We start from the raw sequence: 70,154 nt of genomic DNA, 5'->3' as shown, positions 1-70,154 counted from the left end.
CTCACTTATCTTTTCAAGCAGATTTTTTTTTTCTGTTTATTGATTTCTGACTTTACTCCTCTGCTAGGAGGCCATAAGGTATGGGCACTTTTCCAGAAGGGGAGGGTTTATAGCTGATAGGGAAGGTACTGCACGGACATTTAACTTTAAAAAAATGCATATGGAGAGTCTCACAAATATTTATTTTTGTTTTTTTAAAAAAAGACAATAGGAGTTTCCACACAGGATGGCCGCTATCTGTACGGGACGACGCGGTGTTTACGCGCGCCCTCGGCGCCGGCTGCCGCGCCCTCAGCTCTGCCGCGCCCTCAGCTCCGCCGCGCTCTGAAATGGCCCCCACGTCCCCCCTGCCCAACCCGCGCCGCAGCCTCTGCCCCTCCTCAAAATGGCGGCGCGGCCGCGCCCCGGCGCCGCTCTAGCCGCGCGGTCCTCCACGCTCTACGCTCCACTCTCCCGCTAGCCCCGGCGGGGCGGCGGCGCATGCGCAGGCGCGCGCTCGCCTTTACTTCCTCTGCCGGCGGCCGCTTCCGGGCCCCCGTTCCTTGGTAACAATGGAGCAGAAAATGGCCGCCTGAGCGGGCAGGCAGGGCGGGAGCCGTCACGAGCGCTCAGGCACGAGGGGAGCGGGGCGAGGCGGCAGCGAGCGGAGCGGAGCGGCGCGGCGGGAGCTGGGCAGGCGGCGGCGGGCGGTGAGTATCGGGGCGGGAGGCGGGCGCGCGAAACGGCCCGGCGCCGCGAGAGGCCCGGGCCCAGCGAGGCGGCGGCGGCCGCTGCGGGGTGCGGGCGAAGGCGCCCTGAGGCCGCTGCGGGTGTCGTGATGGAGCTCGGGGCCCCGATGGCGCCGCGAGCGGCCGCCCCCCCCCCCCGGACACCCGCTCTGTCACCGCGGGGCTCCTGGTGGTTCCCGCTGCCCCGCGCTCCGGGAAGGGCCGCGGGGCTGGGAGAGGCCCCGGCAGCGGCCCCGCTGGACAGGGGGATCTCGGGCGTTCCCTGGAGCCTCGCCGCGCTGCCCAGCGCCTCCCCGAGGGCCTCTGGCTCTACAGGACCTTGCCTTGAGCTCACCCCACCACGAACTGAGGCAAGAAACACTGGGGAGACGTGTCCACGCTGCTATCTTCCTTTATCTATGCTCTGCTAATGGCTGGGGTGTTTGCCATTCCTGTCCTGCTAATTCCTCGCCGCTTGATCACGTCATCTTTGCTCTGTCACTTTCTGGGCGAGCCCCACCTTCCTCTTTTTTTTTTTTTTAATACTATTTGCTGACATTCTGGGTTTCTGTTTGCTGTTTCAAAACCAGCAGTGCACGTATACTGCATTGTTTTCCGTGAGCTTTAATGGAGTAGTACCTGTCATGCTGTACGTAATCGCTAAGGGTTGCCGACCTTTTTTAGATTCTTATTCATCAATAAGAAGCTCGTTGAAAGATTTCACAACAAAATACATAGAATTTTTGAGTAGTTTTACAAAATACACGGTATTTTTTGAGTAGTTTTACTTCTTTTTTTTTTTTTTCTTGAGAAGATACAGTCTTTATCGGGAGAAGTCTTTGAGTAAACAAGCCTTCGAACTGGACTGAACCCAAATAGTACAGTCACGCATCTGATTTATTTCCCCTATCCAGATTGTCAGTGCTGGTTAATTTCAAGTTGGAAGTCATCGTAAAAATTCTAAAGAAGCTCTAATACCATGTTTTCCCTGATTTTTTTTTTAATTGCAGTGACTTGACAAGTCTTTTTGAAAAACAAACAGTTGGCTACTGCTTGTGCAGTTAATTATCTTAATTGGGAGTCTGAGGCTTAGTTTTGTTGCAGTGGTCAGCTAGCACTTAAAATGACTGTATTCCCTGTACAGGTTTCCCATTTTGGAACACAAAGATTTATAGGAACTTTGTTTTGTCTGCTCATGACATGGGGAAAATGCCCCATGTTATTAAATTAAGAGGTTCTCATTATGTCAGGCCACAGAAGCATGATAGTCGCAGCATTCGCTTCATCAAGGGTTCTGACTAAGGGCTCATCCCCGAAATAACCTCCGGAACATCTTTTTAGCATTCTTTTTTTTTTTTTTTTTGACAGTGATTGTCATTTGTATCGTACAAATAGAGTTCAAAGAGATCTCAAGGTAAACTGGAAAACAGTGTTACACGTGTGGCTCCCATTATGTGTCTCTTTTGTATCTGCCTTTTTAGGCAAAGGTGGCATGTGATCTCTAAATGGAGACACTTACAGAGCACTTGTACGTCAAAGTACTTGAATAGCTTATTCCTGTGCTACTCTTACCTGTAGGAATCTTGATAGGATACTTCCGGTTGCAGTGGAGGTGTTGCACTTTTTTTTTTTTTTTTTTTTTTTTTTTTTACAGCCGTAGCTTAACATAACTTTGTGTGCCTGAGCCTAAAGATTGTGCTTAAGTCCAATTTAAGTGTACGTTATCCAGTATATGTTACTAAGCTGCTAATTTTTATTTTATTTCCCCTTGTGAAGAATTTGGTGTCCATGTAGTAAAACACCTGAATCGAGCAAGAATATTAGGTGTTTATCGAAGCATTTGTGAATGTGAATAAACTGATGTATTCCAATGTACCTTTTAACATCTTCTTGATAAGCTCTTTAGCTTGAGCAAGCATAACCTTGAAGGGATAAAGCAAAACATGAGCATCTCTTTCCTCCAGATACCTTCATATGATGATCTTATGCACCTCTAAAACAGTGCTTGAATATACTGTAGTAGTCTAGTAACTTAGAGATGGGATCTTCATTCGGAGTGTAAGATAGCTAGTAGCATCACAGAGGCTCTATTTTGCTTTTGAGAATACTCCTGGCTGCAGTGGAACCCCTCAGAAACACATGGGGCTGTATTTCATCATACTGTCCAGGCATTGGGGTGTTTTTTTGCCTGTTTGTTTTGCTGATCCAGGTTGTCGAGGCTCTGCTCCTCACTCAAGTGAGGTTTGAAAAATTGCACAGTTTTGTAAAAGCATCTAATAAAAATTGAATAGGTAAGAAAAGTCAGTGCACATTTACGTTCTCTTAACTTGGTAACTTAAAAACATTTTGCCTAGAGGAGTCTGAATTTCAATATGCAAGGTGTATGCACGTGTAATCTTGTTAATAAAATGCTTGAGCCTGCCTGCCTTAGTCATCAGAAATGGGCTTCTAGTCTTAGAGACACATATTTAAATACAAATTAGACTTAATTTTATTTTCCACTTGTATATTTGTTAGGTACTAGACATAAACAGCAAAAAAATGCTTGTGTGGGTTTTGCTGGTAGTGATAGTTGTCGTTATATTTGCCTTTTACTTGCATTAGAAACCGGTAGCAGTAGTTTTATGGAGACAGCGGGATTCAGTGGTAGACAGAGTGGAGTTTTTCTGAAAGCGAAATTCAGTGGGTTATGATTGATTATGATTTTGGGTGATTATGATGATGGGTTATGACTTCATTAACCAGGTGTTTTGTTTCTTCTGACATCTGAGTGTTACATAGTGGTCATCAGTTTTATGGGTGCAACTCCCTTGAAAGTCATCCCGTGTCTACTGCCCTTTCAGTGTCAGCACTGGCTACTTAGGCACAGGAGCACCTCTTCCTTGCAGCTTCCGAGTGGGCGCTTGCTTGCTCACCTAACGTGAATCTTGCTTCTGGAAGAAGAGAACACCTCTGAGTAAGACTCCTTCCAGAGCTGGAAACTTGTGATATCTTGTGTATGCCAAGGTTTCTCCTTTGTGGCATCATCCAAACTTGGAGACAGTAGGCAGTGCTCTTGTAATCTTACTTGCAACTTCTTTGTGAAAAGATATTGTTTTAATAAGTACAGGTGAGAAAAGGATAAGTCCTTGCTGTTGGCAGTTTATGCTGCATTTTATTTTCAGAACTGCAACTTCATTTCACATATTTAATTCTGGAATTGGTAAGGTCCACCCTTTCATACTGAAGATAAAATTGAGAAACTGGGGTGGGTTTTCTTTCATTTTTTAACTGACTCTTGTTGAATTGGGGGACCCTTAGAGACGGGAAGGATTCCATACCCGATTTCATTACTTCTTTCTGACTTTTCAGGAGTAGGTGTTATCTCTGCTAGTGTTTGTTTTTTCATCTTGGCAGTTCTTGCATTCTCTCTCTCTCTCTTTTTTTTTTTTTTCTTTGGTCTGTTCTGCAAAAGCATTCATTACTTTCTGATGTTCAAAGTGACATCTTTTATAGCCTTTGCTTTGGCACATTTTGGGGCTATGAAATAGCTGAATCCATGTTTAACATGGCTAATTAAGTTAGCATTTAATTTCTTATAGAAATGTATATAGAGTGCTTTACAGGAGACAAAATTCAAAAAAAGTTTTTTGAGGTAAAGAGAGCATTGGACATTCTTGAATATTTAAAGTTTGTAGAATCTAGTAAAAAGGTAGATCTGTTCATCAGCACCAGTCAGGCTATCTGTAGAAAGCAAGACTAGCAGAATATATCCAAAATTCATGAAACAATTTTGAAAACTAGAGAAGCTGTTGCTTGTTGTAGTGTATAAGATGTAGATTAGTGAATTATTCCTATGGCATCAAAGCCTTCACTTTGATCACAAAATCAGGCTTGTGTACCTGCATGAAAAGGAAGAAAGGAGTGGAGAGGGAGCAGGAAAGAAAAAACTTAATAGAGCTCCATATATTGCAGAAATAGGTATTTGTTTCATTTCACTAGTTTGAGGTATTTTTTTCCTTAATGATAGGGTTCCCTTCCAGTCAGTTTTTGCTTTTGAATGTGCAGGCTTGAATGATGAAGTATTTAAAAATAAATAGTTCATGTTATGTCCTACATTCTGCTAGCTTTGGGTACTGATAAGCGTGGAAATTGTTTTTGCCATTTTAATTCCTCTGGGAAAACTAATACTAGAAGTAACTTCTGTTATAGCTTGGAGAACTTGGAGTATCATCACCCTTAGGCCTGGTTGCTGTGTTTGTTGTTTAAGAAACAGAGTTGCAGAGGCTGCTGAAGTTAGAGTTTCTGTAAGGGGCTTGGAACAGGCCACCCACTCTATTTCTAATGTAAATGTAAATAACATTCAGGTACGCAGGTATATACAGTTAGTGAAAAGTGGAAAAAACAGTTTATCTGAAGTAGGTCAAAACCGAAGCGGGTTGGGGGGGGAAGGATTTGCAGCTTCCACTAACAAATTGTTTCTTTTAGTCGAAGGGTTTGATGAGTTATGTAGACTGGAAGTAGGCAAGGTGCTCTACTGGTTGAAGTACCTAATTAAGAGGAGGTTATGAATCATAACTGAGAAATTATCCTTCTACTGAGCACATCTACAAAACACTTATTCATATTGACATCCTCCTTGTATATACAAAAGTACTAATTATGTTGCTGGGATGTGAGGTAATTCAGGAAACATTCCTAATATACAGGGCACAGCAAACTTTCAAGTAGCACTGAAATACTAGTAACACCTACATGGGGTCATTTTTCACGAGGAGGTTTTTGTTGCCTAGCCAGCTCATAAATAGGAGTTGTTTCTGTGGTTTAACTAATTTAATTGCCTTTCTGCTGTTAAAAGTTTTGAGACTTGCCCTACGCATTGAATGAAGATTATAATTTTAAGGTATTATGTTTTCTTTTAGCCCTGCCAAAGAGTCACTTTTAAGCTTGTCGCATCTTCCAGGTTTTACCTACTTGGTTTAATGAGCCTTCTAATTAGTTTATGTAAATTTTATTTAAATTAAAAACCAGGAGCACAAGCTAAGATAGTGCCTTGTTATTCAACATAGATAAATGATATCAGGACATACCTAATATATTTTTTGAAGGAGTGTGATCTAGTGAATTGTCACGGAGATGCCTGGTCCACTAGCACTTACTCTCTAGGGAGTAAAAAAATTCTTCCCAGAGTAAGCAGTGTGGAGATGCACACTTAACTGTGGAAGGCGAATGGACGACGGAAGTGTTTCATTGCAGCTGTTTTTTGTAGTAAATTCTTGATGGATTGCTTTAATTTACACCCACCTTTACATATGGGAAAATGTAAAACCTCTCATATTGGGTATTATAAGGAAGGTAACCACAGTATTGAGGAGATATCTAGTATTTTTTTGTTGTTGTTGCTCATATCCAAGAGAGTGTAATACTACCTTCTCTTGGAAGGAGAAAAAAAAAAGATACCTATTGTGGGCTTACTGCTTTTCGTACCGCAGTCTGCAGCAGTGGTGGCGAGACAGCAAGTCATTTGTGCTCTGGAGTCTGCGAGTCTGGTGAAGCGCAACTGCAGGGAAGGTACTTTGCTGACTTGTCAAAGGATGGGAACACCAATTAAATATTCTTCAGCAGCTGAATATCCAGACATATTAACTACAGTGAATATTCCCCTTCCTTCTTGAGTGTGCCTATGGTTTCGTCTCTTTTTCTGAGTATACATCTTATTCTAGCAAAGCTCCTGGGTGTTTTTGCAAGTTTTAGATGATCTTCTCTTTCCCTGTAAAGAGATTTTTTTTCTGGATAGCTCAGCTGAAGTTAACTATAATCCACAGATCTGAACCTTTTGCTCATTGATCTCCTCCAGTCTTTGTCAACCCAGCACTGACAGGAGAGGACGCAAAATAATCTTTTTAGTGTGGAAAAGAACAAAATCTTGCTTTGAATTGCACTATACCACTAGAGTACCTGTTTACTTGATAATGAAGTGTCTATTACTCTTCTGTAGCTTAACAGTATACCTGTTGGCTTTCCCTCATGAGGCTTTCCAGCTTCCTTAAGCCAGTCCTGATTTTCTGCAGTGTGTGATTTGAGAGCAGAATCTTGAGAGACACAAAATTTTGAGTTGTTTTTGTGATGTTCTGCTGGAGTGTGTTGGTGCAGTGAAAGAGTTGCACAACTAGGTGAGAGCTGCAGAGTCATGATGAGGTAGTAGTAACTGTTAATACTCCTAGTGCTCAGTAAACTGTCAAATAATACAGGACTCTGGAGCTTTGTGGGAGATGACCTTAAAGTGTGAAGCCTGAAACAAAAGGGTGGTTGGCAAAGGGAGAGATTTCCGTCCAAAGGTTTCTGCTGCTTTCTTAATTTCCATGTACAGGTTCTGATATCAGAGCTGTGGCTTGGAAGAGTTTTGTCCCATTTGTTTTTGGTGATAAGGTAGGGAAAGTGTGCTGGTTTGGTATTTACGGTATTTGCTTGTGTATTGGGCTAAAAGTGACTCTCCCATATAGACTTACGGCATTTATATGGTGTCGAAGTAGCCAAGCAACTTGAAATTGGGGTGCAGTGAGCTAGTGCAATCTGTAGTCATTGCAGCTTACAGTGGGTAAGTGTAATGAGAGTCGAGTCTCTAGTCGAAATAGTCTTGATGTAGGTGAAATTCTTGATTTAAGATTCCTCGTGTTAGACTTTTTAGCTACAGTGTCTTTGTAATCTTGACCAGCAGCTGATTTTATGGCTTAAAAGGGAAGAGCAGAAATGATCAAAAAGGAAGGGGGAAGCAAACCTGGAAACAAGTGAGGCTATGACTGACTTTCTCCTGCCATTTCCTAAAAAGTATACATTAATCTATTGGCAAATGAGAGATTTCTTTTTGCCCTCATTTTACTTGTTTTGACACCTTCCCTTTGTCCCTGTCCAAGAGCAGTTTCTCCTTCATCTTCTGGATTGAAATGACCACGTCTCCTCTTATCAAATATATGTAATGTGCCCGAGCCACCTGCAAGCACTGGAATTTGCAGTTGAAAGGAAAATTTCAGTGTGTAAGAAGGAAGCAAGTTGGATATGTTGTGTGCTTAATGCTGTTTTAAAAGAAGAAGAAAAAAAAAAAAAACCTGTTGTAGAATTAGCCTAATGCTTACAAACATGGTAGTAGTGCCATCTTTATGAAGGCATTCTATTTTGTAAAATATTTTTTCCAGAGTCATGTCCCTCTTTATATTGAGTATAAAACAAACAAAACTTCACACTGCATCTGCCCCTTAGTACCTTGTCGCGTTCACTAATTTTATTAATTGTACTGAAAACTTTGGAGAGCTTTTGTTCCACCACTGATTCATGGAAAGGTATCACAGATTACAAAATTGGGCTGCATATCCCCAGAGCACTAATGCATCTTTCTGGAGTTTATTCTGGGGTTTATTCTGAATGTGTCGCTGTAGTCGAGCCTTTATTCAGGTGTTTCTTACAAAAGCAGCAGTCTTGGTATTTCTGATGGCTGTGTTGGAACAACTGTGTTTTTAAGTGGAGTTACTTGGGGTGAAGTTATATGGAAAGCTTGTAAAAAGTTGTTTACATTTCAGTGTAGGCTGTGCTCTTGTTAGAAGTGTCTGAGATTTGAAGTCCATGCAGATTTCATAACTGAGTCTGGTCCAAGTTGTACTTACCCTACTAAAGATATTGTGTAATATCCAGTGTAAATGGACTCATTTATCAGTGTATTTGACAGCTCATGCAGTCTTCAGATTACCCCAGAGGCTTAGCAGTGCAAAAAGGGCTCTGAGGCTTCCGTTTGAAACAGCAGTAACCAAAGCATTGGCTGCTTCTTCCTGATAGTTAAAGTTAAGCTTAATTTGTTTGGCAAAATGGCAGAAATTCCCAGAATCGAGTAATACCAGTAGCATTCCCTGCCTTTGTTACTGTGGGCAGCAAGTCCTTTGTGCCTAAATATGACTAACTTAAAAACACGTTTTGTCGCTTCAGAAGTAGAGCTGAGACAAATTGGAGTACTTATTTTATAATCCACAATCTGCAGTAGTGGAATGTTACATTTTATGGAGTTTCCTGCTGTTACACACTTAGGTTGTCTGTGTACTTTAATCTTCACAATAGCAGCCTAAAAAAAAACCCCTACCCTTGGAGATCATGCCGTGCTTCTCTTCTTTGGAGAAGCACTAATGTAAACTGTGGGCAGTCTTGACTTGACAGCTGTGCTGACAAACCAAAAAAAGATGCTTTTTGCACTAGACAGATGTCTGAGAGTTGGAAATTTTCCAGTAAAAAGCAGAAAGGCTTTATTCTTCCAGTATTTTCATGTCACATGAAATATGGTTTAAATTGGTTTAAATGAAAGGAATGTTTTCTGATGAGGGAATATTATTGTAGAGCTTTTTAGCATGCAGAGGATTAGCTTGCTAATCACCTTTTTGAGTAGCTAGATTCTTGCAGTTATACAGGAAAATTCTTGATGTTGTGAATGGTGAGGCCTTATGATTAAGGAAACTTATTATTTTAACTTCCTTTGATATATTTGCATGGGGTAGCTAGTGCTGTAATGTTTCGAGCACTTGCATGCCTTTTGTTTTAATATTGATCAAATACAGACGTTACATTCATTGATGTTCAGAGACATTGTGAAAGATCTTGTCCAGATGAAAAAATGCACAGTTTAGAAAATGGCTCTTTATAGCAGAAGTAGTTCCTGGTACATTTACTAGAGTTTTGTCCTGGAAATTTGTTGGTCATTGCCATCATTAATCCTTTTTTTTTTGAGGGGAAATAATAGTTCTCTTCTGCAGATGCAGTGTTCCCTAGTGTCTTCACAATTCAATACTTAAATTCCTTGTAGCCCACTTTATTCTGTTAGAATTCAGTTGCATGTTGATAATAATGTTCCTCCTAATTGGCTGTAAAGCTACAGCCGAGACCTGCTTGCTTTCCTACGGTGCAGGGAGCGAAGAAGTGCTGAAATTTTAATCCTCTAAACTTGTCTTTAGAGTAACGGAGCATAATCAAGGGTGACTTGTGCTTTATACTAGCTTGTTGTGTGGCACCATTAAGCCTGTTTTGTGAGCGGTTAGGCAGTTATGTTTTGGTGGTGTTTTATGCCGAAAAGGAGGGGTAGTCATAGACAGCTAGTCAACTGTGTCTATAAAGATAGATTAAAGGTTATGGTTGATACTATTCCTTGTGCTCTCACTTGCCATTTTGAGTATTTGGTAATTGCAGCTATAGTTTTAGTTTGTGGTTCTTGAAGACATCAGAATGACTAGCTTTTTAGAGTGACTTCATTTGGGATTATGCAGTTTATCTTCACTGAAACTTATCCTTAAATTCTGGAAGAAACTCATTTAGCTGATTAACAGTGAAGAATGCAGTGCAATTTAAACTCACCTAAATATCATGCTAAACTTCATTACACTGGATGAAAGGTTTGTTCTTTCCTTTGTAGATCCTCTTCTACTCCTCTTGCCAAGATGGAAAGCTCAGATTCTAGTGATAAAGGAAACCTTGATCAATCGGAAGCACAACGTCAAAGTCAGCTGGATCGGTTAGATCGAGAAGAAGCTTTCTATCAGTTTGTAAACAACCTGAGCGAAGAGGACTACAGGCTTATGAGAGATAACAATTTGCTAGGAACACCAGGTAGGTAACCCTCAGTTTTGGACACCTTACTGGAATTGCTTGAAGGTGTAATGTGTCCTTTTGCTGTTCTCCCGAATCTGTTTCACCAGTTAGTTTTTTTTGTGGCAGTTGTCTTCCACGGTAGGAAGTAGCTCTTTGCCGATTTGAATAATTTGAGGGGGGTACTGGATAATGGAGCAACAATTAGGGTGAGATGGATTTATGAGATGTGGAAGTTTACTGTACTTATAACTTGATGGGTACATGCAAAGTTTACCTAGTTATGGCCTCTTAGGTATTTTTGATTAAAAAGCTAATCTCTTGAAATGCAACTTCCACTAATGTGAACCTTTTTTTCAGGCTTTGAGTGCGTTATATTTTTTATTAGATATTTAACTGACGTAGAATGAGGAAATCTGAGTTATAGAGGTCACAGAACCCAGAAAGCATTTCAGTATCTGAATAGGTTGTTAACTGTTAGATTCTTCAGCTTCAGTAAAAAGATACTTGAGCCCATGGTGTTGGGAGTGCCTGAACTATTTGCCTACCTCGTTATGTCAGGATTTAATTAGAAAAAAATGAGCAGTCACTTGTATCTAAGAGTTTTCAAGTGCAGTCTTGAGCTATGGATAATGCTTGCCATATATATGATTTGGAAATATTTTTGGAAAACTTTGCTTGTTTTCAAAGGTGAAATTACTGAAGAAGAGTTGCTGAGAAGGCTACACCAAGTTAAAGAAGGTCCGCCACAGCAAAACAGTGATGAGAATAGAGGTATATACAGTATTTGTGAAAACTCTTAACTTTAGCACCCCATACGGACCTTAACTTGAGTGCAGGAGTGGAACAAGTTAAGCCTAGGCAGGTGCAAGGTGAGCTTTGTTTCAAAACTAAGTGAACGTTATGTCTGATATCTGCTGCAGCGATCAATTTGGGACAGACTTCACCCATAATGCGTCTGTTACTTACATCAAGATAAAGTTTCTTCTGGTTTTCTTTGTTTTTGTTTAGATTGCTTTCTTGTCTGTTCCCTTCTGGGATGCTTTTGGCAATCCTGTTTTGGTTTTGTTTTGTTTTTCATTCTCCTTTCAAGGATGCTGTATTGCTTACACCCCCTAAAGATGCTGGTGGAGGACTCCTCAAGCTTGTCGTGGGGGCTTATTCTTCAGTGAGTTGGGTTTGCTATGAAGCTGTGCTTCAAGTGAAGGGCCAGAACAGACTTAGTTCTCTATTTGGCAGACACTAGATTGGCAATAATCTGTGGGTTTTTTTAAAAAAAGTTTTTTTTCTTTTTAAGCAATTAATCAATTTGCTGCATTGCGATGCTCAATACCTGGTTGACTTTCCATTTACTTATGATAAATAATGTGTGTTGTTCTGGTGGCTTGTTTGCTGTGTGACCACTACAGGCTCTCCATATCCATTAGAAAAATGTCCACTCCTGCTCCCTAAAAAGCTCTGGCAGATGAGCCTTGATGTTACAAGTGAAACACAGTAGTGCATGATAGGATTAAGCACTTTTAAACTGTGACTTGTTAGAGTAAGTAATAATGTTCTTGGAAAAAATCACTCCAAAATTAGCTCAGTACTCTAATTTTGGTAGTTCCTTGTCTTTTTCACAGGTGCAGAGTCTGCAGAAGATGTTTCAAATGGAGACTCTATAATAGACTGGCTTAATTCAGTCCGACAGACTGGAAATACAACGCGAAGTGGGCAACGAGGAAATCAGTCTTGGAGAGCGGTGAGCCGGACTAACCCAAACAGTGGTGACTTCAGATTCAGTTTGGAGATAAATGTCAACCGTAATAATGGAAACACAAATCCAGAAACTGAGAATGAGCCATCTGTAGAGCCTTCCAGCGGGGAGGATTTGGAAAACAGCCAAAGTGACTCTGAAATTCCAAGGTCTGAATCGCCATCCACAAGACAGCCTGGATCAGAACGTAGCACGTCTGAGGAGCTAACAACTGAGGAAGCCTCTCCTCCTAGAGGGCAGAGGAGAGCAAGAAGTAGGAGCCCAGAACAGCGGAGAACACGGGCTAGGACTGATAGAAGTAGGTCACCTATTAATCCAGTGAGTGAGACTCCTCGCAGGGCTCATCACAATACATCATCTCAAACACTTGACCATTCCTCAGTGAATGAAGCTGAGGGAAGTTCTAGAACTAGGCAGCACGTGACCTTAAGGCAGCATACAGTGGGGACTGAGATGCCAAGTGAAAATGCAGTTCTGTTTTCAGCCCCTGAAACGAGACCTGTTCCTCAAGCAGCAGGTTCTTCAGAAACTAATGGCAGCAGCGAGTCTGCGACTCCTGGGCAGAGGCCTCCCACTATAGTACTTGATCTTCAAGTGAGGCGAGTTCGTCCCGGAGAATACCGGCAAAGAGACAGCATAGCCAACAGAACTCGGTCCCGGTCCCAGACCCCCAACAACACGGTCACCTACGAAAGCGAACGGGGAGGGTTTAGGCGCACGTTTTCACGTTCCGAGCGGGCTGGAGTGAGAACTTACGTCAGCACCATTAGGATTCCTATCCGTAGAATCTTAAACACGGGCTTGAGTGAGACGACATCAGTTGCAATTCAGACGATGCTCAGGCAGATAATGACAGGCTTTGGAGAGTTAAGTTACTTTATGTATAGTGATAGTGATGCGGATCCTAGTGGCCCCGCTCCGAATCAGAGCGCGGATGCTTCCGAGCCTCCCAACGGAGGTGGTGGTAGTTCAAGCAATGAAGGTACAGACACGAGCTCAGGGGAGGTGTATGAAGGTGGCAATGAAGGTGGTTCGACATCCGGCGTTAGGCGAGAAGGTCGGAATGCGAGGGGATCGGTCACGTTCGAAGAAAGTGGCTCTCTACCATTCCTTAGCCTGGCACAGTTTTTCCTACTAAACGAAGATGACGATGACCAACCAAGAGGACTCACCAAAGAACAAATTGACAACCTAGCAATGAGGAATTTTGGTGAGAGCGATGCTCTGAAAACCTGTAGCGTGTGTATTACAGAATACACGGAAGGCAACAAGCTTCGGAAACTGCCTTGCTCCCACGAGTACCACGTCCACTGCATTGACCGCTGGTTATCAGAAAATTCCACTTGTCCCATTTGTCGCAGAGCAGTCTTAGCTTCCGGTAACAGAGAGAGTGTTGTCTAAAAGAGGTCCGAATTCCTGGCCGAGCAGCTAGTGTAATAGTGATGGGCAAAGAAGTCACTTCCTTTATGGCCACTTTTTGAGTGGTACCTAAATGTATAGTAATGACTCGGAGTGAATCTTCTCTCATGAAAGCATTTTCTGAATTATAGCTTTTAAAATTGGAGCATTTCTTTAATTAGCGTTTTCAAGGTCTAGTCAGTTTGTGATAAATATCACTTGTCCAAAGACATCCACCCATTTAAAAATATTTTTTTCATTATGAAGACTATTAAGTTCTTCCCCTGCCCCCCAGGCCAATAAGCATCTTGTCCTCAAGATTGTACTTACGAGGAATTCTTCTGAGAAGTCATCCCAGCTAAATGTATGTGAGTCGTGAAGGATTTTTTTGCAAGAGATCTAGCTACCCGACTGAAAAAATAATATGAACTTAATTGCACACTTGAACATACTTTTAATTTTCATACTGGGTTAATATTGGACATGTCTGTGTAAATAACACTAATGTTAGCCCTTTCCCCATCACTATGGCACGCTGTAGGATGAGCTGTTAGCTTAATCGGGATATTTATCTTGTTGTGGAAATATAAGAATTGCCTATGCTTGTTTAAATAAAAAAAATCTGTTTTAAAATTGTAAAGCTTTTTTGTAGAAGCTCAGTACTTTTTCAATGCACTGTTGTACTAATGCATTAAGAATTAAAATTGTACCATGCTTAGAAATCGAGATTGCTTTTCATACAAAACCCACCACACAGAGAGCAAACTAAATACGAGAGCTGCTTTTGTAACTGTGTACCTGTCAAGAGCAGTGCATATCTGTACTATTTATGTGAACAGCTACTGTAATATAAGAACAGTTGAATCGGACATCTTAATTGCATTAAAAATGGAAATTAAATGTTAATTGCAGTGTTTTGGCTCAATAATGCCACCAAAATGACGATAAAAATTAGAAACTCTTCTAATGACTGGTTATTTCTTTGGTTACTGATATGTAATAATACGAATGGGAATGTCCCAACTGGTCAGTAAGATGCCCAATTTTTATCAAAACTTTTTTTTAAAAAATGAGGCAACTTTAACTCTTCAGCAGATAAGTAGATAAATAATGACTTTTTTTTTGTTTTCTTCCCCCCTGTTCTTCCTCCCCCCCAGTTCTCCACGAGGTTCAACCATATTGGTAAATTCTGGATCTGTTTAGTGAATGTGCTGATGATATCCAGTGTTAGGAGCAAGTTACTAATGTGCCACAGAAGCACAATTTTAAGTATTAACTGGAAAGCAGATTAATTATTAGAGTGCTAAATTATATTTGAAATTTCTAATTGATTATTGTAGTACACTTCTGGCAATTGGCACCACGCACACAAAAAAGCTCTTTATATTCCTGTTGTGAACAGGCTAAAACTGGTGAAGTTTTCCATTAGAAGTAAGTATGTGGCATATTAAATTGAGAGTTGGAAACTGTACCTCAGCACTCATCAGTGTCAGGGAAAGCTTCTCCTTGCCCTGTCAACAACCTGTTTAAACTATTCCTTCTGTTGTGTTCTTTAGTGATCTTTTCGAGCTAATGTGTGCAGCGGGAAAACGTTTATTTCGTCTTCAGGACAGTAGTTAGGAAGGGATATGAACTGCTCTTGCTGGCTATATGGGAAATGTTGCTTGCTCTTCTGATGACCAAAAAAAAAAAAAAAAAAAACCACAAAGCTAGTCTATTTTTTTTTCTTCTAATTAAAACACATTTGTAGTGTTTTACGGTGGTGGTTGCATAAGAGCTGGTCTCAGCTCTAAGCCATTTTAACTTCTCATCAGCTCGTGGAGGATTCCCCTGTGTCCCAAAATTCCAAATTTTCTTTTCTCTTTGTGCGTTTTGTGGTGGTTGGTTCAGTGGGAAACCCTGTCTGGCTCTAGAGCTCGTTCCTTCCGAGCTGTGTGGTGGCACACAGCATTGTGGCAGAGGGCTATGGGTGTTTTTTTTTTTTTTTTTTTTAAAGCAGAAAAATAAATAAGCTTGTGCTCTTAAATTTTCCCTCTGATGTGCATCACTGTAAGATTGGAAATTAGCTATTAATGTCAGGTGCTGGCCTGTGATGAATGTAGACAATGTACTTTTATGCCAAAATTTCCTCAGCAAAATGACACTTCTGAATTTCTTCCAGTTGCGTATGCAGAGCAAATCCATGCTCTCTGGCGTAGCTCCCAGGGGCTCTGCCACTGTACTGGAAAGGAGAATTATGAGGGAAAAAACAAAAATTGCCTTTTTCTGTGGCTGCGTTTTAGATTTTGGAACTCGGAGCTGCATCTCCGAGGACTAAGGATGGTGACCAGAAAGAAAGGAGCCCGCTAGTGCTAAGCGACGTGAAGCACGGCTGTGATACGCAGCGTTCAGCGTAACCTTCTCATGTTCCAATAACTGTACTCTTTGGTAGAATCAACTTTACAGATTTGTTATAGCTTGATAGTGGCATGCCTTAACATTTTATCTTTGTGTAACGATAGCAACAACTAAATAAAATGTTGGAGGTTTCCCAAACGGTACCAAGAACCCATAATTCGACCTCAGTGAAGAAGCCCTCGGCTGGTGGGGCGGTTTCGGGTGCCCCTGAGGCTCGGTGACTTTGGGCTGCATTGTGCCCTGATCCCTTGAGGTAACTTCGCTGCTTTTACTGTTGTATTGGAGCTGGGAAAAGCCGGTGTCGACACCTTGGTGGATAACAGAATAGGCTGATTCTTAGCAAGGTTTGCAATTAGCCTGGGATGCTGTTTAGGAATCATTTTGGTACGCAGCAGTTGTGCTTGTGGCTTCCCTAAGTTCCTCGTTTGGTGTTGCTGTCACAGGCGGGATGCAGCCAGCTGATTCGGGTGTATTGCCACCTGAAGGGTTAAAATGGGTATTTTTGGGGTAATTTCCTATTGCCGGTGATGCGGAGCAGCGTCACTGCCGGCTTCGGAGTGCCATCTGGTGGGAGCCTCTCCTGCCCGTCCCGCACAGCACTTTTTTTTTTTTTTTTTTTTTTTTTTTCCTTTAGGGCTTAATTCATTAAAAGACTGCAAAGAGTAATTCCTGAGGTTTGTTAGACTTCCCTTTTACATGCTCTTTTTTATTACTGAGTTTTTTTTTCTATCAAAGGACTTGCAGGCTGTTTATAGATTTGTTTTGAGGATGATGTGACTAGTGCAGCCCCCGCGTGCATCCAAGTTGCTCACTGAGAGCTTAGAGGCCTTCGGTAGGAAGCGCTAACGGGTGCGCGGAGCAGCTGCCCCAGCCCGATGACACCCCGGTTTCGAAGGAGCCGCGATGGCCGGCGGCGTTGGCTTGCCGATGAGTGCGTTTCCCAGTGCCGCTGCCACCGCGGACCGTGGTGGCTGTCACCCAGCGTCCCCACGGCAGCTGGATTGGGCGAGTACGCGGGCTCTGGAGCGCCCTGTCCCTGGGAGATCTGCAGCGGGTGGCAATGGTCGCCCACGAGATGCGACGTGGAGCTGCAGCAGCGCAGGGCTGGGGGAAAGGAGCCCCGGCCGGGTCTGCCCGTTGCTCAGTTGCTGGCGCCATGGGCTGTTTCCCCAATATCCTGGCGGGATCTTGGCCATCACAAGGCACGGGTTCATCCGTTTGCCCCAAGCCACAGCCTTATCTCGAGCGTCCTTGTTACTGCGGTGTGAGCGTCTCTGTAACTGCCCGGCATCCTGGGGCCCTCGCTGCTGCCGCGGGGCCTCACTGCACCCAGGCCGGGGCCGAGCGGCCGCCGCGGCTCCCCGGGTCTGTCCCAGCAGGAATCGCTCCCCAGGGGAGGGAGCTGTAACTTTGCAATGTTGCAAACTAGTTTGTTTCCCCCATAAGAAAAAAAAAAAACCTTTCAGTTTGGTTGTCTCATCTGTGCCTTAAGTACCCCAGACCCCTTCTTGGGTATGGTCTTTCTTTCTTTCTTTCTTGCACAGTGCTTTACATCTGTTTATACTGGACTCAGCGCAGAAACGTTACTCTGAGGTCAACAGACAAGTTTGAGCAGATTTGATAGCGACCATTTAGGAGGAGTTTGTGCCCTGTGTAAGGTGTCATGATGCAAATTTCAAGAGACTCAATAAAATGCATGAAGTGATCATTTTGTGCTCGATCCTCACTCCTTGGGCTTATTCTTGTTACAGTGGGAATATGTTGGAGTCATTGTGAGGAATGTGATAGAAACTGACTTCACCGGGCTGCCTCCCCGCTTGGGGCTGGGTGGAAGGAACTGGCCTCGTGTCTAGCTAAGTTGCCAGGAGAACTGGTTGCTCCTCATTTTGTACCAGACTTCTGCACATGTGTCAGTAGGCAATATGGGATGCAGTAGGCAATATGGGATGCCAGCATTCCTACGTTGTCCTTCAAGTAGCAGCTGTGGTCACTAGGACCCAGGGCTCCGACTTTGGTGCTGCAAACCCCGGGAACGCTCCGCACTCGTTGTGCTAGCTGTGGCTTTTGTAAGCTCTTCCAGGTGACTAAAAGCTTCGTCCTAAAATCAGTATCTGCTCTATGTGCACACGCTTACTGAGGGGGAAGGACATTTTCTAGGGTGTGGGAGGCTGTGTTTGTTAGCGGTGTTTCCCTCATCTCGATGCTGTCCCTTGTACAAGAAGTTGTGGCTGGTCCTTGAGAGAGGCGTGAAGACTCGGAAGCAAAAGTGGGATGGAGCGTCTGGAGACATGGGGTGCTCCTCGGTCTGCATGTGCCAGAGGTGTCTTGCAGTACCCATTCTCATAGGCTTCATTTTGAGCTCGGTGATTTGTCAGGCCAACGGTTACTCGACCAGTTCAAACTAAAATTCAGTCTTTAACACAGGCCTTAACTTTCCTTTCAATGTCTCCATGGAAGAAGACTTCTCCAGCAGAAGCTCTTTGCCAGCTCACTGGCTTCAGCCCTGCACCTCCCTGTAGGAAAAAGTCGTCTGGCATCTCTGTTCCTCTGTTTCAGCCTTAACAACTGTAATTGCCTGACCCCCAGATTGCTTAAAAGTCCAAGGACACCTTGGAGCACTGGGAGAGTGCTAACTCCATCCTGATGTTGGTGAGAGCTTTCTTCTGGCCTGCAAAGCTTTGTATCGCTCAGGCCCTCCCTCTCCCTACTTAAATGTTATAACCTCTCGTGTTGTCCTGTGCCTCCCTATGGAGCACTCTTCTGAGGAAGAGCAGTCCTGGTGCTGGGGGAAAAGGCTGTGGCAAAATACAGGTGGAGGAACTGGAGGGATGGAGGTCGAGGAATGATCATTCAGTGACAGGAAAGATTCTGTCTGCAAAATTAATTCTCAATGTCCAGAGTGCAAATGGCTTTGCTATATCCCTACTCACACACCAGAAGAGGAGCCAGATGTAGCTTGGAAAGAGCCGGATCGTTATTATTTTGTGGAATGGCCCACGTTCAACGACCATCCCGCTGCCCGCTGAGCACAGCAAGCGGAGAGGGCCTGGCGGGATCTATTGCAGCCGTTTCTCAGGGGGATTTACCATCTGGAAACACTGTGCCGGAGAGAAGGCAAATGCTACTGAGCTGCCAGGGGTCCTTCCCAGCTGCTTCACATGCGATTGACCCCATTGAGGGACCTTCAGTGCGACAGACCCAAATGCAGCTCTGAGGCAGTAAGTGGTGTTTGCAGGAGGTCAAAATCCTGGGGCTCCTGCTGGGAGCAGCGCAGTCCTTCTCCATGGCTCCGTGCTGCCCACTGCCTGCTGCAGAGCGACTGCTGCTCTGGAAACTGCGCAGAGCCACCCAGGTCCCTTGTGGCCGCCCCGTCCTTGCTGCTCCCGGAGGCTCCGGGCATTCAGGGACCCGTGGGATTGGCTGCCTCTCTGGCGAGGCCACGGCTTCCCGAAGGCCCCGATTCCCTCGGGAGCCCCTGGCCCTCACTGCAGCGCCCTGGCTCTCACTCGCCGCGATGGCCCCAGCAAAAGACTGCACGGCCGGAGGGGGACACGGGCACGGCCGGCCTGTCCCTCCATCCCTCCTCGTGGCCAGAGCCAGCTGGGAGCTGGCAAGGAGGAGGAAGAGGAGCAGGAAGAGGAAGGATGTTTTCCACGCTTTGCCCAGCACCAGCAGCCGCCTTCCAGCTGCAAGGCAGGAGGTTGTGCTGGGTAAGGTTGGCTATTATTGTAAATTATATTTATATGTATCATTTTAATGTATATTTTGTATATGAAATACAAGCTGTTTAGATATACATATATATATGCAAACTTTATAAACATAGAATAATATATAAAGCTATCATGTCTATTTAGATATCTAGTTCTATATAGATAATATATAATACAGATCTACTAAACATACTAAATAGATGTAGATATATCTGCTATCTACATACTACATAGTGTGTATGTGTGTGTATAAATATATACACACACTATATAGAGACGCTCTATAGATATATTCTAGATATCTCCCAGATATATACTATATATTTCTCTCTCTTTTGGAATATGTAGAGCTATATTAGACATATAGCTTGAATTAATAACTGTATTAATAAATACATATCTATATAGCTAAGTCTACATGTAATTATAGATATATCTCATTTTCATGTATATCTAAAGTATGATGTAATTTTTAACAATGTATGCTAATACATATTTGCATATGTTTATTATTTAACATATAGACTTATACACCTTAAGTGTATCAGTCACTTATGCATACACCTTACATTTTTTTAGGTGTGAATGTAAACTGTTGATCTAATATATACTGTACTATAGATCTAATATATAGTATGTGTATATACCATGCATATACTTATACCATGTATAAAGGCATATATAAACTGTATCTTATTACGTCATATATATAAGTACTAGCTTATATTTGATACCTAATGTATAAAATACATTATTGTAAGCTATAGGTGTTAATGTAAACCAGGTGTTTGCATTAATAGGGCAACACTTTTTATTGTATAATAAAATGATGCTTTGGCGGCTGCGCGTGAGCCCCGCGGCTGCCTCTGGGGTGCTGAGAACTGTGGAGGTTGTGACAGGTGAGGCAGGGGCGCCTGGCACAGCACTCCTGTATGGGGAGTGTGTGTGGAAACTTCAATAGCTCTGCCTGAATTTATGGCAAAATACTTGGCTGTTGCATTATGGTTGCAATAAGAGCATCCTGATGGGTCTGGTTCGGCCTCCTCTATTTCAGTTCTTTATATAGATCTGAAATGATGTGTTTTTCTTTCAGAAATTTTCATCTTTCCACGCAGCCTTTCCCCTTCCCGAGCACCAAGCAATCTGTACCTAGTCCAAGGCGAAGGCTTCGTATGAGCCTTTGGCCCAACTCTGCTGCCTCTTGCACCGCGACCTGCGCAAGAGCGGGGAGCTCGGACAGGATAGACACAGCACCGCCCTCCATCTTTTACAACTGGATTTATTCTACAGGGCTCTTAAACAACATTCAGAAACATTTACAAAAATGTGCTATAGTGTTTCTTTCTTTCTTTCTTTCTTTTTTTTTTTTTAATATACCAAGACTCGGAAGTTCACATTCTGAAAGGACAGGCGTACTTTTAAGACACACACGCAAATACTTGTAACTTCCAAATACAAAATTTTAAGGGCATATTGAGTTAAAAGCAGACTTAAAAAAAAAGAAAAAGAAAAAAAGGCAGGGGTGCACAGCTGCCAAGGGCACTCGGGCTCTCTCCTGGGTGCTACCAGGTGGCGAGAGCCGCGAAATCCAGCCCAGACTCGGGCAGAGTGATTCCCACCGAGGATATGGTGCCCCTTGGGCTCAATGGGCGAAACGAGATACGCTGGGAGAGTTCAGCATTGCACCTATCTGATGCAGTCTGATTTAATGCGCCCAGCAGCCCCCTAAAAATCGAAGGGGCTCGGGCTTCTAGAAGCTCCCTTGCAGGAGCAGAACTAACGGTTGGAATCAGATGTTCGCAGTTGCATCCTGGAGGATGCTAGAAATGCCACTGAAAAGACCTGGGGATTTAAAATCTGGTCAGCTGGGAGCAATGAAAAGAAAACAAAGGCACTGAAGCCATGCAAAAACTGAAGCCATGCCAGGGACCAAACCACCATATACACCACGATGAGAAACATACACAAAGCTTCGCGCCTCAGCAAAACCAGCACTCGTGTGAGTCTCGCACGCGCCGAGCCCTCCAGCTTTTAATTGTGGCGGCGATCAGGACGTGGGCCTTCCCACAGCTCCTGCCCAGGGTAATTTTAGACCGTTAAGTCAAGAGTTTGTGAAAGTGGAGGCACAGCCTTCAAAACACGCCCGGGCCCAAGAGCTCAGCGTGAAGCGCTCCGTGATGGCCCCGTTCCACAGTGCCCACATGCTCCATCCGCGGTGGCTTAGGAGCTGCGCACTCCCTCCTGCTGCAGAGCAGCAGGGGTTAAACACGGTGCCTTGGTCTGCAGCAGCAAGCATGCAAAAAAAGAAGAAAAAAAAAAAGAAAAAAAAAGACAACGGTGCGGTTTTGAATACCCGGGAGCTAAGGATTTGGAGCAGTGACGGCAGCCAAGTGCAGCCACGCAAGCTGCTGGGACACGTCTGCTCTCGGCGTGGTGCCTTTGCCTGCAGCTGAGCTGATCTCCCCCTGAGGATGGCCTTGAAGTCAGATAGATCATTTGAAGCGCTTCATGGATTTGAGGTGTGATGAACCCACCCCAGTTATCCAAGGCAGCTACAATATAAAATATTTCTTCCTGGGACTGTGGTCGTTGCTGGTATGTAGTGGATAGTACAATAAATAGGCAGCCCCTGGAATTCCAGGGAGACAATGCCAAGAAGGGGCTGGACACAGCACTGCACGATGCACCCGTGCTCTCCAATACGGACAAAAAGGGGATAAGGGGCATGCGGGATCCTATGTACAACCCGCGGGCAGTGCGGATTTTGGGAATAAAGTTCCGCTTGGCGCCATGAACCACCACAGCTGCCCGCGTCCCCCTGCCGCTCCCGATTTGCAATGAGCGGGATCCACATGGGGAAAAGCAAGACAAGGTGTGGGCTCCGGCCCTGCTGAGGGCCCGCTCGTCCTTAAGAGCGCGCTGACAGCTGCAGCGCGTTTCGTGGTGCGTGCCGGCGCGCGTGGGACGGCAGCGGAAAAGCAGGAGATACAAAGATTACAGCGTGACCTGCTGAGATGTTATTCGCTTTTGTGCCGGGCTAGAGCGGCGTTAGCTCCTTGGAAGCGCCTGCCTTCGGCATCTCCTCTGGAGCTGCGCTGGGGATGGACCGGCTCGCTCAGCTGGGACCCGCAAGGGACGTGGAGGGTGCAGGCCGGACACCCGGGAGGTCAACGCGCCCTGCCTGCCAACGGCTTTAAAAAGGTGTTTGTCAGCTGTAAACCTCTGTTGTGACACATAGAAAACTGGGAGAAGGACGAGGTGCTCGATCAATGTTGAATCTTGGTGAGAGCTCTCCATAGAAAAAACAGTTAGAGGAAAAAAAATGAGGCTTTGAAATCAAAATTGCCCCGAATAAAAGCATTTCTGCTAGTTAAGAGCATTTAACTAGAAGATTTTTTTTTTCCTTTACAAACATAGTGCATCAGCAATCATTGAGAATTACAGTCTGTTTAGAAAAGGGGCCTGTGCTTAGGCTATCAAGAAGATGCTGGTGGCAATAGTGTATCTAGGTGTGCGTGTGTCAGAGTGGCGGCCCGGGCGGGCCTAGATGTGCGCTTCGGAGGCCGGGCAGCCCGGGAGCAGCTCTCCGTTCATGACCGTCTCTGAAACCAGCATCTTGTCTTTGCCCGAATCCAGCCGCTGCTTCTTGAGCATCCTCTGATGAACCAGGGGCACGATGGCTAGCACCAAGGCTCCGATGATGGGGGGAACTCCAGCAAAATAGAAGGCAATGTGGTAATTCCCAAAATGGTCTTTGAGGTATCCTGAAAGAGAAGAGCAACACTGGTTACAGCCACCTCAGTCTAACCACCAGCTTGTCTCCTGTGTCAAGCGAGGACCTCAGCTCTCCAGCTCTGCTCACCAGACTTGAGGAGACTTGGTTTTTAAACCATTGCTGTTCTAGACTTCTCCTTTGGGCTCCTCGGTTTAACAGACAAGGGCAGACCCTGTGTTGTGGCCAGGGCAGAGCAAAACCAGGCATATTTTGCACAATCCTGTAAGCAGGTTGTGATAGTGCCAGGAAATTGAATGTTTTGGGTGGCACTTCTGAGAGCTGTGACAGGCACCAGGTGCTTAGGACAAGAGGACATGAGCTGCTCCTGAGTCCAGGCACACTTTGTCCATTTTGGGCCATAATAGGAAAAATATGTGCTGCTTATTACAGACTATAACAGAGCCCTTGAAAACCAATACACTCTGCACTTACTAGTTCAGCAAGTTCTCACATGGCATGGCATCTGTGGGAAGTCACATGTTACCGCTCTTCAACACTGGAAAAATCTCTGCAAGTTTCTCAAGCTTGCTTGGGAATAGAGCCTATGCACTGGGCCCCTTCCTCTGCTCCCGTGCCGGAGGAGTCCAACACGGCATGTTCTGCAGCACCAGGATAACAGAGCCACTGCTCCAGCCACCGGGCTCCTCACGATGGCATTGAGCCCCACATTGGCTGCCAGAATCAGGAAGATCAAATGTGCTTTAACATTTTTAGCTTCACTATTTCAGTTGCAGATGTTCTGCTGTTCGAGTGCCAGTTTCTGCAAAGTGCTGGCTTTTAAGGACGTTTGGGTTATTCATGTGCTCCAGCATGAACATGAGCTTTTGCAAGACCTGAACTCAGGTGTCTCCAGATCTAATTCAGTAATCCAGACACTGAATTTATCAGTTAACAGTCAGTCTTCAAGACTGGCATTATAGAGGACTTCCAAAAAACACTCATATTTCTGTGACATGTTACTGCAAGTAATAGTTCTATCTGTTCTTTTTTTTTTTTTTTGTCTATACAGTTCACACTACATTTTCTCCTCTGCTCAAGAAATTCCCTGCATGCCATTCTGTGCCGTTTTGGGAATGAATCATTGCCTCCTGATTTTTAGCTTACCTTCCAGGAAAATTAGCTTATGTGCTCACACTGCTTCTCGGCCTGTCTTGCTGCTCCCTCACCAAAATATCAGCCTAGGTGAAACCATCTGCTAGTGTTGGCTCCCTCCCCATAGCTGGATCCAACACTGACGCCAAAGGCGCTACCCACCTGCTATTGGTGGACCAGCAGTCATGGGCACGGCCATGAGGCCCATGAGGTACCCTATGGCCTGGGACGCCTGCATGGGCCCCACCAGCTCGAAGGCTATGGGGGCCATGAGGGTGGTGAAGAACGCATCGCAGAGGCCGAGGAAGAGGCAGATGACGATGACGCCCGCAAAGCCTCGGCACTGGGGGATCATCATGCACATGAGGCCCAACAGCATAAAGGATGCAACCTGGAGAGAAAAAGCAGGAATGGTCTTTAGGTGTCTGTGGGGGAGGATGAGCTCAGGGTTTCTGAGGGCTGCAGGACTGTTGGGGAGGGCTAAGAGGAAGCTGTTCTACACTTTCCTTCCAGTGACTTGAGGGTGTTTCATCTTAAAAGGAGCAGGTGAGGTTCTTGGGCAGTTAGCACAAATACTTCAGGAGAAACAAGGCCTCGACCTCGTAGCTTCAAGTTCTCAGGTGATGCTCAGGCCCCTACCAGGCATCACAGAGACACGTGTGGCTGCTCTGAGCATTGCTGTGACTTGGATGGCTTGTCTGTTGTCTGGTTCTTTTCCTGCTCCCCTTCCAACCCTGCCTTTTTGGCTCTCCCTGCCACTCTCCACCCTTCACTTTCGTCCTGTTCTGAAAAGTTCCTAAATGACTGAAGGCCTTAAGCACAGTGAATAGCACTATTAATCCTGACATTTAATCAGTAGGAGGTGGATTTTTTTATAGTGCTTAAATTGGAGCAGATTTTTATTCAAAACATCCGGCCACTACAATAAGCTCAGGCATCTTGAACAGGAGCAGCAAAGCCAAAGCTGCTTGTTTACACAGGTGATGCTACAAGATCCAGGAATAGAAGATCCACCCAGCACATCTCTAGAACAAGTGAGAAGTTTGTGGAACAAAGATGAGACCATTCAAGGACAACTTAGCCTCTGAGTACAACCCCAGAGTTGGGAACATCTCACAGCACAGAGGTCCTCCTTCCAGGGACGACTTCTGAAAGAGGACATTACTACCCATTGCTCCTGGTCATCTATTTACCCCTTGGGATCTCTGCCAGCACCACAAGACTTTGTTTTTATACTTCCTGCTTCTTGGAATTGCAAAGCTCCAAACCCATAGAAACTCTTCGATTTGAATGTCAGCAGGACTAGCATTTCTTCATCTGAACTAGAAAAAGGCTTTAATGCTGCTGAGTTTCTCTTTCCCAACCAAGGGCTTCTAAGGTCTCTTCTTCCCCAGGGAAAGAGCCAGGCAGTTGCAAGAGCCACTTCAGCAGTTCGTCAAGACCAAAACCATGCTTTAAATGATGGCGATACTGAACAAGTCAACAACATGACCATATTCTCTAAGTCCAGCAACACTGCCTCTTCTCAGCCCTCTGCTCTTGTCTCAGAGAAGTCCTTTAAGAAGGACTTGTTAAGAAGCCTTAAGAAAGATTATCTTCTGGATTATCTGCTAGATTTCAGCAGTCTGTTTATCAAAACCAAAAGAAGGTGAGAGGATGTCTAGCAGTTAGGGAAAGAGTCAGGACTGGAGTCTTCTACTGCTGAATTGATATTGCCACCTGTGACGAGGTCAAGGGTGTAACTCTCTGTTCTTCTGTGTACCCTCCTGTAAGACATGTTGTTCCCCCATGGCATATGAGGGTGTTAACTAATAGTAGGAAAACATCTGCCATCAACAGTTCCTAAGATGAGTACCCCAAGTAGCTGATCTACAATAGTTAACATGGAACTACAGGAAGGATCAAGCAGAACTTACTTGCAAATAAATCTTCTTTAGTCCAGGAATGCAGTCACCAATCCGGCCTGAAACCAAGCGACCAAGCCCTGAAGTGGCTCCAAGGCAAACCAAGAGAAGCCAGTCATTTTTGTTTTCTTTAAATTCCTTCTCCACATATTTTATCTAGGATGAAGGGAAAGAAATAAGGACATTAATCCTCCCTGCGTTAGTTCATCTCACACATCGCAAATGAATGAGGTGGAATGACCATAAGCAAAGATTTTTTTTGGAAGGAGCATACACTTCTAAATGCCGAGCACTTGTGTGGACTTTTGTCAGATGAATCGCTGCTCTTCGGGATGGCTGCGTTGCTCATGCCCGCACCATGCTGACATGAGCTCACCTCATCCAGACATTGCAAACCCAAAGGCCAACAACTCCACTTTTCTCCTCTCTCATTACTGATCCTCCCCTGGCAATCGAGTGTGGCAGAAACGCTGCCACCTTGTCCATAGAGTCATCTGAGTCCAGCGGTGGAGAGTAATTGCTCAACAGCCGCTTGGTGCAGAGGTTGTTTGGAGGTAGCAATCGGCACGGTCCTTTGCAGAAACATTCAAAAGCCATCTCTCCCCATCACTATTCCTGTTTACAAGAAGTGCATGCAGTGTTGTCTTAATTTCAAAGCTCTGGGCTGCTCTGTCCCCACTGGTTCTCTCCTCCTGTCCTTCTCCAGCTTCCTACCTGCTCATCGTGCTCTCCTCCGTTCACAAGGAAGAGCCCTGTCACTCGGGGCAAAGGGACCCCCGCCACTCCCCTTCCAGCCCCCATGGTGCTCTTACCAGGTGCAGGTAAGGTACAAGGTATCCCAGCACAGCAGTAGCAATCCCAAAGGCCCAAATCCGATAGGTCTTTCTCCGGAAAACCCTCAGGTTGAAATACTTGCGCATCTGAGACCAGCACTGCTGCTGCACGCTCCGGCTGACCACCTTATCTTGCCCATCGTGCTGAGAGTCACAAGAAGGTGGCAAGATGGGCCGATAGGTAAGGGACAAGAATATCTGGATGAACATAAAGGCACTGAGTACTTGGAAAGTGTGCGCCAGCCCAATGGCCTTCCCAACTGTCTTCAAGAAGAAGGGGAGGGAGACGGAGAAGAGGCAGCTGCCGCCGGCCACGATGCCGTTCACCAAGCCAAGGCGGCGTTTGAAGTAGTGACCCAGGATAACCAACGACGGCTGGAAGGCGAAGGAACTGCCGCAGCCGAAGAGGATCCCGTATGTGAAATAACGGACTTCGAGAGACCTAGCAGAGAAAACAGAGGCACGTAGCTATGTTACACGGGGGAAGCAGACTTTGTCATGCAGTCTAGCCGAGCCGCACGTCAGGACCGAGGGCTCGCATACCATGAGCACTGCACAGACATCCCCATCTTGAGGAGCTTATTCCCCAGACAAAGCAAGGATTATCCTCATTTCACAGCTGGCATGTTAAATCTCAGAGAAAATGGAGTCTAGCCGGGAGAGCTTTCTGCAGCGCGGCGTGCAGAAGGCAGCAGCCAGCTACGCTCCCTGGGAACGTTACCCAGCTTGAGCAGTTTTTAAATCACAGTAAAACAGCTTAACTAAGGCAGGAAGGATATATTATTTTTAGCTAGAAATCCATTTTTTTCCACTGAAACAACTAATTGGAAACACTCTGCAGCCAGTGTTTAAATGCAGAAGGCACCAACCTCACTGATTATTAGGCACTTAGGACGAGAACATTGCGTTTCCGTTCAAATTCCAGGCTGGTTAATTACGTTCTTCTGCTCAGAGCAACTTCAGACGTTTCCGTTAGATGTTTAATGGGTTTCATTTTTACCTTACAGAAGTGGCTGCATTGAGGAGGGAGTGAAGTGGCTGCTCTGCAGAGCGTGTGTAAAGCACTTGAGCCCCTTTGGAAGGAGCCGTTTCTCTGTTGTTGACCAGCTTTTCCCAGAAGCAGCAGCTAAGCAAGGAGCCTAAAGTTAGGCAGTGCAAACAACCTCTTGAGTTCCAGCAGGTTTCTCTGCAGAAGAGGGATTTCACCAGCCTTTGCACAACGCATTCAGCTGCAAAAGTCTGCTGCCAAAATGCTGCATGGGAGGAGAGCACAATGGAGACACCTCGGCTATTAACTGACCTGAAGATGCTGCGGGGACTGGATCCTTCTAATTCTAGGACTCAGAGTTGCTTGCTTAAAAGACTAAACACCTTCCCTATAGCAAATGAGAAGCTGAGGAAATGCTTATGAGAGCATCATTTATTCCATTACGAGCTTGTCTCTTTAGCTAGCTGAGCAGCAAACCGAACGTGACCACCGTACCAAACTGCTCGAGGAGGAATGGCTGCCACAAAAGGCGATTACTAGCTCAGCTCCATCAGAAAAACCCTCTGCTAGAAGTTAAGCGAGGAGCGGGATTGCACAGGCTCCTCATACAGCCATCCCCAGCAGAGCCCCGAGGGGGACAGGGACATCATGGTCCCAGGCACTGACCCATTTACTGAGCGCTCTGGACACCACAGGGGTCCTGGCCACCCACGCACCAGTCCTGGTGATCGCAGCTAGATCACACCAGCTTTCAGGACTGCGGCTAATCTTACATTTTGGATAAGGGGAGGCAAATGCCACAGGGCCCATCTGCTCCACGTTGGCATTAAGACCTTCCCGCAACAGGCCACAAAAGTGGGGGCTTGGTGGGGCATTCCGTTGGTTGGGAATGAGCCAGCTGCACGCCGTGACCTGATGGGAAGCGTGGCGGCGTCTCCGTGGGATAATGAGGTCACCGTCCAACAGCTGCCTCTTGCTCACAGCACGCCTGAAACGACTCCTGCTCAGCCCCGCTGACCGAGCCTCTGGGGTCTTTTCCCACGGGGGGACATCCTGAGTGGCATGGCACAAAGATAGGAAGGGCACCTCAACAACCCCCTTGAGGGCAAGAGTGAAGTTCAGCCACGTGCCAAAGTCCTGCATGCCATATCTGCAGGAAAGGCCAAGTGTGCGGTGAGGAGCAAGGGCGAAGGAGGTGCAGGAAGCAAGAGACAGCTGTCCTGGCAAAAAATCCTGTGCATTATTAACACCGAGAGATGAAAGGAGGCCAGAGCGGTAACCCTGCTGCAGAGCACAAGAGCTGAGGAGAGGTTCCTGCTGCTGGAGGCCCATGCATGAACCTTGGTGTGGTGGGAAGCAAAGCCCAAGGTGAGCTCTCTCGGGGCTCATGGGTGGCACGTGTCCCCCCTGGAGCCAGCTCTGTGGTGGCAGCTCCTGCTTCACTGGCTCTGGGGCTGCTCTGTCCTGGCAGAGGCGACAAGAGCTCAGTGGCTGCTCCAGGAGCCCTTCGATGGCTCAGAGGACATGGCTGAAACACAGTGAATGTCACTCAGGGAAGAATGAGAAACTGGGCAGGGGAAGATGAAGTAGAAGAAGAGCTAATTATTCCCTAACACAAAACTCATAAAAATCCTCAGAGAGGCCAGGGGAGGGTTTGAGGTGCCCGGGAGACGTGATGGACTGCCAAACTAGCCAGCATTTCCACCTCTCTCCTTCTCTGCCTTCGCACTACAGTGTCCCATTCCGGCAGGAAAGGGAAGCAGGTACCCAGGGAACACTCATTAGACCAGCAGCAGCCCTGGCTGGTTAGTAGTTCACCAAAGCACGCTGAAAGGCGCCCAGTGAAGGCCGGAAAGGAAGGATAAGCTGCTTTGCTCCTCTTAGTGCCAAGCTGCATGCCAGCTTCCTGGCTGCAACAAATCCAGAAAACCCCAAGCTTCTCCTGGTCTCTGCTTTTCAGCACAGCCTGTTTATTTAGTGTTTTCCCTATGGAGCTCCCAGCATTTAGTGAGCAGGAAGCTCACACTGCCATGGAAATGGGCTACCAAGAGTCCCCTGAGCGAGCTTGGCCAGGCAAAGATGGGGCAGAAGCAAGTGGTGCCAGGAAGGGTGACAAGAGCCACCTCAAGCTTGGACTGATGAAGGAGGGAGTTTGGGGGGTCAATGTGCTGCCTGATCTTTAGGACTTCTACAACAGAGCTAGACTCAGCTTTTTGATGTCCAGAGCCACGCATTTAGGCCAACCTATGTGCTTGCTGCAACGCCTGCTCCATGTACATCATCCTCCGTCTGAGACTGTGAGAGTTTGTGACACCAAACTAAATACGCCTCCTGGTTGCTGTGGGAAAGCAGGAGCTGCTAGCTCCAAATGTGGGGCTGGGCTCCATGATGCAGATGGAGCAGCCCTGCTCCTTGTCCTCCAATCCGGCTCAGCTTTGCCCAAGGCAGCTCAGTGGAAACTCTTCCCATCCCTTCCTGTGGTACAGCTGCAAAGGGGTTTCATTCCTCCCTTAAAAGGCAGCCAAAGGAATTTCAGCTAGAAGCAAGAGAGCAGGAAATATGGATTTCAGCTCTGAAGTTCTCCTGGAAATTATATTTTTCTCTGCATGCATTTTTTTTTTGTAAGCCCAACACAATAATCCACTGGCAGCGCTGTGGTCTCAAGAGAGCTTTTCCCTTGCACGAACACTTTACAATAGGGGGAAAAAAGAGTCAAAGTTTTGTTGATTAGAGAGAAAGAAAGATTAGGAGGGAAGTGCTCTGCGTGTTGATCCTGCGTGCTACCAGGGGGTTCAGAGGCACTTTCCCACAGGAATGATCAGACTTTCTCCAATTACTGTTATCTTTCTAAACACAAAGGGCCGTCATTTGTGGAGTTAGTGAGAGAGCTGCTGTCTTCCAGGCAGCTGCTCATGCTGTTAAGGGAGAGGGCGAGAGCATCACAAAAAAGGCTAAAGTAAGGCAAAGCCACATGAGCTTTCTGCTGAAACAGCTCCTCAATCTCTGTCCTTGGTCAATGAGGGGCTTTGCTGGGACACGGGTGTCCTCTACCTCAGGGACTGGGGAGCAAGGGATTATTTATAATTATGGTGAGGTTTGATGACACTGCTGTGTCCACACAGGGTTGCTAAAGCTCTTCCTGCGTCATGCTCCTCCGTGCCAGGAGCTCCTCGGCGGGGAGCAGCCGGGAGCCACATCCCATAGCGGAGCCTCCAGAGCAGCCTCCACCCTCGCGCCGTAACAGCAGGGCCTCACACAGCCCCGTGGAGACGGCTCTTGGCACGCTCCAGCCTGCCGGACCCTCCTGCTGCTTTGGGAACAGCACACGCACGCACATCTCCACAGGAACCCAAGGGCCGGGACAAGCTTGAGGCTTTTATCAGATGTTGGTCTTCAGGGTAAAAGTCCCCCTAGCGCTGAGCTGGTTCTCGTAAGAAGCCAGCAATGGAGGCCGACCATCATGTGGCCGAGCAGCAGGCGGCCCATGCTTCTCGCACGACATAAAACTTCCCAGAGACGTCTCCTCTTCCAGCATGAAGCGTTTGAAGGCCGCCTCGGCCATGGCTGGAGGCCGGTCTTGCTGGCGCCAGCAGCCAGGCTGGCACGGAGGCAGCTCCGGGCAGGGCACAGTTGTCCTCTTTGGAACAAATGTGTGCATTTGCTTGAAAAAAAATACTTCTGGGAGCATTTTAATTAAAACAATATTGATTTCAACTGAAGTCCAACCGCCAGCAATGTTTCTATTCAGACAAGCTTGGGCAAATGATGCTTTGGAGGATGTCTCCATGCTGCCCAAGTGCAGAGCTCTTGAGACTATGTCTAAGGAGAGACACACAGGATGAGGAGATCGAGGTGACCTTTTCTGCTTCCCTACAGATACAGATGTGCTGGGCTGGAAAAACTATCAATCACTCCAAATCAGCTAGATCTACTATCAAAATGTGCATTAGTGACAGGCTGCCAATGGAAATGTATAGGAAAGGACCTGCCATGGAAAATATGGAGCGGCAGCCATTCTATGCTGTGTCAGAAACAGCTGGCTTTGGAGCCAGGGCCAGCTTGGGAACAGCACAGGCTGCTCCAAATCCCATCTATGTTCCTGTTTTCCAGGCTACTGCACACAGAAACTTCTGGCCTCCCTTCAGCACATTGCACCTTAGTGAGCACCATTAACGCTGGCCAGGTGTAACCAGTTAAATATCACTTCAAATTGTGTTTGACTTTCAGTACCGAATGTATTTTGCGAAGGACAATTTTCCACAAGTGTCTCTCTGGAGTAGACTGTGAGTGGCACACAGCTTCCTGCTGCCTGTCTTCAAGATCAAACGATGGTGGAAATTTAAGAGCACATGAGCAGAGAAGCTCCCAACAGCCACAATTGTGTAAAGCAAAGTTCCTGATTTAGCTAAAGTTAATTCTCTTGTTGTTCAAGGACAAAAAAGTGACTCAGGACTGAATTTGGACCGAGACATGCTGTGTGCATGCAGGCTGCACATGGGCTGCAGCGATGCCAGGAGACCTCTCAACTAGATTGAAAACACCTGATCTGCACGAAAAGGCAGCAACAATGTGTTTTTTTAAGCAGAGGATTTGGGGAGAACAAGCAAAAAGAGCCGGTTGCTAAAGGGCAGTGTGACCTCCCAACCCAGAAACCAGCAGTCTTACTTGGTGAACGAACTGGAGAGGAGTCCGGTGAAAGCAATGGCAGCTCCTGAGGCTGCTGTTGTCCTGCAGCCAACCCGGTCTGTGAAGATGCTCACGATGGGGGAGCAGAAAAAGATCATCCCCATGGCCAAGGCACCAACCCATGCTGGGAAGAGGGAGAGAGAGAGAAGAAACACGAAGGTCAGGATTGTTTAATGAACATTCGCTTGAGAATTTTTGCTTTTATTCCCCTCTGTGGGGTCCCTGTGTGTCCAAAGAAAGGAGCTCAACCTGCAGCACCTTGTTCTGGTTACCCTTGCAGCCTGTATAATGACATCTCCAGAGATGCTCTTCCTAAACATGAGAGAGCCAAGAGCACTCAGGGATTCAGGGCACCCTTGCTCACCTTTTGGCTAGTAGGAGCTCCATAGCCTGAGTTATGGTGCTGTGTTTTTAGGCCCCACAATTATCCACCGTTGTTCTCCACTCCCTGGAAAGCCAAGATTACTTACCCTTCTCCATTTGCCACGACACTTTTTCTTACAATGCCAAGTGTGACTTTCTTCATTGCAGTGCTCTTCCCTAAGCCACTGGTGATAGAACGTACCCACAGCTGAAGCCTTAGGCTAGCAAGCCTTATTAATTAAATGACAATGCTATAAACAACACGCACTAGCAAGCAGCTCACGATATTCAAGTGATGGGACCTGGACGTCATCAAGAAATGAAAACCAGAGAAATGGCAACACTTAAAAGGACAAGGTCCAGGCCCTAACAAGAGCAACTGGCATGGTCCAGAAGTTAAAAAAGAAAGAAAGCCACCACAGTCGTGGGAAGTGACAGCTCTCCTTGATTAAAGTCTGACCACTACTACACTCTTTAAACTGCATTCAGAAAGCTCACAGGGGCCCACAAAGCTACATCAGGTTAAATTACATCCCCGAATCTGCTGGGTGATATCCAGGCAGGAGCATGACCTCATGTCTCCTTTCTACCTACTTCTGGAGAAAGCCACTGTCTCTCTGTCTTTTTAAAGAAACTTTAATTGCTATAAGATCAGTTCAGCCCTCCCTCTTCTCCCTGCCCTCCACCCTCTCCTTTTCATGGTTCCTTTAGCTCCTTTCTACAGGAAGGCAGGCTTTCAAGAAAAGAAATGTGGTAAACAAAAATCTGTCTGCAAGATCTGAGGAGAAGCAAATTGGGAATGCAGAGCAGGAGGTGTTAGGCCTTCACCAAGCAAGGTTTTCTCTTCAGGGTGTAGGGCTTGCAGAAAGGCAGGAGGGATGTATGGATAAGAAAGGAAGAGCCAATACTCCGAAACAGACGGATGGCCATCAGGCCATGGTGGGAGGAGATCTGCAGAGCACTGAATGGTGAGATTGTGAGGGCTGAGGAGTCTCTCTCAATGATTTCAACAAGCACTTGATACTGCACTCCAAGCCACTGGCACACAGATAGCCTTTTCACATGAGGAGAAGGACGAAGGTCCAGTTGGATCTGTGCTGGAGGTTCCATTTCACATACAAGGCTGCAAAGTGAAGCATGGAGGAGATAATGCTTGGATCTGTTTGGTTCCCTTGCAAATGAGAACGGCTGCAGTCTCCTCGCACAATCCCACGCTAAATCCTCAGTCGCTGCCTCACGACTCAGTCCTCAGCTCTGATGGAGCGCTGTGATCAGGATTGCTCCTCACCCTCCCTCGGTGTCTCAGCTACCGCACGCATGTGGGCTGCTCTCCCTGCAAACACAACAGCTCCTGACTTCGCAGGCACTGTGATGAAAGAGTGACTCTGTAAGGGAGGAAAAAGCTGCCTGATTCCACACAGATGAGCTGCAAATGGGCAGCAGGGCAGCCCAGCAGACTCTTTCAGGGGTCTTTTCAGGGAAGTGCCATCAGACAAAGATCTGCCTGACCGGGGCTCATTCCTCCCTCCTGCCCCGTGTATCTCAGTGGCATCATGTTTTAGCCTCTGCAAGATGTGGTTCTGCAGCCTTAAGTATTTCCCCAGACGTCACCTGTGGGGATCGCCCCCTGACTCAGGCAGTTTGACCAGCAGCGTGCAGCAGGGACCAACGTGGGCACCGTGAGCCACCTCTGCGGCCTGGCCTGGGCCGTGCAGCACCACGGCCTGCGGCCAGACCTCCAGCCGGCTGCCCTCCACGTGTTGCCACCCGCTGGCAGATCTCTCTATAAATAAGTGTGCGGTGACCTTTGTGGCACAGCTTGTCTCCCGGGGGCCCAGCGACCCCCTGCCCAGGCTGTGCCACCAGCTCGCCGGGACACGCGGGCTCCCAGCTGCCACATTGCAGCCACTTGTACCCAGAGCAAGAGCTCTGCAAGGCCTCTGAGCCCCGCTCAGTAACAGCCTCCAGCAGCCGTGAGGTTTTCAGAAAATAGCCAGGGCCCTATTAAAAGAAAAGCCCTGCTGCAGACAGCCTCTCCAGTCTCTGCCTTTCAAAAGGGACCACACAAGGAAGCCCTCTCCAGCCTGGGAAGAACTGACCCTTCCAAATTAATTATAAGTTCTCAAGAACCCAATTTACCCTGAAGTATCCTTAATAAATTCCAACCCAAGTAAAAAAAGAAAAGCGGAGGCCTAGCAGGAACCTTTTGGGGCTCACTCGAATCCTGTCGCAACACAATATGAAATTAAAAAGAGAGAGGGAGAGGGAGCAGACCCCCCTCTCTAGCTAATTTTCTTGGTTATAAACACAGCGCGCAGTGTAATGAAAGTCCTTCTAATAGGATTAGATGGCAGCGCTCCAAGGTGCCGTCCAAAACAACTACAAAAGGGGGTGAGAGGTGGGAGAAACGCCAGGATGGGAAAGGCTCGTTAAATTGGATAATATACTTTCAGAAATGTTCCTTCTACTTCAGCCAAGGCAGTAAAATGCTCGATGGTCCCATCATGTTTGAAGTTTGTTATTTTTGGAAATTGCTTTAAGAAACACGGAAATAAAAGCATAAAGCAGGTATTAAATTTAAAGGGCCAGATTCTGATCTTAATAACCCAGAGATTTGCATGCAAATGAGCAGTATCAATCCCTGGCCCAAAGCGCATGTTCACCTGGTGGGGATCAAAGCAAACCCGGTGTGAGAGGTGCAGCGACAGGAAGTTGATGCACATTGCAGGTTGCGAAGAGAGATAGCACTCAATTAGACCCGGCAAACAACAAAAAAGATTCCCGTGGCAAATTGCTCTACCTTGCAGAAACAACTCACCACAAGCAATGCATAAAAATAGTTCTTGGTAATAACACCGAGTTAAAATTAGTAAGAATAACAGCCTCACTTCCAGAGCACGCTTTTGTCTCCACATCCCAGCCAGCCCTCCCGACAGCCCGGGAAGCCAGGAGGCTGGTGGAGATCCAGCGCTCCGAGGCGCAGAGCTGCGAGGAGCCTTCCTCCCCGGCTCCAGCACGAGGAAGCGGCCAAGGCCCAGCCCAGGCTCAGTGTTTTTCAGGGATGCTTAGAGATTTGCACCGAAACAAACCCCCAACAGCTGGTTTCACAACTGCCCTTGTATTTTTTCTGGCAGGAAGCAGGACATGGGAGCAGAAGGGAGTGGTGCCGATGGAGCTGTGAAGAGGAAGGCTCTTGTATCTCCCTGAGAGTTCATTTCATCGCATTTCGGGGAGAGGCTAAAGGAGAGCAACAGTGAGAAATCACAGCTCAGAAGAAATCCGATTTCCTACCGAATTTAACATCAAGCCCGCCCCCAATAGTCGTGGAGCTCCAAACCTAACTGAACACAAAAGGAGCTAAAGGAACACATTTTTGGAAATGTGCATAACATGATATTCCAGTGTCTCTGAGCTTTCCAGGCTCGCTGCTGATACTGATGGCAGACATCTCCCTTCCTCGGGTGAGGAATGTGCTGGGTTTAATCAGCTGCCATTGCTACGTAGGGTTAGCAGCTCCTCAGACGCTGGAGAAGATGGGACTCGAGTCAAAGCCCATGGGAAAGAAAAGGGGAATCTTGCTTCTGATTTCCGTGGATTTTTGGATAGGATCGTTAATTCCTAGCCCTGCCACACCTCAGAAATGCTCCGTGTGATAACCGCGCCGATACCCTTCGGCACACAAGTGCAAGCCCCCACAAGACGTGCGCACCCTTATCAGCAGCACGGTGCGATCCAGCCCTGCCGCAGCAGCCTCTGAAGGGAAACGTGTGTTCGATTCAGCTCATGGCTGGCTTGGGCTCCACTCCAGCACAGTGCAGAAGCTGGACGCGAACCAGGTGCTGACTTGATGGAGTCTCAAGGTGCTGTGAGCCCAAGCGCTTCCTGGAAGCCGCAGTGGAAGGGGCTCGTTTTGGAGGCGACTCTCGGCAGGACGAGGCGGCTCGTCAGCCACGCTGCCAGCAGGACCGAGCGGCCGGGAGCCCGAGCGGCTGGGAGCCCGAGCGGCTGAGAGCCCAAGCAGCCAGGAGCCCGAGCGACCGGGAGCCCGAGCGGGCCACCGCCGCAGCGGGAGAACAACGCGGCCTTTGTGCGGCGGCGCCTCACGCTGCTGCCAGGCCCCGCGCAGCGCAGTCAGGAACGCCCCGCTCAGCACCCGGCCTGCGGCCTCCGAAACGGTTAACGAGAGCACTGAGCAGGGCGAAACGAGTTCATGAACGTCTCCAGGCTGATCCCCCCTGGAGCCCAGTCACAAGGGCTAGCACGTGCTCTGCCGCCAAAGCCCACCCTCCAAGGGACGCCTTCTATAAATACTAAACACTTTGGAAGACACTTTTTAGCCTAAAGGTCCCACTTGCAGAGCACACTGCAGAGGGAAGTGAAGGTGACATGATTTTTTAATAGTGATGCTGTAGCTGGCTCAAAGCGAGCTGCCACTTAGAACTTGGCCTTCAGCCCAGGCAGGAGGAAGACAGTGGCTGAGCATCTCCAAGGAGAGAGCGGAGGGAACAGGGAGATGGAAGCACCAAGGCCAAGTTGAACTCTCCTTTCCCTAGCCCCACTCGGCTGGGGCTCGCAGGAGTCAACATTCTCAGTCCATCCATCCTTGGAGTTGGCAGAGAAGGCAGCTCCCAAAGGGCAGAGGCTGGCTTCAGTGAGCCAGCCACAAACCACCGAGGAAGCCAATGCAGGACAGCACGTGCTTCTGCATGGCCTGCAGTTGCACCGCATCGTATGTGCTCAACGCAAGCAGTGCTTCCTTCCTTGAGAAATCCCTTGCAAATCCTGTACCCATCTTCACAGTTGCCCTATGATATCAAGGTGGACTTCACCTGGGTCCTCAAGGGAGGAGCCTGGTATCAGATGTGCTTCAGCCACCATGTTGCCCCAGCTGGCAGGTGACACCAGTCCTGGGGACTGGGTAGACACCCCGCTGTGGGACATTGCGACGTAGGGGTTGGCATTATATGGAGACCATAAAGGGCGTGTGAAAACCAAGTTGGCGTCCCAACACACCAGCATAGCGAGCGTCTACACAATGCAATGAGTTCATGACACCAAGATGCTGGAGGTGATCAAAGAGCTTCAGTCCAGAGTGGACTCTGGCCAGACGCTTGACACGCTTTCTTTCCAACAAGGCAGTCTCCAAAAGATGCCAAGCTCCCTTCCCTGCCATTATCTGAGAATAGGTTTCTGGGAGTCATAGAGCAAAACAAGCTGGGAACCAAAAACTGGAGTGAGGTAAGAAACAAAAGGGGAAAACGTAATCATTCCAAGACACAGATCCAAATTCCCTCTGGTATTCAGCTCATTGTTAAAGCTTTCAGAAAAACATCATTAAAAAGCATACCGTGAGATACACGCAGTCTAGTCTATTTGTTCCTTTAAAAATTAATCTCCTGGGAGACAAAAGGAAGGGACGTCATTCCTAACGATGCATTTTTCCCACTGACCCAAATTCCTCAGTCTGGATGGATCAAGGACCAGGAGGTGACTTCAGATCCGGCCCTCGTCCCATGTAGGAAGTGTCTTCCCTCGTTTCTCTCCGTTTCTCCCCCTTGGGTGGCTTTGCTGGGAAGGGGCTGGAAGCCGTCAACTGATACTGCAACCACTGAGCTTTGCTCAGAGGAGGGACCGGGCAGCAAAAGATGAGGCACCAACACGTGTTCAGCCATATCTTACCACCAAGACAAGTAATTTTTCATCTTGTGCCAGGGTCGGAAATGTTTTTCTGGGTATGGGTAGGCATCTGGAGTCCTGCTGACTTGCAGACCTCATCACACATCGTCAAGAGCCTTCCAGCCTTACTTGGTTCCATTCCCTGGTAGTCCAGGAGCCAAAAACAGGCTTGCAAGCTCTGGGAGGCAGTAGGTCATAAAAACTCCATGCAGTCAAAATCTAGTAGATGTTCTATCTTACTCCCCTACAAAATAACCTGCATCATTTTGTTACTCACTCAAAGTAAAGCCTGAGTTTCCCCTAACAGCTCAGTCTAACCCACTTGACATCCAGCATCAGCCAAGTCCACCCTGGAGAAGATCTGTCAAGATGTGAATAAAGGCAGATGCAAAGTCATGGCTTAAGGAGGTCGCTACGGAACGTGGAAGGAAGAGAAATGTGCGGCAGCTGAGGAGCAGCTCCTGCAGAGCCGACAGGCAGTCGGGTTTCCTCCGAAGGACAAGCGCTGCTGGAGAAGGCAGCTCGCAAGCGCGCCGACATAGTCCACCTGGCTTCGCTGCATTAGGGGACATACAAGCTCATTAAGCATTTAGCAAGCCCCGCTTGGTAACATACTGCTTCAATGCAAACACTTTGTTTAAAAAGCTTTGCTAACTTCTTCCCCCTCCCTTCCAATAGGCTCAGTAGCAAAACTGGCCACTGCCACTGAAATTAAACAGATCATTCAGACTCAAACTCTGCCTTGCGTGCGCTGCCCCAGCTCAGCACAAGCTGGGACATCTCCCGCTGTCAAGTTGACACGCGGCACACGTTCACAAAGGACATTGCTTCATCTGGCAGTGCAGAGACAAGAATATTTATCGGGGTTAATGGATTACCATTCATCAACCAAGCCATATTTACAGACCACACATGGTCTCTCTCCCTTCTGCAGGTGCAGCTTAGCTGGAGTTGGATGACCCACTGCAAAGCAACGTGGGCAATGTACTCCACAGGCCCCATCATACCAGGCTGATCACATGTGCCACCTCTGCCACAGTTAGGCCCAAGAGCCATGGGTCTAGAAGCTGATGCGACCCTGCTCCTCATGACCATCCACCTCATTTCTACGTCAAATTCAAATGTGCTACAGCTCCACTAGACTCAGGGTCGCCAGCGAGAGCATGTGCATCCAAGCTGGACAAATTTGTTTCCAGAAACTCCTAGTACCTTTTGCAATGCTGCTGGGCATCTATCCACTGAGTGATATTCCACCCATCATGGAGTTTTACAACTCAAATCTGTAACAAACTTCACTGTCTGTTTGTTTTGTTGAGAAAAAGTAACAACATTGCAAGTCAGCAGAAGGCCAGGTGTGACATAAGAGCTCTTTTCAGTGTCCTGTTCTTGCTGGTATTACAAGGGATGAAGGAAAAATGCGGAAGGCACAGCAGAAGGGTTAGCAGGATACATTCTTTAGTTACCATCACCGCTACATGGTCCCAAGACCAAGAATAACAAGGCAGAGACCAGAATGCAAAGCATGTCCATCAAGTCTTGGCCACAGCAGATTTCTAAAAATCAATTTGTGACTGTTTCCAGAGCCCAAGGCATTGGAACAGAAAAGGCTGGAAATGCACTGAGCCTTCTTTCCATCTTTCCTCATCTGAGCTCTCCCTTCTGCCTCTTCCAAGGATGCAGGGAATATTAAAGTGCAGAGAACATGAGAGAGATGACCTCAAGGTTCCCTCGCAGGCCTCGGCACTGCAGCCAGGGATCATGCTGCCACAAGAGCTGGTTGCTGAGCAAACTGCAGCGATTAAACCCTGGAGGCCTCCCCTCTGCTCCTCACTGCCGCTGAGCACTGCTCTGCCTCTCCTTGCCGCACCAGCCGTTTCAATCTCCTTTAACCGCTAAGTGAAGGATATCAGCTTATGTGAGAAAAAGGTCCCAATACTAGCAGCCCTGCGGCCATGTTAAGTAGAGACGGAGACAAATCCATGGTTTTGCTTGGCAAGAAGCAAGCGCGAAGTGTTTACATGAGGTTTGTGCATTGAGTATCTCCAAAATTCAGCCCAAGCCACATTTTGCATCATTTTATTCCAAAACCATAAAACTGAAGTCTTGTTAGGGCAAAATGGTGTTCAGGCCCATGTCTGAATTAAATTTTATCTTTCCCCTCCACAGCAAGGCTCCGGGAGCATGCACCAAAAGACATGATGTAAATATGGGAGGAGTATTTGTCCTTTGACTCCTGCCTGGCCTTGAATAATCCAGAGCCAGTCCAGAAATGCAAATCCTTGTGAAATTTATCCAAAAGCAATAAAACAGCATGTGCTCTGCAGATGAAAACCACCATATGCCCAAGCTGAGTTTTTATTCTGAGCATTTCTCTTAGCGGGCCGGAAAGGTTTTCTTCTCTGCGTCTCCTGGTTTACAATTTTTGAGTTATGATTCACCTACCACATACTAAGGTTACCAAACAAATGGAACTTATGGTTGTAACAGTTTAAATTCAACACTGAGCGGATATTTCTACCACATGGCCATGAGAACACATGGGCTCAGACACACCAACAGTTGCAAACATCCTTCCGTTATCCAGACCCACCAGGTCTTTGGATATCTTGCTATTGCAGTCTCTTATGATGTTTCTTCATCTAAGGGGTGTCTCCACTTTGGCAACGCAGCAACAGATTCCTGCGTGCCAGGTCTTCCCGTGGCCAACCCCCGGTGACCATCCATATGAGTGGGAGCTCCTCAGGTTTGATGGCTCCACAGATGTTTGCGTAAAAATCTCTAGTGCTTAACACAACTCTTGCCTAAATGGAACAGCAGACGCTCTTTAGTATGGAAGAAAATAACAAGTTCTGGAGGCTCAGCATGACCATATCACCCCTGACATCTGCACTTGTGCGCTTGTGCTGTTCCCTCCAGCAAGAATCCCTGGGCATCAAAACAAGCTCAGTGGACTGTTTGGCCAACGCAAACCGCCCAGGGGTTTCTCTTGCAAGTGCTGTACTCATCGTAAAGATAACAACGGACACAGCTCTTCTTGTGGTCTTGTCAGAGGAAAGAGAAAATTGGTTAAAAGCAGGTTCTGCAAAGCCATTTACTGTGCTGTCAAACATCTCCCGCTACACCTCACCGAGCCTTATCCAGCAAATTTATGAAAAACAGAAAAGTTCCACTTTAATTGGTGAAAATTCCCTCCTCCTACATGCGGAGCTCCAATCTGCAATTAGCCTTTCATGTCAAACGATGTTTATTCCTGATAGAGTTTATCTTGGCACAAACACTCGCTCTGAAATGTGCACACATTTGAAGGCTCAAGCCCTGCGTTTAATTCTTTAGCTGCTTGTTAATCCACATTGTTCCCAAGCCCCTTTTCAAAACACACCCACAGCGAGAATAAAGATTTAAAAAAAACAGAAAAAAAGATCCTCCCGAGTCAGGAAGGGCAGTGGCGAGGGCTGAGCATTGCTGGCCCTGTCCTGCAGACCCCGTCCCGCTCCCTGCAGCCTCCGAGCCCCTCGTACCGCCCGCCTTCGAGGGCAGCTCACAGGAACCCGCTTGCCAGTGCCATTAGCCTCCTTGCTGCCAAAAAGCAGGCGCTTAATCCCAGTTCTTTCCATTTTGCACTTCTTTTCTAATATTTTTTCTGGCTCCTAAGATCTCTCCCTGTGCCATTCAGTTCACCACCCCAGTGCAAACAAGCCCCCCTTATTCTTTCTGCTGGATTTTGATGGGTTGGTGAGATGAATTAGCTCATGAAGGGGTCTGATGAGTACCTAAACTATCCCAAAGCAAGTAGCAGGGTGGGGAGGACCACAGATCTTCCCACCCCTCTTACCCTGAGCAAAGGAGGCAAAAGTGGAATTGCAGCTAAAGACTCTTGATTGCTGCCTTAATGTTTAGCATTTTATATGTGTCTGAATTCCCATCACCCTCCCTAGCATGCAGGGAGGTGGCATGAGCATGTCACCTGTGTAAGCAAACGGTTTTTCCCCATGGCAAACCCCACGAGACAAATCCTGAGCAACCTGCTCTCAGCTGGTCCTACTTTAAGCAAAGGACTGAACCAACAGCCTCCAGAGCTCCTTCCAACCTACACCATCCTGCATTGCAGTGCCTTCCCCACCAAGCAGTCCCAGGCACCTTCACCAACCGTTGTCCAGTAAATTAAGAAAGAGCAGGAGGAGAAGGGCCTTAAGAAAGTCCATAGACCAAGTGAGGTCACGTGCTGCTCCAAATTCTCAAGCTCAGTACTTTGGGTGATCACTTTTCTACCAAGAGAGGGGTAGATAACATAGCTCCCTTATGAAATGAAAGGGAAAGCAAAGCTTCTTCACCATGCTCAGTGCATACCTCAGCCATACCTGCCTTGCTGCCTGTAACTCACTGGAAGTGACCTGGACGTTTTTGCCTTATGGAGAGATGAGCACATGTTGATCAGTGAATGGCCATGGCTTCTGAACAAAATGCCTCCCTGTGCAATCACTTGCAGTTTGCAAAGTCCGTTAAGAAAGCTCAAGTTTCCTTTCCCTTCTGCCCTTTTGCTGCCCCTCAACGTTTCCAGCTCCTCCTTTTTGGGAGTAAACGGTGAGCCCAGATTTCCCTGGGGCTTTCGCACGGGCCCTGCATTCCTCACGAGCTCAGTGCCACCCAACCGAGAGCGCTGCTCAAAGCAAGGCCAGACCTTGCGATGCCTGGCATGGTCCAGCTCGCCGCCTGGGCTAGCGTGCTGCCTCAGCAGGATGCACATTTCGGAGAAACGGCTCATGCAGCTGCAGTGGGACAGGTCCCAGAGCTGACCATGCTTCGGTAATTATTAACTGCACTGGCCTGACCCCGTTACTCCCAACGGTCCGAGTCAGCAGTGTCCCCAGACATAGGCTGCTGCTTGTTTGAAATGTCAAGCCTGTAGAAAAGCCATGACCTGAGCAAACTTCACCGCGCTTTGCCTATGATTAACCTTTCTTCCCAGCGCCAGCGAAACAGCTCAGCAGTTACACCCAGCCGCTTCCCACGCAGTCTGGCCTACCTGCATGTGCAAGGACTGTCACCCCTGGAGAAGCGTGGCCCTCCTGCCACCCACGACAGCGCTGTGGTGACACTCCTCATGCGTCATCTCATCCAAATTGCCACCGTGGCCAGCTGTGGAAGGTGGCAGACTAGTGTCTCTAGTTGCTGCAGCAAATCCTTGCACCACTGACACAACTGGGAAGAATGGGAGCAACTGGTTTGGAGGGTGAGGTTTAGGAATTTGTTCCATTGCTTTACCTCCCATGTGGAAATCATCTTTCCGGCATGGTCATTCATCCAAACCCTTGAATGCTTTCAGGCTGCCTGTGTAATCATGCTTTGTCCTAAAACATGCAATGTTTCCTTTGCACAACATCTTAGGCCACAGAAGACAGTATAGAGCTGAGAAAGGTTGGAAAACCATTGGAAAAAATCCCATGGGTAAAAGGCATCAAACCAGGCACCTCTGGAATTGCTGCAATAAGCAAAACCGACCCATTTGCAAACAGGGCAAGGCTGATGCAACGCGGCAGGATGGAGGCAGGCGCCAGCCCGGCTCGGCCAGGACACCCAACCAGCCCCAGGAAGGCGCCAGCCGGGCCCGGCCCAGGACCAAGACCGGAAAGCCGGGTTACGATCCCAACTCCAGCCACTGATTCCCAGCAACGTCTTGGGCAAGCGGCCTCACTGACACTCATCTTGTGGAGCCTGTAACGCGGGGCTGAGATGAGCATTGCCCCTTTTGGGGGGCACCTGAGCCCCTCGAGGAGAGGACAATACCAGCGGCTCGGTTCTGGGAGCCCCTCGACACGTCCGCGGGAGCCCGTGTGCTGCACAGCAGATGTGGGAAGCTCACCTGCGCTCCAGCTCACTGCCAGCAAACCCACGCAAATCAGTTTTATAGCATTTCCCTGGAAAACAGCAGCTTTGCTTTCTTTGTGATACCCTGCCAGAAAGCAGAGGTCATGGCTTCCTTCCAGAACACATCAGAGAAAATGGCAAAGCAAGCTGCATCTCCCAGGTCCTGGCTGAGCCAGGGCAATGAGAAATGGGCCTTGTTATGTTAAGGTCAGTGGTTCATCTCTCGGCCAGGTGCAGCATATGCTGAAGACACTGTACAACTCTATGAGCAACTATTCCTAGTGCAAAGCCCAGCATCGTAACCTTCATCGCATCTACATCTGTCAGCTGGCGAAACTACAGCCAAGCCCCCTGCTACAGCACGGCTGCAGAACCTCAAAAATCTCCAACATCACTGCAGCAGTGAAGCAGAGGGGAAGGCACTGGGGGAGACACAGCCCTGCCGCAGCTTGGGCAGAAATTGGGAATGTGGCTGCCCACCATCCAACCGCATTTCCTGGCCACTGCCGCTGGGGCGCATGGTGGGGTCTCCCTTGGGGACTGCAGATGGTGGCCCCAGACTGCTCCATCCCTTGGGGAATGAGCAGACCCCTTCTAACTCCCCTTTGCCCACCAGGAAACCCAGCCTTGTACTGCCTTTGAGAATGCACGGAGTAGGCTGCTTGGAGGATGGAATGGAAAAGGATGCCTCTTTTCTTTTCTGTCCCAAATTCAAAGAGGCAGCAAGGTTTCCCTCCTTGCCAGACCTCTCCCAAGCAATTTTCTGTTTTCTATTAAGGGAAAGAAGAAACCCTTCAGCTCAATTCCACATTCTTTCCCACTACAACTCCCATAGACTCTGGGAACATTACACAAAAAAAGGAGTATTAAAAATCATCCAACCTGCTTGTCCATGATATAGTGAAATACATACTGTCAGGGAGAGAAAAACAGAGCAGGAGATGAGAGGGCCAGGAAAGGGAAAACAACACCCCCCAGTTTGCTCTTAAATCTTCTGCACAAGAAGTTTTTGACCCAAGTCGCTGGCACGAGAGGGATTTATCCCAGCTGAATTCATTCCATTTGCCAGCTAATAATTAGCTGTTAAATACAGCAAAATAATAACAAAAAATCTTTTTCTTTTTCTTTTTCGTTTTCTTTTTCTTTTTCTTTTCCTTTTCCTTTTTCTTTTCCTTTTTCTTTTTCCCAAAGGGAAAACAAAGATGCTGGGGAGAATAAATGGAGGTGAAATCCTGCATTGCTCACAGATGCATGAAGATCTTTATTCCCCTTCTGGCAGGGCACTTGACAACCTTCCCTTTCAGTTAATTAAGGGATATTTGGAAAGAGGAACACTTCCAGCCCCTTGCCAGCCCTGCCCATTGCCTAAGAGGCCCACAGTGTACTTGAGAATAAAAGCAGGAGGCCCTCAAGAGTCAACTCAGCTCCTCCTTCTGTCCCTGGGCAGAAGTGGACAGCCCAGACCCAAAAAGCACCATTTTTCAGACTTTCAGGTGCCATTGCAGCACCTTTATGTCCTGTCCCACTCTGGATCGCACTAAGTCATCCCTGGCAGCCCTTTGTCCTGCCTTTTCTTAGATGCTTCTGGTGGCGGCGGTTTCAAGCCTTCCCTAGACAACCTTTGACAACATCCAGCTACCCATGCAGGAAGAAATCTCCTGCCCTGATGCCTAACCAAAATATTCCTCGTTGCATAATTTAAATGCATCACTTCTAACCTGCCTCTCACTGGGCAAGCCCAATACTTTTTGTCTTTTCAGCAACATTTACAGAGCTGAAGGCAGTTAGAAATCCCCTTCCAACCTCCCTTCTCTGGCAGGACACCCCAAGTTCATTCTGCCTTGCCTCTCTGGCCATGGTTTCTGGGTAGCTGACCATTTTTCTTTCCTCAATTCCTTCCAGTTGGCCCATGTCTTTCTCCGTGGGTGGTGCTCAATGGAGACACGTCTTTCTCCATGGGTGGTGCTCAATGGAGACACAACAGCCTGCTCCTCAGGACCAGTCCTATAGCAATAGGCTTCTCATGCCCTGCATGTGCCTCCGTTGCACTTCCCTGCGGATGGTTCATTTTTTTTCACTGCAGTGCAATATTATTGACACATTGATCAGCTGCTGCTCTCCCATGCACCCAGCTCCCCTCCAGAGGACCCTTTAATAATTAATCGTCCCTTACCTCATTTCGTTGACACTCTCCACACAAGTGCAATACTTTGCCTGCTTCTTGTCAAATCACATCCCATTAGCGATATGATCACATCCTATTTGTAACTGAGCCATGTCTGAGAGTTGCCAAGATCATTTTCGACTCACATCCTGTCTCCCAATGTGCTTACAGCCCCTCTCCATACAATTCAGCCAAGTCGTTAATAAAAATGCCTAGCGTAGAAATGCTGCTCTGGAAAGTTTTCCCTGTACTCCTCCTTAAAACCTACAGCAGAGAGCATATGCCCCCCTCAAACAATTAATTCTGAGACCTTCCCCAAGTCCCAGACACTGTAGCCAAGGCTTTGTAGATGACTTGGATATCTAGACTGCACTATTGCACTTCCACTGATTAGAAACTCAAATACCCAGAGGGCACGAAAGCTGAGATATCGTGACATAAAGTAGGACTTTCAAACACAGGAGAGACACTGGATTCAGACCCAGACTCCAGACCTCAAGTGCTATCCATGCAGCGTCCCACTGCAGCCAATCCTCCCTGGTGGACTTCAAACTCGTCTCCATAAGCTGAAATACCTGCTGGTCTGCCAGCACTGCATGGAGAACTCAGAGCAGGAGCATGTGGGAGGGCAACATCCCTCCACCCTGAGCAGTATCTCGCTTCCCGCAGCTTCCCAAGTGTGCTCAGGGTAGACATGTGGCATGGAACAGTCCCCTGGGCCGGCGACAGCACTTGACAGAAGATGGGACTGAGTCATACACGGAAATTTGCCCTCTTTAAGATAATGAAACTTATTCAGGGATATATTTACATTTGCATCAACTGGATTGTTTTTTTATTTCTCTAACCAAGAGCACAGATTTCTCCTGTATGGACATCGCATTCCTGAAATCCACAGCCAAGCCCTACACTAGGGCTTGGAGGCCACAGAATGCCTGTCTGCTTTGGCTTTCCAGGCTCCACCACCGTGACATTCAGCATCCTCAATTTCCTCTTTTCGCACAGTAGTCTCCAAAGAAACCTCACGTTGGCAGTGCCAGGAGCAAATTGGTTTATTTTGGGCCACTTTTCAATAAAAAGCCTGTAAAGACACTTCAGAAAAAAATGCAGCCAGAAAACTCCCAGTTAATGAGTTGCAGCTGCAATGACCCCAAACCACCATCGCCCTGGCTCCGTGGTTGGCTGTTACTCTGCACAAGCAGGACGGCAGCCACCTGGCTGCCATGAGCCTTTCCTTTGGATTATGTTGAGAAAAAGGGAACCAGCACAACATTTTTGCCAACGATAACGAGTTTGCTGCCGGGGTGCACAAGGCATTTCAGTTCCCACCTCTCCTTCCAAGCAGCGCAGAGCTTGGAAACCCTCCACGATTCAGAGCCCTGTCCAGAAAGAGTTCTTGCGTTGGGATGCTCACATCACATTAAGCATCACTGAAACACCAGAGCAAATGCAAAAAACAGCCACTTTCATTTTACAGCCAGTCCAGGGGCAAGGTCCATGAGGGCCCTGACATCCTGCCCCACTCACCAGCTTTCTCCCCCAGCTAACCCAAGGAGAGCTGCCTTGCAGACAGAGTATTATCAAAATATTTCAGTTATGTAACTTATTTGCTTACAATTAACGAGGCCCCAATTTCCCTCAAGACGAGCTCTGCCCAAGAAAAAAGGATCCATGTGTCTATAAATATGAAAGGAAAGTCGATGCAGCCGCAGCTTCTCCTCCCAGCGCTTTGCAAAGGGAGGCCCCTCTCCAGCCTCCGCGAGGCCTCTTTTAAGTTGTTTTGCCCCCGAGCTTCACTCACAAACAAGGTAACACCTAGTTTTATAGGACTGTTACGTGTGGGCTCTAGGCACAACTTTGCAGAGCCTGCGCTGGCAGTGCGTGCACCAGAGCTGGACCAGGACACATCCCAAGGAGCCACTGTCATCCAAAGCCACCCAAGCTGCACGGTGTAAAGAGCTGGGCTCTCTTCCTGGCCGCCAAGTTTTCTTCCAGAGAGTTTCCCCCATCTCTGGAGCAAGGAGCCTGCTTGGATGCTCCTCCTGAAGCCTATTGATGGGGAGAAAAAATCCCCAAGCTATGCAAGACTCATGTGTTATCATTAAACCAAAGAGCCAGAGGCCAAAAGAGGGGTGAAATATCCTTGTGGTTTTAATCTCTTGTTGTTTCCTTATATTAAAGCACACATTTCAGAACACCTGGATATCCCAGAAAAAATACGCCGCGCTGCAATTAAGCAAATCCGATAGCTGAAAGAAACCGAAGCGCAGCAATATGTATTTTGTATTATTTGCATGAAGAAACGGGTTGTACCCCTTTGCCAACAGTGTGTTACTTCTGGCTGACCCAAGCTCATTTGAAAGTTTTTCAGACGCCCAGTGGAGCCGGCAGCCACCGGAGCACGCCGGGGGAGAAGCCGCCGGCCGGGATGCAGCTTTGCCTGGCAGGACGGCACCCGGCACCGGCTCCGCCGAGCGCTCCGCGAGCTCGCGACGGACCGCGGACACCCACCGCCTCCCGCAAAGCCGAGCGGCCCCGGGACGGTCGAGACGAGGCTGAGGGAATGCCACATCCCTAAATTCATGAAGATACATACAGTATGTATGCACACTCCCACACATGTACGTGCATGCATAGATGTGCATCTCTGTAGTGCCTATATCCATATGTGTGCGTGCACACATATGCATATATACATATATAGATATACATGACGTGGCAGCCCGGGGGCTCTGGCCTACACGATGTCTGCACGGAGAGCCAGCAGCACAACGTTCAACGAGAGCGAGGGGAGGTGGGGACAGCAAGGTGCCAGCGGGTGCCTCGGCCACAAACCGTTTGGAGCCCACGTGAAACATTAATGCGCTTCCCTCGAGAGGCACCCTCACTTTTTCTGCATCAAGGGCTTCCAAGTGTCATCGGCAACAGAAAGGGAGGCCCATAAAGTTTCTGTGGGTTTACTCCATAGATTTGGCAATCCTCTAATTCCGACTCAAAAGCCATACATCTTACTGCCATTGTTAGGGACCATCCTCTTCCTTGCCATGAAAATACTGCACTTCTGGGGTGGGTGCAAGAAAGAGCAGGCAAATCACCCTGTTTCAAAACACGTCAGACCTGTGATTGATACTGGCCCAGCCCTTAAGCTGTCGTTTGTCTTGCTTTCAAGTCAATTATCTTCAATTTCTCATGCAAAGTCAATGCATCCCCCTGCATCTAGGGGCAAAGGAAAGAAGCAAAGCCAAACAGCTTTTTGGAGGCATTAGCAGTGCAGGAGATTGCAGCAGAACAGGGAACACTGGCTCAGCCCAGATCAAGTGAAACCACCTGTCCCCTCCTCTTCCTCTGAAAGGGCGAGCGTGTCTTCCAGCACAACAGATGTGAGGATCTGAACGTAGGCATAGAAAGTCTGCCTCAGAAACTCACCCCAGCCTATCACTTGGCTGGCTATCAGCAGCGTCACAACCAGCTGCTGAGACATATTCGGTCAGTCACCAGCCATCGCCTCTGTGCTGCCATCAAGAAAGCCATGCTGGTGGAAAGGCATCTTCTGCCTTTGAAGGATTCACAGGCTCCTGCTGCCTAGACCAACATCTCAGAGAGAAACACCAGACACGGGGTGGTGGAGAGGAGTAATGACTAGAGATGAATGCGGCGGTACCAGAGCAGCCCATCACCCAAATGGGGGTGCAGCAGCCCCTGCACAGGGCTTGGCTTCTCCAGCATCCATCACCACCAGCCTCTTCATGCAGCCTAGCAGGAGCGTTCAGGCTGCTGGCTGCAGTCTTGCAGAAAAATACCTCAGCCTCTGCAGTGCATCCCACTCCCAGGGAAAGGCTACACCGACAATTTTTGGTTTATAGCTATCTAATGAGGTGTCATCAAATCAGTCGGTGACTGCTCGTGCACTGGGAGAGGTCTCAGCTGAGTGCAGGACGTTCCCACCCGCCCGCGCTCTGCAGCAGCGCCCGGGGCAGCTCCCCCGCGGCCGCACGTGACCCAGAGCTGAAATCGCCTCCTTGTCCTCAAACAAAGCGCACGCGCTGCCCCACGCTGCCGCTCGGGATGCCCGGAGCAAGACCTCCGCCTCCGGCTGCATCCCTGGAAGGAGGCCAGGATGGAAGTGGAGACAGGTTGGCTTCTCTGCAACAAAAGAGACGGACCGCTGCCCTGACCAAGGATGGACACTGTGACGCTGAGATGGCAAAGAGCATGGGAGCCCATGCAGCGAGGATCTCCGCAGGGCAACCCTGTGTTCAGCGCAAGTTTGACTGGGCCACAGCACTTAAGTGACTCAAGGACCCGGAATGGCCACGGAGGTGCAAAGGAATCAGTGAACGGAAAAGCCTAGAGGATCCGCGGCCAAAGTGAGGAGGCCACGCAAGGCTAGCAATGACCCCGCCGAAGCCACAGGGCTGCAATCTTGGTGATTGGGTGGAAAGGAAGGCTTGGAGCTGCTGCAGGAACTAGGGCCTTCACCAGGACAACGCTGTCCAGCACAGCTCCAGAGGAGGCTGTTGAGAGGGTCTCCTCCACGGCTCTCATTCACACCCAGTGACACTCACAAAGACACCTAGATCAGCCCATCTGCCGCCTTTTGGGACCCTGTGTGTGGCTGAGCAGCTTTGGTCACAGCTCAGCACAGCTGCAGCTGGGACTTGGGAGCCTCCTGCGCTCCAGGACAGCTGCTCTGTCCTCGTGGAACATGTTAGAGCTGAGCTGGTTGCAGATTATGCGACAGGTATATATATATAGAGAGAGAGAGAGAGAGAGAGTGACATGTCTAGATTGATAATGAGACTGAGACCAGCTGCATCTGGCTTAACCAGTTTGATCATCGGGTACGAGCCAAAACTTATTCATTCATAAGAAAACATAAAAGGAGATTGACTCGTCACCAACCCTGACTAATGGGGAAAACCACCACCAACCTCCACCTCGTGAGCCAACTATAATGAGGCAGCTTCTTAATCGCTCTCCTCAATTCGAATTTCCAGGAAGGCTGCTGGGATGGCAGACCAGAGAGTGGTCAATGAACTTCTGTGGGCACATCTTTGAGGCACGGCTTAGCAAAGGCCACCCCATGTCCCCGACAAGGGACTGAGCTGCACTAGGAAGGCTGAGCTGGCTTGGCACAACCCAGGGAAGTCTCCCCTTGCTGGGCCCTGGTCTCTGATGGCAGCATCTAGTCAGAGAGGCCACTCCAGCACCTGGTCCTCCCAGTTCGGAGCTGAGGAAAACCAAGAGCCGCAGGAAAACCACGCCAAGCCGGTTATGTGGAGGCACCAAAATACCCACCTACCCAGACTGACTTTGAAGAAGCATAGCTGAAGGGGCTGTGAAATAAGTAACAAAAAAGAACAGACGTGCTAAAAATGACAATAGTTAGAAATGATGGAAAATCACTGGGCAATGTCTCAGCTAACTCCTGAAATTTGGAACAATAGCTTTAGAGGCAGAGGAACTATTAAAACCCCTCAAGATGTTTCTTTTCTCGCTGCCCTGCCTGTTTTTATTGTTTCAGCAGCTTTTGGGGATTTTTTCCCCTTTTTCATCCTACACTAAAAGTCTAAACAAGGATCTCCCTTGAGCGGAAAGAGCTCTCAGCCACCACTTCAGAGGAGCCCTCTCAGCCTGCCTCTCCAAGCAGCCTATTCTCTTCATAGGGCAGGAATTGCTGCTGGCCTCCTGCAAGTCCCTCAGATGCTGGGAAGCTCCTGGTTTTGGGATGCATCTCCTGGATGGGCATTTGCTCAGTGCCCCAGGCAGGGAAGCCAGTTGTCTGCACTGGCTGCTGAGCCACAAGAAGGATGGGGCGAGGGGAATGCTGCCCAGGGAGAGGGGAAACTGAGGTGCTGGAATCATAGTCTGGCAAACGAGGTTTGGCATTGCTAACAGAGAGTTAATCACCAACCACAGAGTTCACATCAGGACCTGAAATACCTTCTCTTTGGAGTTGTTTGGTTGATGAGCTGAAGCGGGGTAGAGTTGAATGGCTTAAAAACATAGAAAAAAAAATTTAAAAAACATCCGCTGTGGTGTTACCTTTTGGCATACATTCCATTTTACAGGAATCTATTGCCTTGCTTTGTGTTTGCCTAGCAGCAGCTCCATGCTGAGTAGCTCCCTGCACCCCTGGAGCTCACGGTACTGGAAAAGGGGCATCCTGATGCGTTGATCCCTTTGGTGATGATCCCCGTAAAAGGGAGAAGTTCCCACATGTTGCATGTTGAAACCCCACAGAGGCTGGAGGCCTGACAGCAGATGCTTCATCTACAAGGGTCATTGACTGCTGTGGGACCTGGGTATGTGGCAACAAAGATCACACATTTTGAGTGCATTTTACTGAGCATGGCTGGGCTGCCCTTGGACTTTTGCTTGGCGGGATGGATTCAGTGTGGTCTCTTCTAGACCAACACTGTCCTCAGTGCATCTGCCCTGCCCTTTGAAATGACGGCTGTCCCTTGAACCTTGGCCGTGGCCTGCTGTGTTTGCAGACAACCGCGCGGGCCGGGCCGCAGGCTCTACTGCCACCCACGCAGTCCCAGACCTTGAAAAGGAGCCCTGTTCATCTTGCCCACATCAGGAATCACGAGTTGCCTTTAAAGCAGAGTTGTAAGCCAGGAGCCACCCCCCCCCTCCTCTAGGACTGCCCAGCCCATGGCTGGTTTCGCAGGATAATGGCATAGTTGGGGCCTCTGAGATGGTCCAGAGGGTTTTGGGTATCTCTAGAGAAGGAGATACTCTTACTTGCTTCTCAGCTTGGAAGGCTTGACTTGTCCATTCAACAAATCCCTGCTTCCCACCATGCTTGAGAGGGCCTTGGGGTGCTGGCTCCCTACCAGCTCCTGGCCAGTGCAGACACAAAGAGCCCAGCAGGGCAGCAGGACACTCGGGAACACTGCAGCGGGCAAGGAGCTGCTTCCAGGACTGGCTGCAGCCAGACTTATGGCCCACACAGTACGGCTAAACGGGGCTTTGCTCCTTGAGGGAGCTCAGCCTCCCGCTCATTATCGCTAAGCTCACAAGCACACGCACCACAGCACGAAACCCGCCACGCAGTGCAGAGAAAGCTCGAGGAAAGGAACGCCCGCTTCCGAGCCGGGTGCTGACCAGTGCAGGGACAATCCTGCTGGTGTCCACATGTCTAGGAACACGGCACAGCTTCCAAGGCGCTCCCCAGGACACGCGCAGGCTCGCGCCGCCCGGCCCCAGGGAGGCAGCAAGAGCCCTGTAAGGCCTCCCGCCCCCGCAAGCCGAAAAAAAGAGCGCGTTGCCGATATTTCCCCCTTGGCAAGGTTCTCCCTCGGCAGCGCGCTCCCGTTATTATCCACTGCAATTAAGCGATAAAGCTATAATTGCCTTATCTGATGGAGCCCGGCAGGGCAGCGAGGCGCGGGCCAGCCCCCGCCGTGTTTGCACAAGCATCCCGGCTTCGGCTTATGGGTGGACGACGCATTGCTGCTGCTCAGTTTAAAGCCTGCTTATCCAAAAGCCTGTTCTCTGCCCAAATTGCGAGCCTACAGTCCAGGACTGCTCTTCCCTAGGGAACCCCATTTCCACAGGGCTGGTGGCTATTGCACAAAGTGGCAACTCGGAGCGGATCTACCTGTGAGTTGTGGACAAGTTGGAGCCCGGCGTCCAGCAGCGCCCGGTCCGAAACGATGGGCTCTGGCCTCTCGGTGCCCTGCTGGCTCTCGCGGCTCCGGCAGCCACAAGAAAGACCCAATGCAAATAAGCCCGCACGCTGCCTTCCCCTTGTAATAACCCAAGGTGTTACCAGCAACACCATTACAGATCTCTATCTCCTTGCGAGAGCTCCCAATTTGTTTTTCTTGGAGATCGCACTGCGTTTTATTACAGCTGACACCATAGAGGCAAAGGAGATGCTCTGGGTCCCGAACAAGAATATAACATTTAAACACTCAGTATTATTTTCTTGGAAACAGTCTGCCTTTGACTTTAATTAAGCTCTCCGCAGGCTTGCGAGCTCGGCGTGCTTGGCTCCAAGGCAGGTTTAATCCCAGGCAAGTTCTCCCCACCCGCTAGAGCTCCCAGCTCCTGTTGTTTACATAAAGCCTAAGAAAGAAACGTGCTTTTGGGAAAATATGGGGATTAATAGCTGGTCAGGGAGCAAAAACATCTTACCTGCTGCTGTCACCTCCTGAGTGATAGTTAGGCAAAGAGGTGGTGACCTGGGACTGATTGCAGTGGTGCATCCTTGGTGGCAATGCACGTGTGCATCCACAGCGGCGGTGTGCCCTGGGTGTGATGCATCTGCAGCCGCGATGCAACCACAATGCAGCCGCAGCAGCAATGCATGTGTGAGCACAATGCATCCCCATCATGATGCACCCCAGGTGCAATACAGCCATAGCTACGATGCATGTGTGAGTACAACGCATCTGCAGTGGTGATGCACCCTGGGTGTGATGCATCCGCAGCAGCAATGCATGTGTGGGTGCAACACACCCAAAGCAGTGATGTGCCATGGTTGCAATGCATCTGTGGCAGCCTTGCTCCACGTGGGGCCAAACAAGGTACCATCAAGCAGGACGGATAAGGACACATTGCATCTCGCTGCTGGAAGTGGCCACCCAAATCCTGCCCACAAGCAAGCCAAAGGGATTTGGGTTTTGCAGCAAAATTGCCGGAGGCAGAAGGGTGCGATCTCCCTGCAGCACCTGGCTCTGCCCCAAACCTCCCGTGCGATCTGCAGCTCTCGGCGCACTAGAGCCGCAGCTCTGCACAGAATAAACAAAAAAACCCCGTGCGCTTCAGCCTGCTTGGCTCTGGAGCTCGAAAAGCGGCAGTGAACAAGCAGCGACTCCGACTGAAGGCAATTTGTACCCGCCGAGCCTCCCGCAACCTCTCCGGGCTCCAGGCTCAGCTCTAATATCAATAATTACACCCCCTATGGTAGAAGCACATTAGGATGATTGCAATGTTAAGCCCTCAAAAGTTGGGAAATCCCAGAACCAAGCTTGTCCGGGCAACCTTAATTCATTGCCTGGTGCATATACATTATGTAATTACAGAAGATCTTTAATCACATGCTACATTTCGCAGAGGACCCGATGCAGATAGGGTTTGCTTAACACCCCACCACGGCACTTTCTGCTCCCCTCGCCCACCCACACTCACTTGCAGCAACCAGGTACCCAGGACTACAGCAAGAGAGCAGAGGTTTCTTGCAGGGCTTCACATAACCCAGATGGCAACGAGCTCCTGCAAGCAACCTCGCGCGCTTGGGTTGCTGCCGCTTCCCCCCCAGGGCTGTTGGATTTTGCCTGCATGGCCACCTGCAACTGGCATTGCTGCGCTGCATGCTGCAAGCCCGCGGCTCCGAAGGGCTTGCAAACAGGAGCTCCGCGCGGCCCGGCGCGCACGCACGGCCCCGCTGCGCCACTCCCGGGCCATGCGCTCGCGGCACCTGGCAGGACCTGTTGTGCGAGGTGCCCGGCAGCGATTTGAAGCGCGTACAAATGCGAGCGTGTTGCAGCAATTCGCCGCGCGCGTCATGCGGGTTTTGCAACCGCCCCAACTGTCTTGGGCTGGAGGAACGGAAACAGCCCCGAGTGAACCGGGCTCCCCCCGGTCGCACGCGCGCCGAGGGCCCGCACCAGGAAGGGACCACGCTAAGGCCGACGGCAACACCAGCCATGTCCGCCACCACGCGCACCTCCTCAAGGGCTCCGTGCCAGAAGGCAGCATCTGCTGCCGGCGAGGGATGCACTCATCAATCCTTCTAGGAAGAGAAGGGAAAAAAAAGGAGGGCTGCAGCCAGCACAGCGCTTTGGCTCGTGTCTCATTGGCATGAACAGCCTGGGAGTGTGCATGGTGCTCTTCCCCTCCATCTCTAGGGCATGAAAACCCAGGAAAAGTGATTTCCCCACAAAAACCACTGGCTGGGAGATGCCTTCTCCTCCTTCTACAGTAGCACTGGGCCGGGTGCTTGGCCGCATCCCACAGCCTCAGGTAGCCTGAAAAATACCTGCTGAAGCCCCTGCACCTGCTCAGCCTGCTCAAGCAGATGGAAGATGTCCTGGGCCCAGGAGGTGATGGGGAGGCCATCAGGATGACCATAGGATTTTGGTGAAGCCCTTTCTAAAACTCAGGGGACCTGTTAACTAGCTCTCCTGGACGCTAGCTCAGTATGGACCAAACCCCAGGGGTTTCCAGACAGGCCATCATGAAGATGGAGACAGGGAAGCTGCCTCCAAACACAGCTGAGCTCTCCTGCACCTCATATAAGTTCCAGCACAGATGCACTGCCAGTCTCAGTCATTGACATGAATTTAGCCCAGCTCTGGCAGGGATCCCGAAGAGCCACCAGAATGAGAAAGCAGAAGGTTACAGAGGCCCTGTCCTCCGAGGGTGCCAACTGGGAGCGCGAGCTCCCAGCGCAGAGCACACATTCCTGCAGAGACAGTGGCTACCAGCAAGCAGCTCCCATGGGATTAGCTCCCCATTAGCGCTATAATATCCCTGCATGTTTACTGCCACCCATGCCCCGAGCATTAATTTCCCCCTGCTCACTGCAGGTTACCAGAACAGGCTCCAGACATTCCTTCGGGGACTTTCCAAAGCAAACGGCCCTGCTGCAGCGCGAACACAAGCGGCACGTGGTGTGCGGCGCGGGTGGGCTCCCTACATCACGTTGCTAGCTACAAACAGATGGCTGCACTCCCCCAAGATCCAGGTTATTCCCCTTTCCCGCAGCTCTCCCAGAAAGCCTATGGGTGAGTGCACAGCGGGCAAGATGTCTGGTGCCCTGGGTTCTCAGACTCATGGTCACTCATCATCTCATTTGGGGACAAAAGCTCCTAATGGCAAGACACGGAGGAATGCAAGTTCCCCAGTGAACCCGCTGGGGAAGCCCAAAGCCTCCAAAGACCCCATGCAGATTTTTGCTGCTCCAGCGTCGGCCGCCGCCGCACCACCTGACCCGGCGCAAACCCTTGGTGCTCCACATCCCCGACCTGCCTATGGTGTGGTGGGATGATGACTTCTCCTCCCACCTGCCCTATTCTCCAGGCACACAGCGAGACTGAGCAGGGCCACCTGGCAAGTCTTGGAAATTCCAAGTGATTTTTCCAAGGCGAATGCGAGGCTCGTGCAGCAGCCCAAGCCCGTGGCACAGAGATACCGCAGTGTCACTCAGCACCAACCGGCAGCGCGATATGGAGAGCAGGACACGGCCACGGGCAGAAGTGCTGCCCCGAGGAGACAAGCGGCGAGGGTGGCCGCAGAGGCACGAGGCAACACCCACGATCGTCATGCACGAACCATCTCACTCAACTGGAATTGCTCCCAGGGCACCGCAGCAGAGATCAGCAGGGCTGGTGTCTCCTTCCAGGTAGAGGATTTCACCTAACCAGACGGTCCGGGTCTATTTTAAGGTCCTACAGCTCAACTGTCCCGAATCGTTTCGCGCCGTAGCATTACTTGGCCTGCTTTCTGACGGCCAGGATATGCCATCTCCAATGTCCCCTTCCCATGTCACACCCTTCCTCAGAAAGACCGCCTGTAAAAGACATCTGATTTACACCGCCACTCCTGGTGCCGAAGTCTCGCTTCGTCCTGTTGACTTGACGTATTCCTGGAATTCCCTGCGAAGGGAAAATGAAACCACTCCTCCGCTTCCTGCTCTGAGGCACTTCCACTTTCTGTTAAATCCCCCACTGGGTTCAGCTTCACGAAGCTGCACCAGGAATTCTGGGGGCCTTTGGAAGGGGAAACGAAGTGATTTTTGAAGAAGACTTAACCAACAAACAACAAAACAGAGCCTAAATTTGGCATCCCCCAACTATGGGCGCTTAATTTCAGAAGTCTCACCGCGCGCATGGGCAAGGGAGAAAGTGCAGGGAAAGAGTCTAAGAAACAGGCCAAAATAAGCAAGAATTTCACATTAAGTGTTAAACACAGAACTTTTCATTTTTTTTCCGCTGCTGTCTGGAAGTTTCTGAAAAGGCCAAGATGGGCTCAGCTCACAGCCAGGTTATTTTCCTTGTTTTCCTGCAACAGCAGCGAGAGAAAAGGAAGCTAAAGGAATGGGAGAGGCCTGTGACTCCTGGATAAGCAGGGCAGGAGAGACCCTCCAGACCCTCTTTCCACCAAGCAGAGCAGGATTTCCGGAGCTGCCCCTTCTCCAGGGTGATGTTCAGCAGGAAATGCGCTGGTCGGATCGGGGATGCAAGGATCTCCGCCAAGGCACCTGGGATACGGGTGCCATGACCAGCCATCACTGCGTGCAACTAATTATGATTAATTTACTTCCTTGCTCCGTAGGGTTTCCCTTCCGAGCTCACAGAGATCCCAGAGAGGCCACCAGGCTCCAGTGTGCGCCAGCCCCGGCTTCTCCTCCTGCCCTCGCAGCGCCACCGTCATTACCCAAGCGCTTTCCTCCTTCCAAGAAGCGGCCTCCCTCCTTCCTCCTGAGCCTCTCCCTCGCCCCAGGATGTTTAATAAAAACACGGAGAGGCCGCAGTACCTGGGAGCCTCTCGGTGCTTGGCAGGGACGAAGGGCCCGGGCGCAGGGCTTGGCTGCTGGAGCGCAGGGAAGGCAGAGCAGCTCCAGGCTCATCCCAACCCACTGCTCAGAGCGGCTCATCCTTGGCGGAGGTGGGAATTCCTCCTCTGAGGGGCAGAGCCGGGAGGCATCCAAGCTGAGAAGATTGCACGGTGGGGAGAGATTACTGCAGGAGGCGCCGGATTAAGAGAGGCCAATCCTCACCCCGCGCGCTCTCCTGCTCGGAAGGGCCGCGGAGGCGAGCGCGCTGCCCGTGCCGCGGGGTGACCCATGTGCCGGGATGCGTGTTGATGCAGCCAAAGGGAAGCAGGGCCCATTCAGGGCCAGCGAGCGCTTCCCAGCGTCACTCCACACCTCCTCGCTGCAGCCGAGCCCTTTTTTTCCGGCCCGGCGCTCGTGTGCATTTCCCTCCCAGTGGTGGCTTCTCCCGCCGATCCCCCCCCTGCCTAAGGAAAACAAACCCGAAAGGACAGCGTGTGCCTTGAGAAAGTCCTGTCCCCGGCTTCACGCTGCTCCGGGCCACGGGCGCTGGTCACGGGCTCGCTTGTTTACATGCGCTTCGCAGTATATGTCTCTAAACAAAGGCGCCTATGCATTGGACGTATTGTTGCGAGCAGCTTTGTTTGCACAGCCTGACCCCGCATCTGAACTCGGCGGATCCTGCGGGCCGCGAGATCAAACGCGCTAAAACGTGACCCATGCAAACAAGAAAGCGGCTCTGATAATTATAGCCGGGCGCTGGGGTGTCTATTGTTCGCTCCAGGCCGGCACCCGCGCGCACAAGCGGCTGCTCCCAAAGGGATGCCCAGAGCGCGGCCTGCGCTTCGCCTCCCAAACCCCTTCCCAGGCAAAATCGGGAGCGCAACAGAGAGACCCGAGCCGAAAGCCTAAGGGAGCATGGAGGATGAGGGCACAGTGGGATCTTTGCAGGAGGCTGGCATGCTTGGAGGGCGGCTACGATGCCTCCCCGCTTCGCGTTTGCGTGCAAACCACTGCCGGCGGGGAATTATGCAAGGGAGCGGAGGGAGGGCTGGCAGTGACGGAGCCGCCCCCGAGCTGCACGGGCGCTGCCCTCGGCTCCCAGACAGGGAAGCTGCAGCCGGAGATTAATTCCTGCTACCGCCAGCCCGGCGCATATGGTATCAATCACGGAAAGCAGCCAGGGAGCTCAGCCTCACTGCTCAGGATGCTCTTCCCGCTCACAGGAATATGATAAACCCACTGGGCCAGGAGTGCGTCCAGCACCCTGTATCCATGTGAGAAGTCTGGACCACTTCTCTTTTCATCCCCTCTGAGGTCTTCTCCCAGAGGCATCCAGCCAAGCTCGCATCCTGCATGGTCCCAGGGCGAAAGCCACGGAAAGGGCACTGTGCGGGAAGAGCGGCAGGAGCAGTCAGTGCTCGCGGAGCCGGGAAGTGGCGCTGGCAGCATGGCACAGGGCACGCTGAGCTAACGGTCTCTTCCCTAGGCACCCAGACCCAAGCACGTGTCCATCACGGAAGCGATTCACGGACCCGGCGCGTGCTCACCTCGCGCGCCTACAGCCACTCGCTTCAGAGGTCTCCGCACCATCAGTAAGCGGTCTCCAGAGCAAGAGGCAGATGCCGACTCCTACAAGCACTGTCTTGGGCACGTAGCCTTCAAACCACCCAAACTTCACTTGCTTAATTTCTTTTGTTACAACTGTTGCCTTTGCAGAGGTGCCTTGGGCTGTCTAGATACGATCGCGGAGTGCAGGAAACAGGCAACGGCGTGATGAGTTTCCTGGAGATCTGACACACATGCACACACCTCATGCACTCCATCCATTGCGGCAGTGAAAGCTACCCATGTGTCCCCAGCCATGTGTCCCCAGCCCCGCTTCCCCATTAACAGTGTCACACAGTGAGCACTCGACCCTTGAATGCAGTTGAGCTCGGCATTCATTTTATCTGCACACATTCATGGCTGCAGCAGGTGAGCAGATGTGTTGGGAGCAGAAGGATCACAGGTGACTCTACCTTTGATGGTCCCCAAAGTGACACTTTCCACCACTCACGCAGCCCTTCAGGACCACTAGCCTCCCCAACTGCTGCCAGTACCCCACTAAAGCAACCCCAGTCGCAACGGCTCATCCCATCCCAAAAAGCAAGGTGGGTTTTCAACACGAAGATGTATGAGATCTTTCTGTGGAGAGGAATACAGCACAGGAGCCCAGGACCGTCACCCTGGCAGGCTTAAGGACCTCTGCCAGCGCCAGCTGAAGAGAGGAGTCTTTGCAGGGAGCAAAGTCCCTTCTCCATGCCCAGCACAGCCCTCAGCTCAGCCAGGCTCCCTAGATCCTACCACAGCCAACCGCTACGCACCGTTTGCAACCCCCTTGCCTTGTTAAAGACTACCAATATCGTGGACACTGTGTGAGCACACGCGGCTCACACTGCCAGGCTGCACCTCCACAACCCAATGGATGTGATTCCTGGGAAGAACATGTGCAAGACAGATGCTCTCCCTGCAGCCGTCCGCAAGCACGGCTCGGTAGATAAGGCAGAAATAGAGTTAAGAAAAAACAAAACAACAACAACAACAGCAAACATATATATATATATATATATATATAAAACAACCCAGGTATCTCCCTCAATCAGTCGATTTGAATTATTACCCCCTCTCCAAAACATGAGGCCGGACTCGCTGTAGGCACGCTTTTCAGATGAATTACTTTTAATTGACTGCAGAGTAGCTCCGAAACATCTGATACTGTTGTAGATAAATATAGCAAGGGCGGAGAGGGGGCAGGGAGCAACCGCCGTTCAACGCATCCGAGCGGCAGCCTGCAGCTCGGCAGGGCCCGCGCCGCCGGCGGGCCAGGCTGCTGGGACGTGCAGCGCAGCCCTCCGCCTGCCCGCGGGACGCGGTGCAGGTAGCGCTGCTGCTGGAGGCGGGCAGGGGTGCCCGGTTCCCTGAGCACCGGCCGCTGGGGTGGGTGCCCTGTCGGGGCAGAGCCCCTGGGAGCCGCTCACCTGTTTTGAACTCCAGCGTGGGGTCCTTCTCGTCCGCGCCCAGGTCGCTCTGCAGCATCAGGTAGAGGATCCCGAAGGAGTTGTGGATGCCGAAGATGGAGCCGTTGCACCAGGTGGCGGCGAACACCACGACCCAGCCGAAGCCGCCGTCGGGGGGCTGGAAGGGCGCGGCGGCGCCCGGCGCGGCCGCGGCCCCGGCCCCGGTGGCGGCCCCGCTCCCGGGCCCCGTCTCTCCCTCTCCCGCCGCCGCCTCCTTGTCGCCCTTGTCGTCCGCCGCCGTGTCGCGCTGCGCCATCGCGGCCGCGCTCCGGCCGCCGCTCGCCGCCCGACTGCCCCGCAGTCGGTCCCACATGCCCGCCGGCCCCGCTGCCCGGCCCCCCCTTCCTCCTCCTCCTCCTCCTTCTCCTCCTCCTCCTCCGCCTGCCGCAGCCGCGGTCCCCGCCTCCCCTCCGCCGCCTCCATCCTCCTCCTCCTCCATCGCCGCCCGGCCCCAGCCCCGGTTCCCACCGGCGCCGAGCGCCCCCCGCGCCCCAGACCCGCCCCGGCGCTCAGAGGCGGCCCCGGGCCCCGCACCGCCGCCCCCGCCGCATCCTGCGCCGGGCGCAGCCCCCCCGGGGCGGGTCCCCGGCGGAACCGCCCCGCGACGGGACCGGGGCCGGGACCGGGGCCGCCGCTTGGCCCACGGCGGGCGCGTCCCGGGGCCCCCGGCGAGGGAAGCGACCGCCTGGGGCCTGCGCTCCCCGCTCGGCTGCTGCTTGGCTCATGGGAAGGGAAAGGGGCTCCTGAGGAAGCGCTGGGGGAATGCAGGGACGACCAGAGCTGGAGCAGCGCGTGGCTTCCTGCTTGCAATGTGCACTGACGCGGGGGGACCTCCTAGCCCACCGCGGACAGGTGCTCATCCCGCATTTTGCCACCCAGACCAAAGGAGGAGCTGGGAACAGGCCAGCCAGGTAGTGCCTCGGAGCCTCACAGGGGATCCTGCTCGGCTTTGTGCAGGTTTGGCCCGGGCAGCGTTCACCTCGCTGGGATCCTGTACCCGGCACCGTTTTGAGTGCACTTTGGCAGCAAGCGCGGGAAGCTGGGCTTGCTCCCAGCTGCTGAACCACGGAACCAGGAGGGCCGAGGGGTTCCCACCAGGCCCCTGGGTGCCACCGGAGCGAGACACGAGCTGGGGCTGCACCAAATGGCCTGGTGACAAGCTGCTCTCCAGCCTTATCTCTGTCTGGAAACCCCTCTCCCTTCCCTGCTCTTCTAATAAATAATTGCAACTCCAGCGCCATATCAAAGCCTTGCTTCTAACGTGCTCGCGTTGTTTGCACTCTCCGCCGTGCCAAGCCGAAGCTGCGATTCCTTCCTTACGCCGGTGCCTGTGTCAGTGTCAGATTCCTATCGGAGGAAAATGCTACATCCCGGGCTGGGTGAGCAGAGCATCATCCCTGCCCCTAGGGGTGCCTTGCAGCAAACCCGCTCCTGCCACGGCCTCGCCGCTCCAGGGCTGCCTTTTTCTTTCCCTTCCTCCGGCCGAGTCTCCTCCCCGGATCCCGGCTCCAGCACCAGGCGGCTCCCCGGGAGCTTTGGGAGCATCTTCCACTGCCCTCTGCCGACACGAGCCAGAGCCACTTGCAGGCCCTGCTGCTGCCTGCACGATGTAGCTTTGGGATGGATTTTTATTAATCGTTCCTCCACACGGCGGGATGCTGGATGCCACTGGCTTGGAGGCCCATTCCAACCCCTCGGAGGAGGACTGGGTGCCCCAGCCCCGCCGGGCCCTGTTGCAGCTTGCTGAGCAGCAAAGCCATGGGGCTGAAGAACAAGTGAAGCACTGGGGGTTGGAGGCCTAGGTCAGGGCCACGGTGATGGGGACTCACCCAGGAATGGGCCGGGCAGCCTCTGGGAGAGATGGAACTCTGCTCCTTTACCAGGAGCAAAGGTGCTCCTCTGTGCTTGTGGGCAAGGGCAAAATTGTAATGCGTCCTCATTGCAACTGCTTGCAAACGGGGGACTGCAGCATCCTGCCCCATGGCGAGGCCTTGGGCAGCAACAGCAAGTGGTGGCTTTGCCAGGGCCCCACTGGCAGGGCTTTGGGAATGCAGGGTGCAGAGAAGGAGGCACCTGGCAGAGAGAAAGCCAGGTCAGAAAGCTTGAGCAAGGGCAACCACCAACCGCATTGCAGGGACTGTCACCTTTTCCCCCTTTCCAGCGCATGCTGAGATGCCACCTTGTCCTTGTCCTCGATGGCATTCAAGCTGCGCTGGGCCTCAACACCAGAGGTGCTGCCTGCCATGTTGCTAGTGAGCTTCAGGTTGACCCTTTTTAGGGCTGCAAAATCGGCCCACTCAAAGCTGCAAAGCTGAGCAGTTGCAGATGTTCCAGATGTGGGAGAGCCAAGAAGGGCAGATCCTGAGAGCTTTGCACCTTCGAAAGAGGCAGTGCAAGCAGGATTCTTCAGTCGGAGGAGGAAGCAGCCTCTGAACACGGACCTCGCTCACCTGCCCCGCGCCGAGCCCCGTGGGGCTGCGCTGCTGCAGCGCCTCGCCGGCGGTGCACAAAGGTGGCAGGGATCCAGCGGTAAATTAATATTTTATAGAACACCGCGGAAAATCAGAGAGGCTAATTACAGTGATAATCATCTGGGCCTCGAGGCGCTTCCACGGCAGGCGAGAATTACCCGGGATTACCTCCACGATTCCAGGCAGCGCGGCGCGGGCGGCAGAGCTCATGTGGCGGCGGGAGCCAGGAGCCCTCCGTGCTCCATCCCGGAGCAGCCCCCTTTCCCGCTCACCATGGTTGCGCTTCCTGAAGGGTTGGATCTGGACGGGATAGCAGGTGCCATGCTGGCGCGGCTGATCTGGTGCATGCAGGGGCTGTGGAAGGGAGCCGAAGTAGGAGCCGTGGGCACTGCTGGGGTGCAAAGTAGGCGGAAATCCAGGGGTGCTCGGGGCTTTACTGGCAGACAAGCATGCGAATGTGTCCCCCAGGACAAGCTGTTCCCAGGGTTCGTTCATTAGCGATGGTAATTGCTAATTGGAGCGCTTTGTCTGGGGAGCAGATGCGCTCTGCATCCCTCCCGCGGCTTGAGGGCAGTCTCCTCAGGCTATCCTCCTCAAGGCGCCCCTGTCCCCAGCAGCGAGCTGGGCAGGAGAGGCCGTCAGGCTGCTCCTCTTCCTCCCCCTCACCCCGTCTCAGGGGTCACTGTCCCCCAGCCTGGCTCACGGAGGGACCTTCAGCTCTTCCCTGGCCCAGGGGCTGCAGCACTAGGGTGCAAGGGCCAGGCAGGGCACAGTTGTCCACTCTCCTCGACTCCTCACTGCACACCCACTGGGTTAGCAGAAGACCAGAGTAAATTGCAAGGGAATATCCAAGGGTCAGCCTAGTAGAGCCCATGATTACCCGTGGTGGTGCCAGCCCTAGGCACTCCATGACCAAATCCAGTGCAAAGACCTGGAGAGCTACTGCCACCAGCTGTGATGCCCTCTCCCAAAGAGTCATGGCAGAGAAGGTGGCAGGCCCTGGGAACATTCTTTTGGCAGCCTCCCCCATATTGTTCCCAGCCTTTTAACCACCACTTGCACCACGAAAGCAACATTCCCCTTCTGTATCCTTGCTTCCAACTTAGCACGAATATACCAAGAGGGCCCTTCATGGAGCTACCTGCCAAAATAGCACCCCATGTGTGGCCCAGTCACCCTCCAGTGTGTCAGATAGACAGCAAAGGATCCCCACTGTGCAAGGACTGCAGTTGCGTGGCGGGTGCTCACCAGCTCTATTCATATCTGCCCATGTGCTGCGTTTCTTTGCTTACCCACATTTTGCAGACCAGATGGCCGAGCAACGTGGGCATGGGCGGGCGCGCTGCCTGCTCGGCCCATGCACCACCAGGACTTGCCAGCACAGTCGGTGCCAATGGCCCTTCATGGCTACCCTGCTGCATTAACACCTTGTGAGTGGCTTTTGGCATGGGGATGGGTGCAAGGTGAGTCAAGTTTTAAGGACTGATGGTCCAGATGTTCCTGCGGCAGAGGCCTGAGGGGCCTGCGGCATAATTGCAGTTTGCGGATGTCGGTTCCTGGCAACTCATGGCTGAAGACCCGAGCTCAAAGGGCCCTTCGGCTGATGTGCTGGGGGAGAAGGATTTTCGATCCGCTATCTTGATGGTGGTTTCTCTCCAGTTCTTCCCTTACAAACCCATCTTAATCCGGCCCTGGAGCGCTCAGGAGAAAATCAAAGCATGACTCATCTGAAGCTAAACCTCAAACCACGCTGCAGGTCTCGGAGATGCTCTCGCGCTTCCCCACGCTGCCTCTGTGGAAGCGGGAAGGAGAAGCAAGTGCAGCTTCCATCGTGCCAGCTCCTTCCGTGGCTGGACCCGGCTCCAGCCTGACTCCTTCTGCCCTCTAGTAGCAGCAGAGCTTACAGCAGCGCGTGCTCCCCCCGTGCCGGGCCCTTCTCGCTGCACCCGGGGCAAGCGGAGCTGCCAGGTGTCCCCGGAGAAGCCTGGCTGTCACCTGGGCCCAGGCAGGCAGCACGGAGCGATTCATTCCTGTAACTCTTTGGCCAACTTGGAAAATAACTGCCTGCCGCTGCGGCTGGTCAGCGGCCACGGAGAGGGACCTGTGGGTAGAGCAGAAGTGTCTGCCGGGATGTAACCCTGGATGGGGAGAGGGGACAGAGCCCTTTGCGGGTCACTCACGGACCTTGCTGTAGGGGCTCCCCCTGATCGCCTCATCCCGGTGCAAAGCGGGCAGCAATCCCGACCCCCTCCCCACCCCGGGACACGACAGGGGGACAACTCCCGTTAGGGGTGACCGTTTCGCGGCGTTTTCCCCAGGGAACGTGACCCACCACCAGGGAACGTGACCCACCAGAATAAGGGCCCCGCGCCGGGGGGGGGGGGCGGGGGGGCTGCGGAGCCGCCCCCGCGCGCGCAGCTGCCGCGGGGGGGCCGGCGCGGAGCGGCGCGGCGCGGCGCGCGGGCCTCGGCACATGCGCCGTGCGGGCACTGCGGAGCGCCGCGGGCAGGCGCGCGCCGGCCCCGCCGCAGCCCCCCCGCGCCGCCGCCCGCAGCCCCCCGAGCCCCCGGGCCAGGTGAGCGGGTGCGGGGCGGTGCGGGGGGCGCGGGGCAGGACGCCGCGGGGGGCGGGGGGGGAAGGGGGGGGGCTCGCCGCTGCTCGGCACCCTGGCATCGGGTCGTGCCCCCCGCCTTGCGCCCTGGCATCGCGGGGTCCCCCCCGCGCTGTGCAGCCTTGCATGGGGGGTGGCCCCCGCTGCTCTGCACCTGTGCATGCGGGTCCGTCCCCCCCCGCCTCCGCTGTGCAGCCTTGCATGGGGGGCAGCCCCACCGCTTTGCACACCTGCAGCGGGGTTCCCTCCAACGGGGTGTCCCCACACACACCTCAGTGCATCCTCGCACGGGGCGGGGGGGGTGGGTCTCACTGCTTTGCACCCTTGCAATGGTGGGGGGGTCATTGGTTTTTATGCTTGCATGGAGGGGGTGTCTCCCACCACATCAGAGGAACCCCTGCCCCTTGGCATCCTCATATATGGGGGTGTCCCCCACTTGGCATCTTGCTCAGGACAGCGGCGGGGGGTCTCCATGGCTTTGGCCCTTTGTATTGGAGGGGGGTGTCTCCCACTTCTTTGCATCAGGGGGAATTCTGCCACTCTGCATCCTTGCACTGGGGGGAGGGAGGGGGGCACCATTTAGCATCCTGCTTGGTTGGGGCGGGGGGTTGTCTACCTTCGCTTTTCACTTCTGCACTGGGGGGTCCCCACCACTTGGAATGCTCACATGGAGGGGAGGGTCTCCCATCACATTGCACCTTTCACTGGGGGCCCTTGCTGCTTGGCACCCTCACACACGGGGCTCCCCACTGCTTGGCATCTGGATGGTAGGGGAAAGACGCTGGGGGGGTCCCTCCAGGGAGGTCTCTCCCCTCCCACCACTTTGCTCCTTTGCATCAGGGCAGAAGTCCCCTTTGCTTCACCCTTTTGCATCAAAAGGGAGCCCCCCCCTGCTCCCACACACACTTTGTAGCCCTTCATAGGGGGGTGCCTCCCACCAGCTTTACATCAGGCCCCCCATCAGCACTTGGCCTCCTCACATGCAGGGGTCTGCACTGCTTGGCATCTTGCTTCTGGGTGGGGGCATTCCCCACCCTTGTCCAGCTCTGCAGAGCCCTCCATTTCCACCACCACCCCCCCCCAACTTGGCATCCTTGCAGAGAGGGGTCCCCTGTGCTGGGCATTTTGCTTACAGAGCTGTCTCCCTCGACTTGTACCTTTGCCTCGGGGGGACCCTCACTCCTTGGCAACCCCATACAGGGGAGCCCCTACTGCCTGACAGCTTTGGGGTGGGGGTGTGCCATCGCTGCTCTTTGCAGGGAAAGTCCCCACCATTTGTGCTCCTGCATGAGGGGGGAGGATGTGTCTCCAACCACTTCGTACCTTTGCGTTGGGGGGGGGTCTTTGCCGCTCACCATCCTCATGTATGCAGCATCACCCATCTGCCCCGAACCCCCCACCCCAGGGCACCCCCCAGGCCAGCCGCACACCAGGTGTGGAAGCCAGCCCCATGCAACGTGATTCAGCTACTTGTCGGAGCTTTAATTCCATCGCTTAAAAGCCTCCCAAGCTCTGCCTGCCTTGTGGTTGTGTCAGCACCGTAAAATTCCTGCAGATTCAGAGCCAGGAGCAGTGCAGTTCAGCGTAGTTTGTGTCTGCGATGCGTGCGGCTGCCTTGCATCTGGCGGCTCCACTTGCCACTCCTCGCCTGGACACAAGCCCTAGATGGAGGGGCAGGATTAATAACTCATCTCCCAAACTTTGCTGTGCCAAGGCACAGTCCCCGTGTGCTCACTCGTTGCTAGTGGCTTCCTTCAGACTGAAGTTGAGGTGTTGGGGCAGTATCTCTGGATCTTCTTGGCCTGCAGATCCAGACCAGCAATTGCATGCTTAAGGCAGGTGGAAGAGGGCATGGGTCCAGCAAAGCCCTACGCAGCAGCTGGAAGGTTAACACATTCAGTGCTTTTCTACCAAAAACCCAGGACACATGGAGATGGGTTCACCTATAGCTTGTGGAAAGGCTTAGTCTCCCCACAGCTGCTTCTTCCTCAAGGAGCTGAGGAAAAGGAAGCTCGAGCTGGAACGCATTTTACTTGGAGCCATCGCCTGCCTTGGCCCAGTTCTGAGCTCGAGATGCTCAGCCTCCATTTTAGAGGAGCCGACACATGAGCAGGGCACACCAAGATCCCAGTAAGTTACAAACAGTCTCACAGTCCCCCCAGAAAGTGAAGAGTTTATTTTATTTTACCTGCTTCTCTAGATGAGGACACAGCTGAAAGCTTGACCCTCTGAGGTGCCTCCTCACAAGCTGTGACACCATGCAGGGGGCAGCTGGCTCAGGAGATGTCACTGACAGGTCCCACGAGCCCATGGCAGGAGGCAGCCAGGCTGCGTGTGCAGGTGATGAGAGCCTCAGGAGACCCCCAGGACTCACCTCCTCATGTGGTGGTCCTGCTGTGACACTGGTGAGGAAGGCCACCCACAAGCCCCATCCTGCAGGGCCAGACCAGCTTTCCAGAAACGCAAAGAATTTGCTCTGCTCCTTTCACTGCCCATCCTACAACTCCTTTCACATACTTGAAGATCAAGGAAGATGTAATACTTCTCCAAGGCATTTGTAGGAGAAAAAGTCTGGCACAGAGCAGATAAAA

The 70,154-nt window shown here is 50.6% G+C and overlaps 3 protein-coding genes across 3 annotated transcripts in view; 2 read left to right on the top strand and 1 right to left on the bottom strand.

Moving 5' to 3' along the window:
- Positions 1-10,103: 10,103 nt before the first annotated feature.
- Positions 10,104-14,177, top strand: RLIM (ring finger protein, LIM domain interacting). The gene is made up of 3 exons (XM_010212841.2): positions 10,104-10,322; positions 10,992-11,075; positions 11,924-14,177. Exons 1-3 carry the CDS (start codon positions 10,154-10,156, stop codon positions 13,456-13,458), a joined length of 1,788 nt encoding a protein of 595 aa, XP_010211143.1. The 5' UTR covers positions 10,104-10,153; the 3' UTR covers positions 13,459-14,177.
- An 8,596-nt stretch (positions 14,178-22,773) lies between these two features.
- Positions 22,774-62,920, bottom strand: SLC16A2 (solute carrier family 16 member 2). The gene is made up of 6 exons (XM_088527498.1): positions 62,443-62,920; positions 32,823-32,967; positions 27,149-27,611; positions 26,349-26,492; positions 24,595-24,823; positions 22,774-23,329 (listed from the first exon to the last, which is right to left on the bottom strand). The coding sequence occupies exons 1-6, from the start codon at positions 62,918-62,920 to the stop codon at positions 23,109-23,111; spliced, it is 1,680 nt and encodes a 559-aa protein (XP_088383624.1). The 3' UTR covers positions 22,774-23,108.
- Positions 62,921-67,460: 4,540 nt separating this feature from the next.
- Positions 67,461-70,154, top strand: part of LOC104566107 (actin-binding protein WASF3-like) — a 17,113-nt gene continuing 14,419 nt past the window's right edge. The window contains exon 1 of the mRNA XM_088527525.1: positions 67,461-67,527. The gene's annotated coding sequence lies outside the window, so the exon portion shown is untranslated. The remainder of the gene's footprint in view (positions 67,528-70,154) is intronic.

The sequence above is a fragment of the Tinamus guttatus genome, unplaced genomic scaffold (genome assembly GCF_059628265.1).
Source record: "Tinamus guttatus ecotype Peru unplaced genomic scaffold, ASM5962826v1 Tinamus_guttatus_pri_ptg000287l, whole genome shotgun sequence".
NCBI classification, from domain to species: Eukaryota; Metazoa; Chordata; class Aves; order Tinamiformes; family Tinamidae; genus Tinamus; species Tinamus guttatus.
This window is presented reverse-complemented; position numbering and strand designations above follow the sequence as displayed.

Coding starts and splice junctions, on each gene's coding strand:
- RLIM (XM_010212841.2), top strand. CDS start 10,154: ATGGAAAGCTCAGATTCTAGTGATAAAGGAAACCTTGATCAATCGGAA. Junction 10,323..10,991: donor CAATTTGCTAGGAACACCAG/GTAGGTAACCCT, acceptor TTGTTTTCAAAG/GTGAAATTACTGAAGAAGAG. Junction 11,076..11,923: donor AAACAGTGATGAGAATAGAG/GTATATACAGTA, acceptor TCTTTTTCACAG/GTGCAGAGTCTGCAGAAGAT.
- SLC16A2 (XM_088527498.1), bottom strand. CDS start 62,920: ATGGAGGAGGAGGAGGATGGAGGCGGCGGAGGGGAGGCGGGGACCGCG. Junction 27,612..32,822: donor CTCTCCAGTTCGTTCACCAA/GTAAGACTGCTG, acceptor TTTCTCTGCTAG/GTCTCTCGAAGTCCGTTATT. Junction 26,493..27,148: donor TTGTACCTTACCTGCACCTG/GTAAGAGCACCA, acceptor CCTTCATCCTAG/ATAAAATATGTGGAGAAGGA.